The sequence below is a fragment of the Chrysochloris asiatica genome, unplaced genomic scaffold, assembly GCF_000296735.1.
Source record: "Chrysochloris asiatica unplaced genomic scaffold, ChrAsi1.0 scaffold00021, whole genome shotgun sequence".
NCBI lineage: Eukaryota > Metazoa > Chordata > Mammalia > Afrosoricida > Chrysochloridae > Chrysochloris > Chrysochloris asiatica.
The window spans coordinates 892,135-944,750 of NW_006408539.1; the positions used below are offsets into that span (position 1 = coordinate 892,135).

Consider the following 52,616-nt stretch of genomic DNA (forward strand, 5'->3'; position numbering starts at 1 on the left):
TAATTGAAAGGTGGGTAGTTCGAACTCACCAGATGCTCCATGAGAATAATGAGGCAATCTGCTTCTGTAAAGATTACTATCTTAGAAACCTTATGGGGCGATTCAACTCTGTCCTATCAGTTCCTTATAAGTCAGAATGGACTCAACAGCACTGAGAAACCCAATGCTTCCCAAACTGTGTTCCTGGAGAGTTTAGATGCTTCCTAACTTCTTTGTGGAGAGAGGGTTCTGAGGTCAATTTAGGAAAAGCTTAATACTCTGCCTCCTCTGGAAGAGTCACAACATGCTTCATTCATGTATTCATTCAACAAGTATTTAATGGACTCTTTCCATATGCCAAGCTTTACAGAAAATGAACTCCTCTCATAAGAAGGATACACATCATTAGCACTGGAAGGGTCTTCAGATGCTGGGCTACCAAAATGAATAACCACTGTCCTCTACTGTGGTAGCTCAAGACCTTGAAAAATTGACTGCAAGACAAACAGAATTTTCTGCTGCAATCTCCCAGCAGGGAATTTTCTCGACACAGGAAGCTCTCGGATCTCTTCATGGCTCTTTTAGTAAAGATGAAGCCGAACAGTTGATGGTATATATTGCTGTAAAGCTGTGATTAAAATTTCACATGTCCTTTGCAAGTTCTCACATGATATTATAACATGGAGACACATGAGGGCACTCTAACCAAGCAACGATACAACTGAAATGCTTTCATATTCTTCCCACTCAGTTGCTTAGTCTTATAAAGGAAACTGCCTTACCTTTCTCCTTTGGAGTAGCTGGTGGGTTTGAACCATTGACTTTGTAGTTAGCTGACCAACACTTAATTCACTGTGCCATAGCCTTGTTGTTGTATGCCATGGAGTCTGTTTTGACTTTGCAGTCCAGCGCGTTAACCCGCAGAATAGGGTTTGTGAGAGCAGCTGGTGGGTTTGAACTGCGTTTACCAATCCTACATTGCTACCACAGCTTTGCTGCTGCTGTGTGCTATCTAGTAGGTTAATCTTTTTGCAAGCAGAAAGCCTCATCTTTCTCCTGCAGAGAGGCTGGTGGATTTGAGCTGCTGATCACAGAATTAGCAGCCCAACATGTAACCTACTATGCAACCAGGCTATAGCCTTTGTTGCTGTTGTTAAGTGCTGTTGAGCTGGTTCTGACTCATAGTGACCCTGTATAGGGTTTCTAAGGAGTGGTTTGACTTGCCAACCCTGAGGTTAGCAGTCTAGTGCTTATCCTACAGCGCTACACCAGGACTCTGACCATAGCCTTGTTGTTAAGTGTTGTCGAGTCATTTCTGACTCATAGGGTTTCCGAGGAGCAACTGGTGAGTTTGAACTGCCGATCTTGGAGTTCAAACCGACCTTGTAGGGTGTCTCCCACAGTGTCATACCTGGACTTTTTAGCCTTGTTGCTGTTAAGTGCCGTTGGTTCAGTTCCAACTCACAGCAACCCTACTCTGTATAGGATTTCCAAGGAGCAGCTGGTGAGTTTGAACTGCTGACCTTGCAGTTCAAACTGACCTTGTGGTCCAGTGTATTATCCTGCAGCACCACACCAGAATTCCTCAGCATTCTACCAGGCCTGAGCCTTGTTATTGTTGTTAAATGCAATGGAGTCAGTTCTGACTCCTAGAGACTCAGTACAAGGTTTCCAAAGAGCGGCTGGTGAGTTTGAACCACCGACCTTGTGGTTCAAACTGGTCCTGCACGTATCCTGTAGAACCACGCCAGGACTTCCTTAGCAGTTTAAAAACTGGAAGTCGATATTGTTGAATCAGGATCTCCACTCCCAATACCCTCAATGAGGAGAGCCAGTTTTATAGGACTGGGTCAGAACCAACTCGACTGCACTTAACAACAATAATATAGCACCCCTGGAGTCCTGGTATGGGGCGATAGGATAAGCACTGAACTGCTAACAACAAGGCAGACAGTTCTGAGTCAGAACTGCAACACTAATAACAACACTATAGCTCCCCTAGGGGATCTCTCCTAGAACAATGGCTTCCAAGATGTTAACAGTCACACTTTCCAGGATTAGGGCTTTGAGCAGCTCAGGGCAGAGAAGGGAATTTGTGTTCACAGGTTACTCATTATCTAGAGCCACTGAACAGATGGAGAGAAAGTTAACAAAGGCTCATATCCAGAGATCGACTGGTCCAATCAAACCCAGAGGAGAGAGAACTGGTTGGAGGAAGGAAGCTTCAGTTTTTCCATCTTTAAAATGGAGCTGACTTGTTTATAGTTTACCAGAGGAGTGTGGCGCTGTCGGATCAGCTCTGGAAGGCAAGGTCGTTTGAACTGCAAGGTTGGAGATTCAAACTCAATAACTACTCCTCGGAAACCCTATACTGGGTGGCTATGAGTCGGAATCGACCGGGGAGAGGACAAACCAACACATCTGGAGACATTTACTATCTCTTTTATAAAGTTCATTAAGTTTTACACGCAGAAAAGAAAGCTCCCCAGCCTCCCGTTATAGCTCTAGGAGGAACAGAGTGCGCTTCGTTGTCAGCAGAAGTAACCAAAGTAACGAGAGGTCGGAACTGGCTCGCTCGGGACCGGTTTCTCCACACCGGTCTACGACGCTGGGGAGGGCAGGGCGCCGGGCGGCTCCCGCGCTTTCCTCCCCCGGCAGAGGCTGGCCCCGTTCCCCGCGCCCCTCCCGGCCCGCTGGGGTTAATAGAGGTTAAGGTTGCCGCCTGGCACCGCCAGCTCTGTCCCGCTGGAACGAGGTGTGAGTGACAGTGCGCAGCCGTGATCGGTTCTACTTCTTCCACCCCCACCCCACCTTCCGACCACCCCGACCGCCGCGGGACACCTGCCTAGGTTCAGCTAGCACCCCAGTGCTAGACTCCGCGCCAAGATCTCGATGCTAGCGGCTCTCAGCCCCTGGGGCCGACGGGCGGAGTCGCAGAGGGATCTAGGGGAGAAGCAGGGGCGCAGATCAGTAGGAGCAAAAAACCAAAACACACACACAAAAAAAGATGGAGAAAAGAGAGGAAGAAACTGGGGGATTCCACTCAACAGGTGTTGAGTAGTGGGCCAAGACGCCGCGCGGGCAACGCAATACAGACTCCAAGCTTGGCCGTAAGCTCCCTGTGAGGAGTGTCGCCTCGCATCCCTCTAGCCATCGGTCCCCACGGTAAGAGCGTGCGCTCCACGTGCCCAGCGCTTCAATGTAGTATCTCTGAATTTTCTTAATACCCCTAAGCGGAGGATCAATGATCACCCCGATATTGCCGACCAGTGGACGTCCGTGGAGAAGTTTAGTGGCGAGCCTGTAATATTTGCAACTAGTGAGGGGCGGTGCGGAGACCCAGAGCGGGGCTTTGGGCAACTCTGAAGCCCAGGCCATACCCCATGCGACTTCAGAGCCCTCTGGGTACTGTCGGAACACAGTCTACGCCTGGCTCCCCCCATCTGTTGCCGGCCTCGCAGGGTGGGAGGCGAGGGAGAAGAACCAAGAGGGTGACCAGGTGGTTCTCCGCCATCCGACTCTCGGTCCAAGGTGCAGGGGTCGCTTTGCATCTAGCAGAATTAGAAGTTGACCTTCTTTCTCCAGAGTCGCATACTCAACGGGGGCAGAGTTTGGGGGAGATGACCCCCTCGGGGCCGCCATGAGTGGAACGGTGTCTCTGGGGTCTCGGGGCTGCACTAGGAGGAAGCAGGTGGAGGGAGACTAGGCAGCCAGCGCAGGCGGCTGGGAAGGAAGCACGACTGAGCCAGCGGAGCTACCACGCGGTGGGTGTGCGGCGCTTTCATTCAAACTTTGGGGGAGGTTTCCGATAGCGTCAGCGAAGTGGTGTGACCAATCTGAATCCAGGGAATGGAATAAATTATGTAAATCACCATCTGGCGATGGGTCAGATGACTCGATCCTTTAAACACGACCTCTCTGAGAGCTGTGTGACAGTCTCAAGTTTGCGTCCTAACGCACAGGGTGCGGACAGACTAGGCTCAGGCCCCTCATACCACCACCCGCCCACGCCTTGGCTAAGCCAAGTTTTCCTGTTCCACTTTCTTCTTCCTTGCCGCCTTTCTCAACTGTCTAGCCCACCACCGTCTGTTGGAGAGAGGGCTGCCCACACTGGTGTTTCCAGTGTTGGAAACGTTTTTTTGGGTTTGGATTTTGGTTTGCAGTTTCAGGGGAGGGGGCGTGGCAGGGAAGGATGAGAAACCTGGTTCCCCTGCTCCGACTCTGCAGTGTTCTTTGTTGCATTGTCTCGGGAAGCCCCTCAGAGTTTGGTCCAGAGGGACGGCTGCAAGGTAACGTGCATTTGTCTTTATTTCCCCCTCACTTCTCTTCTATTTGCCGGGCTCTTTTCTCCAGTCCTTCCTCGTTTCTGAAAAAGGCTTCCTTTAATTTTTCCCATTGCCTTTTTCATTTTCTCCTCCGTTCCAGCTTTGAAGCCCACTAATTTCTTGGGCGCTTGTCATTAGGAAATCCCGTCTCGCGTCATCCAAGAGGCAACAGGCTGGCAGTGTGCGCGCGCTCCCGCTCTCCAGCCTCCTTCCCTTCTATTACCCAGTTTTCTTAATTGGTGCTGTCCAGAAGCTGAGGTGCCTGCCAGCGGCTCCTAAACCTTGTCTTTGTCTTTGAACCTGGAGATTTGAGAGGCAGGAAGGTTGGTGGGGAAAACTCCGCAGTCGGGCGCCCCTTCTTCATTTTCCGTGTCGGCTTTTTGAAAGTTAGTTTGCAGGCTAGTTGGCTCTGGTTCGACTGGTGCGTGCAGGAAAGCTCTGGTGGATTACTCGTGCAGAAAAATGTCTGGTCTTATTCCTCCAAGTTGCCAGCCTCCTTCTTCCTAACACTCGTGCCTTTCCTCCCTCTGGCTACCCTTCTTACTCTTCACCCTCTTCCTTTGAGTTTCTGGTTTTTCTTCATTCTGGGTTTTGTATGGCAGTCTCTGAATTCTCTGAAGAATTGGAAGAAGTGTATCCTGCAAGGAAATGTGTACAGATCGATCAGTTTGAGTACCAAATAATAGGGAGTTCCTACATTGTACCTAGTCACTTCATCTTCTATGCTTCTGTAGAGGTTGGACCAAATGATGTTGGTCTGTGTTAGTTTAAGTGTGTGAGTGAAGAGGGGAAGTTAATTTAAATGAATGGGAAAGTGTTGGTGTACTCAACATGTTCTCAACTCTAATACTAACTAGAAGGGTGATACACTTCTGTAACATGCCGAAGTTCCTTCCAACATCAGTGTTCTAGAGTCCTGAGTATTTGTGGGCCATTTTATTAATTTGAAATCATGTTTATCAGCATGCCTGCTAAGCGTGAGGCACCATTATAGGTGCTGGGGATTCAGAGAAAATAAACCCACAGATCCCTGCCCCCAAGAAAACAGACCATAAACTAATTAAAATATACAAAGAGTGCTCAGTGTTATGGAAGGAGCCTTGGTGGTTAACAGATGAATCTTGGCTTGAGGACTAACAAAAGGTTGATAGTTCAAGCCCACTCAATGGCTCCACAGAAGAGAAGACCTTTATGGCAATCTGTGCCCATAAATATGACAGCCTTGAAAACCCTCTGGAGAATTCTATGCTGTCAAATGAGGTTGCTATGAATTGCATTTGACTGGATGGCATGTAACAACAGTGTTAGAAGAGAAGTAAAGCAGAGGAAAAAGCTGAGTGAGATGGTACACTTTTAAAGCAGAGTGCTGGGATGGAATGTTGTTGTTGTTGTTGTGTGCCATGGAGTTGGTTCCAACTCATAGCAACCCTGTACAGGGTTTCCGAGGCTGTAAATCTTTACGGGAGCAGAAAGCCTCATCTTTCTCCTGTGGAACAGCTGGTAGTTTCGAAATGCTGACCTTGCAGTTTGCAGCCCAGTGCGTAACCACTATACTACCAGAGCTCCCTGCTGGGATGGAATAGGTGGTACAGTTTTAATTATCGCCATTAGGGAAGGCCTCACTGAGAAGTTGACCACAGAGTAAAGAATTGCAGGAGGGAAAAGTAAGCTATAAGGACATCTGGGTGAAGAGCAATCATAAGTCCTTGAGGCTAATGTGAGTCAAGTGGAAAGTAGTAGGAATGAAGCTAGAGAAAATTGTGGGGACAGAAGCAATTGTGAGTCTTCTATAGAGATAAGTGGGTTTATCCACCAATTTGTCTCAATAAGCCAATAGATTCGTTTTTTTTTCCATCTGGTCCTCCTGTGAATGGCTATCAGGTGGAAATTGAGAAGATGTTGAACTAGTTATGTTTATGATTCAAATTTCTCACATTTGGAGGCATTTATCCATTATTTCCATGATAGCCAACCTCAGGTCAGTCCATATGTATTTAGCTGAGTTTTCTGAAACGTTATCCAGGTACATCTGGTGCATTCTTCTCCTTTTCCCTCCTTCTCTTCACTACCCCACACACCAGCCATGATTCGTCTTCCTTTTGCTTCTTAATTCTGGCATAAGGTAAGTTCCTGGGATTTTTGCCTTCCTCGCCTCTCCTCATGCCCACTGGATAGTTTGGTACTTGAACTGCTTAGCCCGTTATCAAGTGATGGTTTCCGGAATGCCTGAAAGAGTGCTGGGTGGGGTCCGTTTATGACTCTTTCAGGTGGTATGCCGATGGCAGCATATACCGAATCCTGGAGGCCGCAGGGATGTGGGTGACATTTGCTGTACTTTGGAGCAGTGGAGCTGGAAAGGGCGGTTTTACTGCTTTTCTGTGGCTCTCCATAGCTTCAGTCATTCATTTAACAAACAAGATGAATGCCTGCACATGTCCAGTACTGGGAGAGACATAGAAACACATAAAGTCTTAGGAGTAAGGGCTGCAATCGCAATAAGAACATTAGGGGAAACTCAGTATATAATAGGTCTATATAGCTTCTTACCTCCAATTCCACAATCTCTGAAAATTGGAAAATGTGTTTGGTAACTTGTTTGGCAGAAAGACCTGGTCTTATCTGACTTGAACTCATTTGGCAGCAAAAAATTGACCTGAAAAAAAATTTGGCCTGAATGGACAAGAGGGATTCTTTTTGCCTTTGAATGTGGGTAGTCATATATGTCCCTGCAGAAATAGAGGTGTGTTTAATTCATGGGGAATGCCTCAGACCCCATTGGAGGTGTTATAAAATATGATATATTCACTGTAATGCCTTTCTGAAATCTGGAATTTTGGAACTTAACTCCACCCAAGCGTTTCAAGAAAAGAATGGAGGACCTGTCTTCTAAAAGCAGGAAACTAAGAGAAGGAAAGAGGGAAGAAAAGTAAAAGAACTATTTCTTGCAGATACACAAAAATTAATATGAGAGAGAAGCCTCTCGTATTAGTTATCTGAAGTGTAGATGGCATATCCCTTTGACTATATCCTCAGACTTCTGGGAGTGGAGGAAGGAACATGTCATCCTCATTCAGCAGTTGTGAAAAACTGAAACTCAGGAGCGTTAAGTAATTTACTGAAGCACTAGACTCCAGATCTGCTGCAAAAGCTCACCCACACTTTGTTCTTTCTCCCCAGATGAGCTCCACAATTCCAGGGATATACAGGCTGCTGCCAACCCCTCTGTGAAGTTTAACCTCCGAACCTCGAAGGACCCAGAGCATGAAGGATGCTACCTCTCCCTTGACCATGACCAGCCCTTAGAAGACTGTGGTTTCAATGTGACAGGCAAAACCTTTTTCATCATTCATGGATGGACGGTGAGACCCAGGGGAGGGCGCCCTGCAGTTTTACATGGGATTTGGTTTCCTTTGTTTTGCTCAATTAAAAAGGATACTGGTGCTTACAGTACCCCCCCCCCCTCTTCTTGTGGGCTGCTTGTATTTCAGACATCTGTGAAGGATGTAATAAGTAACACTGTGTTGAGGAGGCAGAGTGGGCTCCAGCAGGGTGGTATTTCATGCTGGCACTCAGCGGCTTTCAGAAAGTGGCACTCCTGAAGGCAGCAGCCTAGCTCCACCAGCTCTAATTACACTTAATTACGTTGGGCAACCTCTGCCTTGCGGGAGCCAGCCCTCTGTAAGAGTGGAGCTGAACTGGAGCTGCTTGCTGGGTTCAGAGACGTGATGACGAGCCAGCTGGCCTGGCTGGCTGACTGTGGTTGGCATGGTGCCCCTCCTGTGTGCATAGAGATGGCCTGGTTTAAAGGCATGAGACTATAATGTGCCCTTGCCGAGCAATTCACATTGAAAGACCCAAGACAAACTACAACAGAAAAAGGGCCTTAATGTTCAGCTTCCGAAGTTTTTGACCAAGGAGGGATTTATTCATTCATAGAATGATGGTCTTTAGGAAAATGGTACTATTAACTGAGCAGTTTTCTGTCTGCACTAATTGTGAGGGTACAGTCCTCCTCTTAATGATGAGAAATTTGTATCTGTTACATGATGCTGGGTCGTTTGGTCTGCCACCACCTGTTGGGGCTGTCCCTAGGGGAGGCAGCTCTTACCTGTAAATATGATGGAAGGGGAGATGATTTTCCAGCCATCCTCTTTTCGTGGCTTACAATTAGCATCATGCATTTGGATCTTTTTAAAGCCCCCTGTCAAAATGCAAATACAAACTGTCAACAATTTACAAATGAATTGCATTCCAGAAAAGTTCTTTTGTAATCTGTTTGGGACTTAACAGCAGTTTTCCATAGAAACAAGATTCTAAATGGTGTTTGGGTTCCCAGGCTAGACACAGAAAATCTATTTATCTCATAATGTACTTGTGGGTAAGTTTACAACTGGACTTGGGCACCATTTATGACTTGGTTTCTGTGGGAAAATGTGTTCCAAGTTCTAATTTGAGATTCCAGGGACAGATCTTCCCTACACTGGGGTCAAGAGGGATGACAGAGATGGGTTGTGGGAAGAGGTCATTTGTTAACTCTGCATTTGCCTAGGAGAAAGCATTTCCCTGCATCTCTAAGAAAGAAGCTAATTCTCCAGGGCAACCCACCCAATTGCCTTTGAATGATGGCCTAGGCCCCTTGCTTGGCTGTGACAGGGACTCAGACTAACTTCGGGCCAGTATCTCCACCCACACATTTGTATGGGCTCTTATCTCCTAGTGGCCCTATCAGACAGTAGTAGTCTCCAAGAGAACTGGAAAACAACTATGAATGTTTTGCTGAGAGAAAGTGGACTTGTAAAGTCCAGTAAAGTGTAAAGTGTAATGGAAGACAAGTACCCAGGTGGCAATTTGCCATTGGTTGGCTCTGCTCATGTGCAAATGTTTGGTCCCTGAGCAGCCAACGTAAAGATTCTGGAATCTGACTGACTTCCATATTCATCAGGATTTTTGAAATACATTAGGATTTCTGAAACCCAGCAGAAGAATCAATAAATGTTTTCCTCTTTTCTTTGCAGATGAGTGGCATGTTAGAAAATTGGCTGCACAAACTAGTATTAGCCCTTCAGACAAGAGAGAAAGACGCCAATGTGGTGGTGGTTGACTGGCTTCCCCTGGCTCACCAACTTTACACAGATGCAGTCAATAGCACCCAAGTGGTGGGCCGCCAAGTAGCCATGATGCTCAACTGGTTGCAGGTAACTTGACATGAAACAAGACCCATTGCCATCAAGCTGATTCCAACTCACAGCGACCCTATTTAGGATTTTCAAGACTACAAATCTTTATTGAAGTAGACAGTCTCATCTTTCTCCCTCAGAGCAGCTGGTGGGTTTGAACCACCGACCTTGGTTAGCTGACCAATATTTATCCCGTAGCATCACCAGGGCTTCCTAACTGGGAATAAAAGGGAGTCATTTTTCACAAGCAGAATCTCAAATCCAAACTTTCTTAAGAAATAATGGGCAGACTTTGCTACAGTGAGCTTCAGGAGTCTGATTAAAATCTTTGGGACTTCAAATTTAATCAAATGAAGTCTCACTTTAAGTATTTGAAAGCTGGGACTTTTAGAGAACCTTTCCATGATTGTGGTATCTCTGGATTGTTCCTGTTAATTTAGTTGCCGTAAGAAAATTTGCCTTATAGGTCATTATTTGTTGATTTTAGAAGCTGTTGTCCTTAAATTTTGGGGAATGGTCAATCTGAAATACCGACTAAAGTTTGCTCTTGCTTCTAAACAGTGGCTAGATATTAAACTGTTCTGAAAGGTGGTTAAAACAGATGCAACCTAATAGATCACTTCAAATATTAAGTGTGGTAAACAGACTTTGAGGTCTTAAATTGACTTTTTATAGGTTAATGATTTACCTGAGATCAGTGGAGTTACCTGGGGTCAGGGACACATTAGCAAAGTAACCCCACCCCCTGGGCAGTTCCAACCTGACCTTCCTTTTATCCATCGAATTTGATGGATTGAATTCTGGCTACATTCTGGTCAGGATTCTTGATCAATTCCTCTCAAGTCTTATTCTGAAGTTGTTTTGTAGATCTTGGTCCCTGAGGCATGAGGTCAAAGCCTCCTTGCTTTACTTACTCTCCACCAGCTAAGTGCCATGTCAGGGCATGTTACTTCCACTGTGGGGTCCCAGATGGGTGTTGTGGTGGGGAGACTGGCAGTATCTGGGACTGGGTGGAGGGTAGAAGGGAGCTTACTGCTGTAGGCTGTGGTTGGCATTTCAGTCTTCAATGAGTCTAGTGATATCTACATAAATTCATCCTTCCCTGACTTAGATGCAGCAAGAAGGAATAGAACACTTTCAGGGGAGGGTCAGGTATGCAATTGTTGGCATTTGAAGTGCCACTAAGTCCTTTTGACTTTCCTTTCTCGGGTGGTCACCCATTGTCAGCAATGCCCCTGGCAAGTCTGTGTGCCCACATTCCTGTGAATGTTTCTTCCTCATGATGAATAGTTCAGCTGTGGTCACTCTGTGGGTCCACCACTGTATCCTTGACCGAATAGACTTTTGTGACTTTCTGCAGGGGTACGATGACTTTTCTCTCGGGAATGTTCACTTGATTGGCTACAGCCTCGGAGCCCATGTTGCCGGATATGCTGGCAACTTCGTGAAAGGAACAGTGGGCAGAATCACGGGTAAGTTCTGCTTCCTCCATTCACCCCTGGTGGTCCCTGAGCTCCCTCAAGTTCTCCAACAACCTACCTGGTTTTTCTGCACCAGAGCAGGCCCAACTGAGGTAGCATGAGTGAGTCATAGAATGTCAGCTTTAGAAGAAACCTGTGAAAACACCTAATCCGGATCCTCTCAAATGTTCTCTTTAGTCACAAAACCTTTCTTACCAATTGGAACTTGTGATCAAATATATGAAGGGGTATTCTGGTTGAATCTGGTTTTTGGAGGGTGGTATTAGCTTTGCTGGAGTCTTGGGTGGAGTAAATAGCTAATTCACTTGACTACTAACCAAAAGGTTAGAAGTTTGAGTCCACTTAGCGGTGCCTTGACATAAAGACCCATCAGTTGACTTCCAAAAAGTCAGTCGTTGAAAACCCTACTCTGACGCACATGTGGTCACCAGGAGCCCGAGTCCACTCACCAGCAACTGGTTTTGCTTTCTGGTGAGCTGGGCCATTTGGACCTTCCCCTCCCCTGGGGCTGTTCCCAGAACACCAGTGAACATACTTTGAAAGTCACCAATATAGTCTAACACCCTCATTTTACAGGTGAGGAATTTGTGATACAGCAAATAACTAACAGCCAAAGAGAGGGTGGAAACTTGACCTCCAGGCTTCTGGGAAGTCTCTTCAAGTCTCAGCTCATAATGCTGCAAGGCCTCATGGAAAAAGAATGAGTGGCGGATTCTCGTTGTGGATTCTGCCTCTGATTTCTGTTTTAGCCATTAACCTCCTTTTCCTGACATTTAGGTGGGATATTATTTAATGTTGATAGTTACCTGTTTAGAATGGGTGGTTAAACTTTATCCTAAGAGGTCTATTTGATACCAGTATCTATGTGGCCAGTAAAAAACTCAAGTTTTCTAAAATAAAAGACGTATGGCTGTTGAGTCCATCCTGACTCATAGTAATGCTCTAGGGTCGAGTAGAACTGCGCCAAGGTGATTTGGTGGCTGTAAATATGCACACAAGTCAAACTGCCACATCTTTCTCCTGCAGAGCAGCTGGTGGGTTCGAACCTCTGATCTTGTGGTTAGCAGTTGAGCGCTTAACCACTTGGCCACTAGAGACTCCCTCACGAACCTTTGTTGTTGTTATTAAGTGCCGTGGAGTCGGTTCCGACCCACAGCGACCCTGAACAGGGTTTCCGAGGCTATAGATCTTTACGGGAGCAGAAAGCCTCTTTCTCCCATGGAGTAGCTGATAGTTTCGAACTGCTGACCTTGCGGTTGGCAGCCTGATTTGTACCCACTACGCTAAGCATGAACCTTTAGTGAGCTTTTAATGTAAGAGTTTGGATTAAATAATTTAATGGCTGTGTAAAGTTCAGTTTTCCATTTTTGTTGTTGTGTCCTGTTGAGCAACCCTGCAAAGGGTTTCCAAGAGTGGCTGGTTGGTTTGAACTCTGACCTTGCTGTTACCAGTCCAGTGCTTTTGGGCCTCCTCAGATACGCACACAGCTTCCTCTGGGTTCAAATAAATGGTGACTTTGTTGCCCTGAACTTTTATACCCTATTCAGTATTCTTTTAGTTCTGTTTTCCCCCAGCTTCCCTTTTGCCTCCAAAATGCTAAGGACACATTCCTACTCGGTCACCTAGAAGGAATCATTGGATCCATTTCTTTTCCCGAAGTGTCTTCACTTTAAAACAGGATTCTGGTGGAAGTGAATTCATAGCTGAAGCATGATAGAGTAAAGGTGGAATTTCAGGTTCTGGGAATCAGCTGGTGGGGTAGATTTTTTAAAAAAACAGTTTGTGAGGTTTCACTGTTGTTACTTGCTCTTGACTCTGTTCTGACTCATGGTGACCCATGTGGTCACTGTCGAGCTGGGATCCATAGGGATTTCAAGGTTGTGACCTTTTTGAAGCAGATCTCAAGGCACCTGTTTGTAGGTTCCAACTGCCTCCTTTTTGGCTAACAGTTAAGCACCTAACCAGGACTTGGTACTCCTGAAATTGTTGTACATGGACTTAGACTAACTCACGTGTGTGCTAACAAGCACACACACACACACACACACACACACACACACACACACACACACACATTTCTTTAGATTCAATGATAGGATTCAATCTAGCCTGAGAGTTTTATTTTTGCTTACCAAGGTCGAGCGTGGGACCTGAACTGACTTCAAAGTGAGCAATGATTGTGTGACCACTCATGACTGCCCACTAGCTCATTCTGATGCAAAGCAGTTCACTGGGGGTTTAATTGTCTGAGCACCTCTGCCTATCCCTCACAATGAGTAGCCGGAGGTTCCAGAGCTGGACCAACTGCAGTGCACACTAGGTCTCCACCAGTGACAAGGACACACAGCAGGCCCTCCATCCTCCACACTCCCTTCTGCCTGAATCAGAAGTGAGGTGAGGCTAGAGAGCAACTCTCCAGGGGTTTCCTCCCTCCTGCCTGCCTGGGTGGCAGCTGCTTTCTCTCCAGGGCTGGCAGGGAGCTGAGTAGCATGCTAATTAGTGCCCCAAGTTGTCTGTGGAGACTGGGGCTGCCTGTCCCGAGCCAAGCACAGTTCCTTTTCTTTTCCCGTCAGCTTTTCTGTTTGTTGCAGGGCCTGGAGTGAGCCCCATAGAAAGGTATGGGCTCTGTCTGGTTGCCAGGCAGCACCTTAGTAGGTATTTGGCTCACCTGACACATGCTGTTGTGTACTTCCGATGGGAGAGGTTTCTGCATCCTCCTCTCACAGCTGGCTGACTTCCCACGTAGGTCCAGTTAGTGGTGGACTGTGAGAAATGTTGTGATACTGACAAATGCTCAAGTAACCCCATTTGTACTTGTTTTAGAAAGAGTGACGTTTTCTTTATTCGATTTTGCAAAATTGGGAGCCCAACCCAGTAGACACAGGTGTACTCGTGGCATGGCCAGCCCACCAAGAGTTTTATTCCCTGCCTCGAAAAAGCCCCTCCTTCAGTTCCCCTTTTACTAGGTACTATGGAGTCCTGGTGTGGCGCTGTGGGTTAATGCGCCAGACTGCAAAGCCATTTGGACTGCAAAGTCAGCAGTTCAAGCTCACTAGCTGCTCCTTGGAAACCCTATACAGGGTTACTATGGCTCGGAACTGATTCGATGGCACTTCACAACAACAACATGGAGTTTTACAATCTACCCCAAATGCCCCATTTTCCCTCCCTGCAGAGTTCCAGAATCTAGCCTGAAAGGCGGCCATGGTCTTAGGCCATGGTCTTAATGACAGTATTCTTATTTAAAGTTCCTAGTCCTAGAATAAATTTTCCCCCTCTCCCAATTCATCCTGCAAAGACCCCCAACGAGACGGAACTGGCAGCATCGATGTACTCAAGCATGGCAACAGTAGTGAGGTTGGCCCAGGATCGGGCAGTGTTTCGTTCTGCTGTGCTATGAGTTGGTACTGACTCGATGGCACCTAACAACAACAACAACAACAACAACATATATCCCTGGATGTGAATCAACAACCTATGTCTGGTCTATCAGTCTCCTGGGCCCTTTATTCCTGAAGATGGACCATCTTGAGAATTTCTTACAAATCCTCCTCTTTTCTCTTTATGTATTGGTCTCATTTCCATGAATTTTTCTTAAATCCTCATAAAGTGTATAATTTTTGGATGTCCCTAAGAGGAGAGCTAACTATGCCTGATATGATATTACTAAAACATGTACAACCAAAACATACTGGCCCATTTTCCTTTTGTATTTCACGAATGAACAAAGCAGAAGTATTTGACGCACACATAAATGTCCAAAAGTCCGTCTCCAGCCCATAGGCACACAGCTTCATTTAGTTCACGGACCTAGAGTCCATAGCTGCTCTGTCTTTCCATGTCACCACCTCTGCCACCATCTCTGCTGTGGCTGCTTCTTCAGGCAAGGATCCCAAGCTCCATTCGTGGTCTTCCTTCTTGTTGGTCCTGGGATGGTCTGTTCCTGAAATACAAGATAACTACTCCCTTCTTTTAGCTACATATCTTCTACAATGACAGTTCTGACAATCAATTGATACTATTAACAATTACAATTGAAATAATAAAGACTTATCAGCATCATTCTGTACCCCCTTTTCACCAGACTCTTCTGGAAAAGCGGACAACTAGTCAGTGGGGGTTTTCCCTTGATCCCTCTTTCTAAAACCAAACACCTCCATGAAAATCTGTCAAGTCAGCCACTTCATGCCTTTATAGCAGTGTTGTTGTTGTTAAGTACTGTTGAGTTGATTATGACCCATAGCGACCCTGTATAGGGTTTCCGAGGAGCAGCTGGTGAGCTTGAACCTCCAACCTTGCAGTTCAAATGGCTTTGTAGTCTGGCACATTAACCCACAGCACCAAGCCAGGACTCCTTTATAGCAATTGTTGTTGTTGCTGTTATGTGCCATGGAGTAGGTCACTCATAGTGACCCTGTATAGGGTTTCCAAGGCTATAAATCTTTACGGGAGCAGAAAGCCTCATCTTTCTCCTATGGAACATCTGGTAGTTTCGAACTGCTGACGCTGAGGTTGGCAGCCTGATTCATAAACACTACGCTACCAGAGCTCCTTTTTATAGCAATGTTGTTGTTGTTAAGTGCTGTCAAGTTGGTTCTGACCCATAGCGACCCTGTCTGTTGTTGTTAAGTACCGTGGAGTCGGTTCCGACTCATAGTGACCCTGCACAGAGTTTCCGAGGCTGTAAATCTTTACAGGAGCAGAATGCCTCATCTTTCTCCCGTGGAACCGCTGGTAGTTTCGAACTGCTGACCTTGCGGTTGGCAGCCCACTCGTAACCACTACGCTACCAGAACTCCTTAGCGACCCTGTATAGCAATGCCTAAATTGCCTATCCCTACCAACCCAGGAGTCCTGGTGTGGTGCTGTGGATTAATGTGCCACACTGCAAAGCCATTTGAACTACAAGGATCGGTGGCTCAAGCTCACCAGCTATTCCTTGGAAACCCTATACAGGGTCGCTATGGGTCAGAACTGACTCGACCGCACTTAACAACAACAACAACCAACCCAGTACACTGAGAAGACATCCATGTTCTTTGATCTAAAGAAACTTCCATTCTGATTGGAATTTTGAGAAACTGCTTCCATAAGCAAAAGTCCAGTTCATTAAATTGTAGCAACTGACACTTGCTCAGAGTATCAAACATCTTTATATTCATCAGATTAGGTTGTAGTCAGCTCAACAACCCTAGCTATCCAAGCTAGGTCAAATGAGTACCAGCTGCAAGTTTGGGAATTCACACACACCTCCCTGCACTAGCCCTCCCTTTTATTTCATCTCAAGGTCAATGGGTTCCAATAGAACATCCAGTCCTAGGTGATCTCTGATGGGCCAACTTTCCTTTCCTTGAGGCCCTAGAAACTCAAAATGCCAAATTGTCTGGCTTTTTTTTCTCTGCTTTCTGTCAATCACAAATCTCCTGATCTTTCAACAGCTCTGGGTTTCTGGGTTGGTGTGCTTGTCCTTTCAAATGCAAATGTATCAACTCCGGAAGTTCTAGGTGGAACTCAGTATGCTATCTTAAAGGTCTACAAAGGCTTAAGTCGAGAAGCTTTTTTTTTTTTAGACAATTTTAAACTCCCCTTTTAGCAAATCCATATTAGCTTCCAAACCCACCTCATCTGGCAGCGGTATGGCAAGGCAGCCTCTCTTTTCAGGGTCACTTTGAGAGGCTCCCTGGGTGAGGGATGTGCTTCCTACTGGTAACGACTTTCCCTTGGGGAGAGTCCCTCTTCACCAGTCCCTTTACTTGAGTATAGAGAGTCCACCCTTTCTCCACGGTCCGGATGGCCATCTCAATGGTCAACCACACCTGGTAAGGGCCCTACCAGTTCAGCTGGAGGCTGTCCTCTTTCTAGGTCTTGATCAGCACCAAGTCTCCTGGTTGGAAGTGATGAATGGTGAATTGGAGGGGAAGGGTTTGGGACAAGAGTCCTATTAACCTGAGGGTTAGCAATGCAGGAAAGGCCAGTACATAGTTTCTCAGGAATTGATTGCTAGTTTCCATGGGGGGGAAGGGGGGTTTTAGTTCTATGATCCTTCCCAGGTGGGGAAGTCTATTGACGTAGCATGGCATGGTGGCTCTTTAGCAGTGAATGCCATTGACCCATCTGCTTCAGAAATTCTGAGAGGATTAGCATGAAGATATTCAGGGATAGCATATTCTCACAACAGTATTTACTACACTCTGTCTGTTTCCATAAACTAAAAGAAACATTACTGGCTCTGTCATCTTGATGCATGAATACAGTACTTCACTTAAAAGCTTCTCAAACAGGAATGTCAATTAAACATACTTTAACATTATAACCTTGTCAAATGAACTGAAACTGTCAGTACTCATGGCTAAGCCACAATATCCTTTTCCTCCTCTTCATAAGACAAAAGGCATATATACAGGTGGCCCAAATTTTAATTTAAAAAAATGTTTTCAATTCAGAAAGAGTATTAGTACATCAAATATCTTTTAAAACAGTATTATGTTCTCAGAAGATCTGAAACAATGCAAATAAAAAGAATAAAACACACACAAATAAAGTCTTGAGCAATGTACAGTTTTAAAAATTACTATCACACCAGCCAAACAAATCCTTAACCACCTTTTAAATGGATTAATTTATACTATTTTGCTGCAGAAAGAATATCAAAGATCAGTGTCCAACTCAAATTTAAGTTTCACCTTGAATGTGCAAACTCAGAATTTTGCATTGTAAGCTCTAATAGTCTATGTCTACATTTATGTTAAGAATTATATTTGAAAACTACCATATGGGAAAAAAAAAATCACTAGGCCCTTTACTGACTGCTGGTCCCCTCCACCTCTTCTATGGCGATAGGGTATTGTCTTCTAGGGACCACCTCTCCTGGGTTTTTTTTTTTTTTAGTTCAATTTTTCCACCTCTTTCCTAGTTGCCTTTTTTTAAAAAACAAAAACAAAAACAAACCATACCTGCAGGTCAATGTTTCCTTCCTCCTTTTCAGTCAGAAGTCTCATATTTACCTTTATCCAACCCTCCTCCTCTCTGATCCTAATCCCAATCTTATAATTAGAGTTTTATTCCCCTGTCTCAAAAAAGCCCCTACTCCAGTTCCTCTTTTACTGTGTACTATGGAGTTTCACAATCTACCCCAATGTTCCCTTTTCCCTCCCCCCAGAGTTCCACAGTCTAGCCTGCATGGTGCCCATGGTCATATTAATGACTTTATTCTTAATTAAAGTTCCTAGAACAGATTTCTTTCTTCCTTTCCCTGCAATTCATCCTGTTTACATTTCCCTGGGTGTTAATCAACATCGTATGTCTGGTCTATCAGTCTACTGGGCCCTTTATTCCTGAAAATGGACCATCTTGAGAATGTCTCATAGGACCAGAAGGTGCAGCTTGTGGGGGAATCCTGAAGTCAGTGAGACTGCTGGGTAGAGGGTGGCTGGGGAAACTCCAATCTTGCTTGTACTTAAGGGCTGTGGACTGGGGCTTGCTAGAGTTTTCCTTTCCGTAATTTACCCTTTAGGTTTCTGTGCTAGGGAGAGGCCTTTCTCTTTCCTTTCTTCTTCTTTTTATTGTGAATTTTGTGAGGATTCATAGGACAGATCAGTTTTCCATTCAACAAATCATACACACTTTGTATCATCTCATTGAGTGCGACCGCAGCAATGAAACATCACTGATCCCGCTTCATCCCTGTGTTTCCTGTTTCCATCCCTCTTTCTTTCTAACCCATCTAAACCTTGTCCTTGGGTAGATGCTACCCTTTTAATTTGAAATGGCTGATGATTCTAACGTGTACACATCTCCCTAGAGTTATACTGTTCCCCTTACAGACCTGTCCATTTGGCTGAAAATTGAGCCATAGGGGTGAGTTCAGTTCCAGACCTGAAGGGTGACCAAGGGCCATAGTCTCAGGATTCCACCTGTCTTTATCTGACCAGTAAGCCTGGTTTACTTTATGACTCTCAGTTTTGTCGAGGTCATACATTTCTAATTGAACCAGTGTCTGGTGAGTTATACATAAGCAAATTCAGTTGTTCATTCAGCAACTATGAATTGTGTCCATTTTGTGCAGGCAGGCTTCGGGCTAGGTGCTACCCAATATGTGACAGGTACTGTAGCATAGTGGTTACGTATCGGACTGTGAACCTCAAGGTCAGCAGTTCGAAACTGCTAGCTGTTCTGTGGGAGAAAGATGAGGCTTTCTGCTCCCGTAAAGATTTACAGCTTCAGAAACCCTATACAGGGTCGCATTGAGTCAGAACCAATTCCACGACACATAACCAACACCACCACCACTTGATACTACTATATGTCTAATAGCAACCCTGTAAAAGGTGTCTTTGGGGCCTCATTCTATAGATGAGAAAACCAGGATTCATCAAATAAGTAATGGTCTCCAAGTCTTTGCACCCTCTAAATAGCTTAGATTCGAACCAAGGCTTCCAGGTTCAAGAGCCACAGATCTAACCTTGCCGCCTGTCATCTGTATGTGGACGTATACAGGTAGCTGTTGGAATTCAGTAAGCTCTGGCTTGCCTGCCCAGAAGGCACAGCCTGAGAGGTTATTTCTGAATGTGTGTGTGAATGTGTGGTTGTGCACATGGGGTATGTGTGTGCATTCATGTTCCATCTGCAGGACACCCTTGGAAGGAGTCTATGATGGAATGAGAGGGGGAGGTGGCTCTCTAGTGTTCCTCTTTTTTAGAGGGAGTAAGTGTTTTTTTAGAGCCCTGGTGGTTCAGTGGTTAAGCACTTGAGTGCTTAAGGTCAGCAGTTCAAACACACCAGCTACTCTGCAGGCAATTTGCTTCCTCAATGATTAAAAAAAACCCTGAAAACTTAAAATTCATAGCAACCCTATAGGACACAGTAGAACTTCCTCCGAGGGTTCCCGAGGCTGTAATTGTTAAGGAAGCAGACTGCCACAGCTTTCTCCCAGAGGGGTTGATCTGCACCACCAACCTTCTGGTTACTACTGAGCACTTTATCCACCACACCACCACGGGTCCTTCCATAAAGATTGTAATTACTTGCCTTAGAGTTAATTCCAACTCATAGCGTGTCCCTGTATAGAGTTTTCTAGGAGTGGTTGGTGGGTTTGAACCTCCAGCCTTTCGGTTGAAAACAGCCTTGAAGTCAGGCATTTATCCTACAGCATCACAACCTTGGAAACCCTATGGGGCAGTTCTACTCTCTTCTATAGGGCCACGTTAAATCGGAATTGACACAATGGCAGATAACAACACTCGTTTTCTCTCCTAAATGGACTGGGTAACTTCTTCTCAGTCTGTGGGCTGTGTGTGTCAGGGGCAGTCAGACCAGAGCAGGCTGGGCCCGAGCTGCCTGCATTCCTCCATTGCAGCTTGGTTTCCATGGCACTGACCGTCTGGTAAGGACCTTTGTTCACACCAAATGGAGAGCCCCTCACTTGTGTTGGTTTCAAAACAGAATATTCACTCTTTTCTCTCTCTCTCTCTCTTTTTTCCTTCCAGGGGACATATGTGAGATAGGGAGAGGTCACTTGCATCAGTACTGTGGTCCTTCCAGCCTTCAAAATGCATTGTCAAGGGCTAGTGTGGGAAGATACTCCTTTTTTTTTTATCATCTTCCTATGGGGCTACACTAAGCGTGGACCCCCTGGATTCCCTCTGCACCTTGGTCAGACACACATTTATCAAAGTTTGTTTTGAAAACTCTTCAGTGTTTCAGTCTCCACCAGCTCTCATGAATAATGTGTCTGACAAGTTTCACTGCTCACGGTAGATCGAAGCTTGGCCTTTGTTTATTCACAAGCCTCACAGTGTGCTCCCTGATTCTGATGACCTGGGGTCTGTTTCCCATCTCTTCCTTTCAGGAGGCAATTCTTGATCATATTCTCTTCTCTCCTTTGTGTTTCCAGACCAAGGTTTCTCAACCTGCATTCTTGGGACAGTGTGGGCATGGTACGGTTTTGATGTGGGAGCTGTCTTGTAGATTATATGATGTTTAGCCTCTACCCCTTAGATCCCAGCAGCTTCTCCCAGTTGTGACACCAGACATTGCTATAGATCCCCTTGGTGGTGGTGGTGGTGGTAGTGGTATGGCAAAATCACTCCCCGTTGAGAACCACTCTTCTAGACTGAGCAGATGCCCCTCAATGCACATCTTTTCTTAGCTTTCTCCAGGTCTTATTTCTGTGTCTGCAGGGCAAAGAGGCTTCCAGGCTGGGATGAAGCCAGTTCCTATAATTAGCTGGGCTTTGTCATAGTAACTAATATTGATTATGACAGCACTTAATCTCTGAATATTTCACATGAGCTGTGTGAATTAGGGCATTCAGCTTTGATTTTATAGATGATAATGAAGCATAGAGAAACTTTTCAAAATTGGATCCACAGACCACTTATTTTTGTATCACTGGGGAGCAGGGCAGATTTCTGGCTTGTACACCAGACCTACCAGCCAGAATCTTCAGAGGGTCAGGGACTTGGCAATCTACATTTTATGCTTTGCAAGTTCTTTTTTGAATGTTATTATTTGTTGCCACCAAGTTGGTTCCAACTCATAGCAAGCGACCCTATCGAAACACTGCCTGGTCCTGCCACATCCTCACAATGGCTACATGTGAGCTCAGTGTTGCTGCCACTGTGTCAATCCACCTCACTGAGAGTCTTCCACTTTTTCATTGACCCTCCACTTTACCAAGCTTGACGTCCTTCAACAGGGACTGGTCCTTCCTGGTAAAACATGCCCAAAGTCTGTGAGGTGAAGTCTGTCATCCGTACTTCTAAGGAGCAATCCAGCTGTACTTCTTCCAAACAGATTCATTCATTCTTCTGGCGGTCCATGGTATATTCAATATTCTTCATCAACACCATCATTCAAAGGCATCAATTCTTCTCTGATCTTTTTTACTCATTGAATAATTTTACATATATGTGATTACAAAATTTAAAGATGGTGAGATGTCTGTTACTGTTGCTGCTACCTGATGCAGTTCCCCTTCCCCCACTCCCTGCACCCCATATACATGCAGGTATGTATCTTTCTGTAGTTATCTATGGGACCCTGAGCTTTGAGCACACTTTCCAGTGATACTTACCTAGTGAGACCCAGTGCTCTACATCATGATGCTTGACTGACTTGGTATGGGAATTTTGAGGGCAGAAAGGTTTTCTCACTGTGGCTGCCAAAACAGGCATTCTGGAGGTTTGGTGTGTTTGGTGTAAGTCTCTCTCTTGTCAGTTTATCCCTGCACCTGAGTCATAATCAAAGGAAGGGGAAACAAGTTCAAATACAAATAGCTCAGTTTGGGAGACAGAACTTGCTCTCCAGAAGGAACCTCTCCTGTTCTAACCTCTGAGCTTCGAGTCAGTGGGAATTTCATGGGAGGCTTACTCAATCAGCTGAGGTGTCAGGACATGTGAGAGCTTTGGAACGGAGTGTCAGTTTCTTGGAACCAGACAGCAGACCTCTCACGTCTTGATTCTTGGGGCTGGGCTCATAGGCTGTCTTCATTATGCATGTTCTGACTAAACTGTAACTAAGGCCCTGTTGGTTTGGTGTGCCTGATGTGGCTGGTCTTCATTCTCTTTCTGCAGGTTTGGATCCTGCTGGGCCCATGTTTGAAGGGGTGGACATCCACAAGAGGCTCTCCCCTGATGATGCAGACTTTGTGGATGTCCTGCATACCTACACACGATCCTTTGGCTTGAGCATCGGGATTCAGATGCCCATAGGCCATATTGATATCTACCCCAACGGGGGTGACTTCCAGCCAGGCTGTGGACTCAACGACGTCTTGGGGTCAATTGCATATGGAAGTAAGTTCCTTCTTTTCTGCTTCATGTGGAAGCATCTCTTCAATCAGCCAGAGCGCTTAGTGTCCCCAGTACCATTCGTGTCACAACTTATTACTACTCCCTCTTCCCCCCAATGCAACAAGGAACCCTGGTAGGGTAATGGGTGATGAGTTGGACAGCTAACTGCAAGGTCCACATTTTGAATCCACCAGGTGCTCTATGGGAGAAAGATGAAGTTTTCTGCTCCCATAAAGGTTTACAGCCTCAGAAACTCTGTACGGCGTTGCTGTGAGTTGGAACTGACACGATGGCACACAGCAGCAAGCCCCACCCAATTATCTTCAAATGTTGTGTTTGACGTTTCCCATCATCCTATGAGCCTATGAATCGCTACCCTGCAGTTTTTGCTATGCTGTAATTCCATAGTTGTTATTTATTGTTGGGTTTTTTTTTATGACAAAAGGAATGCATATTTTTGGAAACAATCAAGCAATATCAAATTGCATAAAACAAAAAGTCACCCCCCCAATTCACCCTAATTTTCACTCCTTAAAGGTAGTTAGTATGAATAATTTTGGATGTATCCTTCTAGCCTTTTTTCCTTTGCAATTTTATGTATATGTGTGTGGGTATAGTGATCTCTTCCAAAAATGGGATCTTAACCACAATGCCCTACAAATTTCTTTTTCAGTCGTAATAGGTTATGGACATTCTCACAAACCAGGACATTTGAGATTGGCTTACTCTATGGAGTCCTGGTGTGGCACTGTGGGCTAATGCGTCAGACTGCAAAGCCATTTGAACTGGAACATCAGTGGTTCAAGCTTACTAGCTGTTCCTTGGAAACCCTATACAGGGTCGCTATGGGTTAGAACTGACTCGACGGCACTTAACAACAGCAACAACCCTTTATAAAGCTGCATAATAGTCCATAACATGGATACACTATAATTCAGTGTTTGACTAGTATTTTAAAAAAACAAAACTAACATGTTTTCTCCATTCAGTTCCAATTTATATTCTAAGTGCTTGAGCAGACTTGATATGAACTGAATCTGCTGCTGAAACTGATGTGTAGCTCCGTGTGACCAGTCCTTTTTGGGGTCTTCCATATTCTCATGGTCTTGGATTCGGCAGCATTTTCTAGTTGTCTCTTCACCCTGATGCTCTGCCCTTTGGATGACCCACTCTGTCCCTCTCTTGATAAGGATTGTATGGAATTATGGTATTTCTAGAGGCTGGTGGTGTCAGTGAAGAAGGGATAGAATTCACTTTGTCAAATTTTTCTTAAAGTCTAAATGATTATCCTTAGTTTCTGGTTATAAGAAACAATGATGTAGCGGGAAAAAAACAAAAAACCCCAGCTGTATTGCCATCATATCCATTCTGACTCATAACGAATGGCCCCCTAGGGTTTCCCATGCCATCATCCATGGCACTGAACAACAATAACAGTCTTTACAGAAGCAGACTTCCACATCTGTTTCTCATGGAAATTTTACCGATGTTTCAAATTGCCAGCCTTTTGATTAGCAGCCTAGTGCTTTAACCAGGGGCCAGAAAATCCAAATTATACTCCTAACTATATGACCCTGAGCAAATCAATTCACCTCTATGGCCCTTTGGGTTTTAATTAATAATTGAAGGGCTTGGACTCAAATGGGGTTAGCAAACATATCCTTAAAGAGTCAGATAGTATTTTAGGTTTCGCAGGACATACTGTCTATTTCAACTATCCCACTGTACTACAATAGCATGAAAGCAGCAATAAACAATCCATAAACAAATGAGCATGACTATGTTCCAATAAAACTTTATTCACAAAGACAAGTGGCTTAGCCTGCAGGCTGTAGTTTGCTACTCTATACTAGGTTGTTGTTGTTAAGTGCCGTGGAGTCGGTTCCAACTCAAAGTGACCCTATACAGGGTTTCCGAGACTGTAAATCTTTACGGGAGCAAAACACCTCATCTTTCTCCTGCGGAACTGCTAGTAGTTTCAAACTGGTGACCCTGAGGTTCGCAGCCCGATTTCCAAGGCTGTAAATCTTGATGGGAGTAGAAAGCCTCATCTTTCTCCCACGAAGCGGCTGGTAGTTATGAACAGCTGACCTTAAGGTTCGCAGCCTGATTCATAACCACTATACTACCAGAGCTCCTTCTATACTAGGTAGAGTTAGGCATTTGATCTATTTCTACTGTTTTGTGACTACACAATGCTTATCAGGACTTAGTGAATTAGGACTCCTTCCACATACCTGCATCACCCAATCTAGTACTTACTAAGCACGCTCTTTGTGTGTGTTAGTGCCATTTTGCTATCTAGAAAGAAAGCAGGTCAGTGTGGGGGATGATCTTTCCTTTACCTAAGAGCCTAGAACAGCACTGGGCACGCGTTAGGAATTACACACGTAAGAATACTAATAGAATACTAACAGCAGCAAAGCAAATAGCTCTTGTTGTCATTGTTTAGGGGCACTGAGTTTCTGCTAAGGGTGGAGGTAGCATTTGGAAAAGGATAGCAGTGCTGGCTGCACAGCATGAGGGACATAGTCAAAGCCATTGAATTGCCCATGTAAAAATTGTGGAATTGGCAAATGTTTGGTTACATTTCTTTTTACCACAATACTAAAAAAAGAGACAACCATTAAAGATTTTGTAGCTTACTCTCCATTTATTAAGGATCTCTGATAGTGCAGTGGTTCCGAGTCGGGCTGCTAATCTCAAGGTCAGCAGTTAAAAACTACCAGCAGTTCTGTGGGCAAAAGATGAGGCTTTCTGCTCCTGTAAAGATCTATGCAGGAGCAGAAACCCTATGCAGGATCACGATGAGTCGGAACTGACTCCATGGCACATAACCACCACCACCACCATCCATTTATTACAAAACCACTGAGGATAATAAGTCAAAATGAATATACGTGAAAAGAAAACAAGCTCTCACGGAGCAAGCGTACGGTGCTGACAGACAGACTCAGTGGTCACATGAGCTCAGGCACTCACCCTTTATGTCCCCTCACCCCACAGCCATCACGGAAGTGGTGAAATGTGAACACGAGCGTGCTGTGCACCTGTTTGTTGACTCCTTGGTGAATCAGGACAAGCCAAGCTTCGCCTTCCAGTGCACCGACTCCAACCGGTTCAAAAAGGGCATCTGTCTCAGCTGCCGGAAGAACCGCTGTAACAGCATCGGCTACAATGCCAAGAAAATGAGGAACAAGAGGAACAGTAAAATGTACCTGAAAACCAGGGCGGGCATGCCATTCAGAGGTAAACTTCAGTCCCTGAAGTGCTCTTGAGGAAGGGCTTTAATCTTAGTCCTCCTTAGCATCATGATGAAAGACCTCTGGTGGTGCAGTCAGTAAACACTTGACTGCAAACTGAAAGGTTTCATGTCCACTAGCTCCACAGGAAAAAGATGGGACAGTCGGCTTCCATAAAGATTACGGCTTTGGAAATCCTATGGAACAGTTCTGTCCTATAGGGGTCAGTATGAATAGGATTTGCCTTGATGGCAGCCGGTAGCGGGTAATGCTATATCGCAGAAAAAGGTGCAACCCAGCCCAGGGGAGTGGCCCAGCATGGCGACTGCCCATTCAAATCCCTGCAAATCTGACTGCGTTGTGCACATGCTGGGAAACTCAATGGTTCAAAATGAGGTGGGGATACCTTTTGTGCTATGATCCATGACCACACATCTTATATTTCTATCTTGTGTTTAACTCTCCAAAGCAGTTTCATATTTGCATTTTCGTTTGATCGGCACAACAAATTTGAGACAGAGAGAACAGGGGATCAAAATTATACCTTACATTTTAGTAATGTTCAAGAACTGTATAGTTTTGCGCGCATTGTTTTATATATGAGGAAGTTGCAGCTCATAGCGGTTAATACCATGGACCTTAATCTAAGGTCATGCAGGTAGAAAATGGCCATGTCCAAATTCCCCAATAGTCCCCTGACTCCCAAATTCAGAACTCCTCCTGGTATACTGCAGTGAGGTCTTGTGCCATTGGACAGAAAGGGTCCCGAGAGAAGATTCCAGTCCCCACATCTTCAGTGTGTTGATGACAAGCATACCCTACTCACGTCTTTGCTCTGCTTTCCCCTCAGTCTACCATTATCAGATGAAAGTCCACATCTTCAGTTACAAGAACGCGGGAGAAATCGAACCCACCTTTTACATCACCCTGTATGGCACCAATGCGGATTCCCAGACTCTGCCTTTGGAAATGTGAGTCACGGTTTCCTTCCTGGGTGTCAGAAATGAGAGAGAGTGAACGAGCTTCAAGCAAATGCAGGGGAGTGTGATCTGGGCTCCTAGGGAGGAACTGGGTGGGTCGAGTGGCCTCTCCTGGCTCTGTTCTCTCCCAGAGCCTGACTCAGATTGTTTCTGGCAGGGAGGCTCCCTTGATGACTCAGCCGCATGACAAGCCGCTGGGATCAGTTGTGCAGAAACTGCTGCTTTGGGAGATTTGGAGCCTCATAAGCATCTTCCTTGGACCTTTCCTAAATGATCTGGCAGTGGGTGGGGTCCGAAGTAATCTGCATATTTGTTGAGCACCTGCAAGCAGGATGCCAAGTAAAGTTGGGATTGTGAGGAAATGCCTGCTAAGTACCTGCTTGTAGGACTCTGGACACATTCACAAATGGGGTAAGGCAGACCACACTAAATGCCAAGTGAGAAGCACAGCCGTGAAGGGCTAGTTCAGAGGGTAACAGATCCCTATTGGCTGAGAGGAACACTTGTCTAGTAGGATGTGATTTCTGTGTGGGCTCTCATTTCTGCTCTGGTGGTCCTGCCTGTCCAGACAGTAGTGTGAGTGTGAACTGCATCCATATGACTGGTTGGGATCAGGAGTCCAGTGCTTATGGGCAGTTATATCTCTGACAGTGTGTCACACACATGAGCTTCTGCTCTGGTCCTGCTGGTGGGACTTGGAGGGTCCAGGTCAGGGAGGGAACTCATGACTTTTTCTCCAAGGGATCACCCCATGTGGTGCAGCAGTTTTAGGGTTCAGGAGGATGAGATGGGCTTTTCTCTCACCTTGTAGAGTGGAGAAGATTGGCCTAAATGCCACCAACACATTCCTGGTATACACTGAGGAGGACTTGGGTGACCTCTTGAAGATCAAACTCACCTGGGAGGGGACATCTCAGTCCTGGTACAACCTGTGGAAGGAGCTTCGAAGCTACCTGTCTCAACCTGGAAACCCTTCTCGGGAGCTGAATATCAGACGCATCCGGGTCAAGTCTGGGGAAACCCAGCGGAAGTAAGTACCTTGTGAACTTTCTCCTATTTCGTGTGAAGAGAGAGCAGCAGGTGGGGGTCACTGCTAGGTCCTTCCTTCTAAACATTCACGAGCATTCAAGCCAACCTTGAACACTGGGACAAGGTCGCTGATCACGGACCCTCTGCAGAGAGGAACGGGTGAACCCAAACCTTTGTTGAGTAGATTCCAACTTATCGCAACTCTATAGGATACAGTAGAACTGCCCCATAGACTTTCCAAGGCTGTAAATCTTTAAGGATACAGACTGCCACATCTTTCATCCACAGAGAGACTGGTTGGTTTGAACTGCCAACCTTTTTGTTCGTAGCTGCATGCATGACCATTGTGCCACCAGGGCTCCTGAGAGGTGGGTAAGGGGGCTGCCATCCAGTCCCTGTTTGCTGAACTTGGAGGAAGGTAGTCTTTTCCTGGACAGGATTGTTTAGGAAGGCCAGCTTGTCCTGCTCACCATGGGGCATTGCAATCAGTAAGCTTTGTTTGTCCAGAGCAAGCTGAAGTCTCATCCAGGGAGTGCCCAGCTTGCCCTGGGTGGCAGAGGTCTGTGGGAGAATGCATTTTCTCCAAAGATGTTATTATATCCTTCAGGGGCTTTGAGGCAAGGACAAGGGGTGGGGGCCCTAAATTTAAGTCACAGAAACTTCTCTGTCCCATGCCAGCTGGCAGACCCAGACCTTCATATAGCAGTCCTCCGCCAGGCCGGGGCTCTGACAGCTGCTTCCTCAGTAGGAACCAGGGAAGCTGGGAGACCTTTGCCAGGAGAGGAGGCCTTCATCTGCCGAGCGTTGTGGCAGGTCTGGTAGAGGTCACTGCCAGCCCTGGGAAGTGGGTGCGGAGCAGTCCTAACCTCTTTGTATCTGGTCTGGCCCTTTCTTCCTGTATCTTGTACACATCCATCATCTCTGACAAGCCGGGCAGCACGGGGAAGCTTAAGTCCCTTGTGCAGTGATTCGTCTAGAACCCTGTGTGTCAGATTTTGGGGGTGGGGAAGGGGGAGGAGCTGCTAGTCCCAAGCCTCTGGTCTAGAGAATTGTGTAACTTTTTACTTCTCTTGATAAGTACAACCTGTGCCTAGGGGTGTGATATCAGAAAGATTATTCTTTTTAGAAAATATTCCAAGTATAATAAATACCCATTAAACCATTGGACTACTAATCTTAAGGTCAGCAGTTCAAACCCACCAGCTGGTCTTCAAAAACCTTTTACAGGTCGCTATGAATTGGAACTGACTCAAAGGCACGTAACAACAAACCATCACGGGGAATTACCAAATGTAAACACTTTTCCTTATTGGTTTTGTTTATTTTTCCTTACTGATTGTTGTTGTTAAGTGCTGTTGTATTTCGTTAGCAGTCCAGTGCCAATCCTACAGTGCCACACCAGGACTCCTACGTATATCCTACTGTTAGGTGCTGTTACGTTGGTTCTGACTCGTAGTGACCCCGTATAGGGTTTCTGAGGAGCAGCTGGTAGGTTTAAACCATTTACTTGTGGTTAGCAGTCCAGTGTTTATCCTAGCTTTAGATAAGAGCCTTTAAAAAGTAAAACTTCACAGATCTAGTTAAAGGCTCTTTGTGACCTACCTTATTCTATTCCTCACCCTCTAACAAACAACCAGATGTAACTCATCTTCCGATGGTAGTGTGTTTCCTTCCTATAAATTTTGAAACCTTTACTACTTCTGTTTGAGGAGTCCCTGGGTGGCATAGTTAAGCGCTCAACTACTAGACAAAAGGTGGTGGTTCAAACTCACTTGGAGGTGCCTCGGAAGACAGGTGTGACAATTCGCTTTTCCCAAAGGTCACAGTTTGAAAACCCTATGGAGCAGTTCTACTCTGCACACAAGCCAGAATCGCCTCGATAACGAATAAATAACCAGCACAACTTCTGCGGGTATCCATAAATGATGCATTAGATTGTTTTGGATGCTCCTGAACTTGAGACAAAAGGACATATCATTTTATAAGTTGCTTGGTTTCATTCAACATTGTTTTTCCAATACAGCTTGTCCAATACATACAGGTCTAGTGTATTCACAGTTAACTTTTATATGTAAAATCTTCACTGTATGAGGAAACTACGGTTTAATCTTTCTCCTGCTGAATATTTAAGCTGTTTCCGCTGTTTTGTAGCTACAAATAGTGCTGAGATGAACCTTCTTGTACGTTTTCCTTGTGTATGTGTGTGAGGGCGTCTTTGGGGTATACATACCAAAAAGTGGAAATACTGGTGTTACTGCAATGGTTAAGTAGTCACATATTTGCTGGTCAAGCTAATCAGGCTACTGAGGTGTGGGGCAGCCCAGCTGGGCTTGGCCTAATGTTATGTTTGAAATGGTTTTAGACCCTTGATGATTTCCAGTGATCTTGGTTGTCACCTGGGAACCCTTTGATTTTGACTCGCAGCTGAGCTCCAGTTAGTCTTATCAAGGGGTATTTATGGAGCTCCATATTTCACCCAGCGTAGTGGTTACAAATCGGGCTGAGAACCGCAAGGTCAGCAGTTCAAAACTACCAGTTGTTCCACAGGAGAAAGGTGAGGCTTTCTGCTCCCGTAAAGATTTACAGCCTTGGAAACCCTGTACAGGGTCACAATGAGTCAGAAGCGACTCCACGGTACTTAACAACAACAACAACAACAACATATTTCACCAGCCGCTCCTTGGAAACCCTGTATGGGGTCGCTATGAGCGAAACAGACTTCATGGCATTTAACAACAACAACATATTATAGGTAGGAGTTTCTGGGTGGTACAAAGGGTTAAAACACTTGGCTGCTAACCAAGAGGTTGGAGGTTTGAGTCCATCCAGAAGTGACTTGAAAGAAAAACCTGGTGAGCTACTTCTGAAAGTACCCACTCAGACACACATGGGGCCACCATGAGTTAGGAGTGACAACTGGTTTCACAGTCTAGGTACCTGCGTTCCTGCATTTGGACAGTTTATGTTCTTACAAAAGTTAACCATAAATGTAGAAATCAATTATCAATATTTAAAAATAAAACAAAACATCATTAACTCCATGCCACAAGAAGTAATGATAATAACAAAAGCTACATTAATATAAAGATATGCTTTTTTGCTAAATTGAGGGGTTGAGGAAAGGTTGGCTCATGAGGCTTCAGGGAGGCTCAGACATTTAAAGGCAGAGGGGATGGACACAGAGGAGAAGGTGGAAGAGGTGTGCTTAAAGGCTGCATAAGGTTGAACTGTGGGAGTCTTTGAAGCAAGACACTTGAGTCTTTGTAGGAGTGATGTCTCCATCTACCCATCCACCCACCCACCTATCCAGCCAGCCAGCCAGCAAGTCACCCACCCACCCATCCATCTATCCACCCACCCATCCATCCATCCATCCATCCACCCAGCCAGAAAGCCACCCATCCACCCATCCATCCATCCATCTACTCACCATCCATTCATCCACCCACCATCCATCCATCCATCTACCCATTCATTCATCCATCCACCCACCCACCATCCATCCATCCATCCATCCACCCACTCACCATCCATCCATTCACCCACCATCCATCCATCCATCCATCCATCTATCCATCCACCTCGACTGCAGAAAGCACTGCCTAGCTGACGCACAGCCGGCTACATCAGTGTTTTTTCCCCCGTCTAGATTGACTTTTTGTGCAGAAGATTCTGAGAACACCAGCATATCTCCTGGCCAGGAGTTATGGTTTCACAAGTGTCGTGATGGCTGGAGGATGAAGAACGAAACCAGGTAACTGGGTATTCCCTTTCCATCCACTCTGCACACAGTGGCTGACCATATAACTTATGCTGGACACAACTTGGGCACTAGGGTTATGGCAGTGGATAAAGCAAAACTTTTTTCCTTCTGGAGTGGACCTTCTACTGGAGGGAGACAGACAAATAAGTGAAATATATAGAATGCTGATGGCGTTACTGTTCCCGCGACTTTGTTCCACCTCATCTTGTCACTTCAAAAGGAGGCCTTTCCAGTAACCCAGTCTTCATGGTTGATGTCCATGTCCTGACTCAGTTGAAGCCAGTGGGAAGGTTCCTAAGTTCCTGGTTCCTGGCCACTATGTTGGGGTGGGGTGGGAGGAAAAGGAGATGCACACGTACTTCCTTTCTTTAGGGACTCAGGTTGGTGTGAGTGGGTATAAGTGAGTCTGATTCTCCCCCTTTTGAGAAGCTTGAAAACTCACGTACTGAGTCAGACAAATGGGTAGTCTTGCTTCAATATCCGTTGCCTCATGCTGGAATACCATTATTCCAGAATCAAGGCAAGCCAGTTCCATGGTGAGAGGCAATGGATTCATCAAAAAGGGGAGCCTGTCTCATGTCTTCTGAACCTAAACACAGTTACCCCATCTACCCTGGCCCTAACCAGGTACTAGATAGTAACACCTCAGCCATATACTGAGCATTTGGTGGGTGCCCACCCTGTGCTCACTGCCTGACATACTTTATCTCACTTAATTTTTTCTTCAAGCCCAGGAGCAGGTGTTGTTATCCCAGCGTACAGATGAAGAAACTGAGGCTTGGAGAGAGGGGTCACCCAGTTAGTTAGTGGTAGCAGATGAAGAGCTGAAGCTTGCCCTCTTTCTGAGCATGGACGTTTCCCTTGCTCCTGATAAATCACAACACCCCAGCCTGAGTACCAATTATCATGCAGCTGTGCCTGGACTGGGGTCCCCTGTGATTAAATGTCTGCCAACCTTGGGGCCCAGCTGAGCCTCAGCTGGTCTGTCTCCAGTTTAGGAACATCAGTTCTAGCACAAGTACAGTAATCACAGGACTTGTGAGCTTCTGAAAGCTGCCCGTCTCATTAAGTAACTCAGGCTAGCCTAGGCTCCTAAGATTTTCTGCTATAATAATAATTTTTAATTCTTTATGTTTGTATTTAAATTTATACTTTTAAAGTGCTTCTGGAGCCCTGGTGGCACAGTGGCTAAGTGTTATGCTGCTAACCAAAAAGTCAGTTCGGTGGTTCAAACCTACCAGCCACTCTGTGTGAGAAAGATGTCTGCTCACACAAAGATTTACAACTGTGGAAATGCTATGGGGTAACCCTACTCTGTCCTTTAGGATTGCTATCAGTCAGTGGATTTGGTTTTGGGTTTTAAAGTGCTTCCATTTGTCTTATTATCACTGATCCTCAGAGCAGCTGTTTAAATTGGACTTAACCAGGAAAGGTTGTTATGATAAGACAATAAGATATTTTATTCTTTTTTACTGATCTAGAACTTCATAATACTTGAGAAATATATGATTCACCTCATACTATTTTGAAAAAAAAAAAAATCCCTTCTTAAAAGAAAACAATAGGAGTCTAGGTAATAAGTTAACACTAGGAAGTTGTAGGGGGAGCGTGGTGGCTCTGTATTATAAACACTGAACTGCGAACCACAAGGTCTGTAGTTCGAGCCTGCCAGCTACTCCATGGGAGAAAGATGAGGCTTTCTGCTCCCTTGAAGATTGAAAGCCTCAGAAACCCTACACAGGGTGGCTGTGAGTTGGAACCAACTCCACGGCACTTAACAACAGGAAGTTGTAGCATCCCTTGGCATCTGCAACACCTTTGGTATTCTCTCTCCTGGCATGGGTGCTGTCCATTTGTCTTCTGAGAATGAGATTGAGGATCAGAAAGCTCAGTGGCACATTAATGTAGCTGAGACTAGTGGCCAGATTTTTTGACTCAGTCTTGCCTGCTTCCTGCCATACTATGATCTCTTTTGTATTTCTGTATCAAAGTTAAGAGGACACTTGGGTGGCTCTCTCCACATGTATGTGTGTGTGTGTTGGTTGGGGTGGGTATTGTGTGGAACACGTAGTGTACAGACCATGGTGAATGGAAGTAGGAAACCCAGGAAAGCGCCCCAGTGCGTGGTGCTCACAGTGAGTATGTGGCTCCCTGGGCGAGGGATTTAGAAAGAAGTACTCAGGAGCTTTTCTATTTGTTCTAAAACAGGAAGTAAAGTAATCTGACTGGTGTGGAAGGAAAGCTTGGTCTTTCCATTTTGAGCCTGCCCACTGTCAATGTTTGTGGTGTGAACGAACTGATGAATATCACTTTCTCAAATGCTTCCTTTCAGTCCAACTGTGGAACATCTCTGAGGTTGCCACCAAGGACACACCACCTTCTACACGCATGGAAAAAGTTACTGTTGAGGACCTGCCCGATGGAACGACTTCTCTCAGCCTTGACCCAGAGCCCTGGGAAGGACTTGTTCTCTGGGCCTGGGCCTTTGCCTCCTGTGACAGCTGGGACTTACTGGCTAGAGGGAACCATGCCTGCTGTAGCTCCTGTTGCTGCCCTGACTCTAAGCCCTCGATGACACTTGGAGTACCAAGTCCTGCTTGTGTCCTCTGTGTATATGGCCCGCTTCTTGGGGCCTTTGAGCACAAGGGCCTGGTTTCTAGATGAGCCAGTGCTTTGCCCAACAAGGAATGCTGGTTCTAAAGTGGCTCTGTGCGCAACGCTATCAACTGTTTGACCTGACTTGAACCTTCATAAAAGGTCTTTCCTCTGAGAGCTGACTCACGTCCAGATGGCCAACTAGTTGCCTTGTTCACCCAGATAGGAGAGAGTGGCTTTAGGGAATGTGGAGGCCCTGGCTGTTTCAGTTCTGATGGCTGTACTGGTCAATATTGGTTGCATTTTAGACATTCTGTTCTGCTCCCCAACTCACCCTCCAAAGCATCTTAATTGTTCATTTAAAATTTTGATTGAACAAATGTTTATCCCGCATGCAAAATTAAATAAGATGTTGCAGTAGACCCATTTCTAAACCTCACTAGACTTTGTCTTCTCACCACACTTTGTCAACTTTGGAGCCTAGTTGGAGTTGGTAATTGTAGAAACTCTTCCAGCTTAGGTGACCCATGAGTCTGGGAAGGAAGGCATAAAGGGCATTGGGAGAGGGTTACAGGATATGAAAGTCAGTGACCCTGAGGTGTTAAGTTATTTCCAGCAATTTCTTCAGAATTGACATGCTGCCATCTTTTCTGCAAGTTACATGCTTGATCACAGAGTAACCAACAGAGTGGCATACAGACATGGTGGCCAATTGCTGGAGTGAAATCTCTTCTGTTTAGGGAGATTGAAGATATTACATATGTTTTGATAGTACATTGTAATATCAAATGTAAAGATATTACATTGAAGATATTACATATCTGTTTATAAAGAAACCAGTACTGCCAAACAGAGCTGGGTTGAAGACTTAAAACAGAGCTTTTTGTTTTTGAAATATCATCCTTTAACACCAATGCCTCATCTGTTGAATTTCTTGGGAAAGTCTCAAATTTAGATTTTGATTTGAATTAATATATGTAGTATCAGAGGAATTCTTTTATATTCTTCTATGATTTACATGTGCCTCACCTAATTAGAGTTTCACAACAGGAGGTGAGCATGGCAGCTATTATTTTTCCTGTTTCACAAAACTAAGACTTAGTGAATTTTAAACCCATGCCTGGAGTGGTACACCAAGCTGGTGACAGAACCAGGATGAGGACCAAGTGTGCTCAACTCTGAAACTTCATAAAGACTTTTATAACCAGTTTCTACCAATAAGCTTGTGATGGTTAAGGTTGTGTGTCAACTTGACTGAGCCATGATTCTCGGTGGTTTGGCAGTTATGTAATGATGTAATCATCTTCCATGAGGAGATCTGATGTGACCAGTCATTTCATTGTAAGGGGAGTTTCCTTGGGGTGTGACCTGTATCCAATACATATATGTGTGTATACATATATGTTAAGTGTTCTCAAGTCAGTTCCAACTCATAGTGACCCTGTATAGGGTTTCCAAGGAGTGGCTGGTGAGTTTGAACCACCGACCTCATGGTCCAGTACTTTTTCCTACAGTGCCACACCAGGACTATATATACAGCTAAGCTCGCTTGCTCACTTGCTCTGAATCCTGCATCCAACTAGTCATCCTCTGACCTCCTTGGTTTTCATCACCTCTACAGCCTGTGAGCTAGCAGCCTGCCGTCTGACCTGCTGATCTTGGATTCATCAGCCCCTGTAGCTAAGTGAGTCAGGAGAAGCCTCCAGCTTGAGACAGACTTGAGACTTACCAGCCTCTTCAACTGCATGAGCCATTTCCTTGAGCTAAATCTATATATGAAGGACCTCAAAAGGTTTGTGGAAAAATTCCATTATCTTTCAATTTTATTTTTCCACAAACCGAAAGCCCCTAGTATATGCTTTAAGGAACTCTGCTAGCCTAGTGATTACAAGTCAGGCTGCTAACATCAAAGTCATAAGTTTGAAACTACCAGCTATTTCACAGGAGTAAGAGATGGCTTTCTGCTCCCATGAAGATTTATAGCCTCAGAAATCCTACGCAGGGTCGTTATTCGTTATGAGACAGACCGACTCCATGGCACATAACCAGTATATGCTTTACTGCTTTTGCTTCTCTAGAGAACTCAGCCTAAGACCCAGATATGACAAACAGGGAATTTTTTTCAGAGTCACCCATAAAATTCTAAGCCCTTTTATTTATATATAACCACGAACAAACATGTACTAAGAAGAACGACATTTTATAGGTGAGATTTGTTTAGGAGGAGGTGAGATGTCAGGTGTGGGGGAAGAGTGATTTTCTTTGTACTTGGGTTTTTAATCATTGCTTTAATCTGTATCATGCCAAAGTTGTATCATTAATGCCAAACTTCTGAAGACACAACCAGCCAAATCTTAGCTCAAGAAACGGTCTCAATCTAATTGTGTTCTTCTGTGATTGCTTTATGGCCAAAACAAAGCTTGTCATTAACAATACATCCTGGTTACTTCTGACTAATGTTTCTAGTATTGGGAGCCTTGTGAACTGAATCCTTAGTGACTGTATATGTATGCATTTGGGGGGAAGCCTTATTTGTATATAATGATGCTTTTTTAAAAAGAAAAATGCTACTTAGAATACTATTTATTTTTCAAATGTATATAATGTATAAAATATGTGGTTAGTATTTAACCAATTTTGAGATGAAAAGTTTAATAGTTAAATAATAAAAAATATCAAGTTCTTAACGGTGTGGCAACTCAGTTCTTAAAATTGAAAAAGATAATGTCTGTCCAAGCCAAGGGTTTGATGAAAAGTTACTTTGACATAGATGTAGTCACTTTTTGATACTCGTTGTTGGCAGGGAGTGAACAATAACCCCTTTCACTAGGGAACAGGAGGAAAATGATTTGAATTGTAGCAGGAAGACCTAAAGGTGGATGTTAGGAAGAATAGGGAGGGTGGCTGGACACTGGGAAACATGAATGAGGATTTAGGTTTGATTGTATGAGACTTAGCATAATAGTGACTGATGCCAGATAGAAGGTGATTTCTGTTTTACTTTGAAGGCTATTGGTATTGAGGCTCTGTTCCACAAAGCTAAGAAAAGTCCAGGCTCATATTTTTGATCTGCCATCCATAGAATATCTCCTTTATTCCCTCAGTCTAACTTCTTTATTACAACCCTACCCTCTGCCCTCCCAATCAAGTCCCTTTCTCCAGTCACTGGAAAGTGAAAGACAAGGATGTTGTTATGTGTCGTAGAGTCAGTTTTGACTCATAGCAACCCTGTACAGGGTTTCCGAGGCTGTAAATCTTTATGGGAGCAGAAAGCCTCATCTTTCTCCTGCGGAACAGCTGGTAGTTTCGAACAGCTGACCCTGAGGTTAGCAGCCTGATTCGTAACCACTACGCTACCAGGGATATGCCCCTTTTAAGGACATAGCCAAAAAGTTGGAAATCACTCATATGGTCATATGAAAGGCTGGAAACATTGTCTTTATTCAGAGTGCCATGTCCCAGCTGATAATCTAATTACTATTTATAAAATGGGAAATGGGATATTGCCATCTGTTTATCAGGAATATATTTTTACCTAAAAATTGATGGTTGAATAAAAATAGTTTGATGAATTACATAAATTTGAGTTTATTTCTAATCTTAAATTAGAAGAAAGCTTTCTGAAAGGGGCCTTCCTTGAGGATGGAAAGTGGCTGGTCCCCTTTTTCACTAAGGGCACTCTGAAATAGCAGGCTTAGAATTGGCATTTGGGGAGGGTCTTGGGTAAGGAATGGATGGTTAGAGAGATAATGCTGTTCAGAAAACAAGGTGGTGGTGGTTGTGTGCAATTGAGTCAGTTCCGACTCACAGTGGCCCTGTATAGGGTTCCCAAGGCTATAAATCTTTATGTAAGCAGAAAGTTACATCTTTCTCCCGTGGAGCAGCTGGTCGATTTGAACTGCTGATCTTTTGGTTAGCAGCCCAGCTCAAAGTTCACTACACTACCAGGGCACCTTATTAAATAAGTAGAGACATAAAATTGTTGCTGGTAAGTGCCATAGAGTTGGTTCTGACTCATAGTAACACTGTACAGGGTTTCTGAGGAAAGGCTAGTGAATTTGAACTGCCGACCTTGCAGTTCAAACCAACGTTGCAGCCCCATGCATTAACCTGCAGCTCCACACCAGGACTCAAAATTAGATCCTTATTTAGCACTGTATATAAAGATGAATTTCATTTGAATGAACGATGCAACCATGAAGGAAAGCATTAGCAAATAGATAATATAAAGTATGAATTTGAAACCTGGATAAAACCTGAAAAAAATTTAAAATGTCATCATTGGGACAATAAGAAAAAATTTGCATAGCTCAACAAAGATTAAAGAAGTTGAGATGTTAGTAACAGATTACTCTGTATTCCACCCATTAAAAAATAACGCCCTGGCCACAGCAATTTTACTGAAAAGTATTTCAAGAAGCATATAATCCCTAATTTACACAAGTAGTTACAGATAGTAGAACAAAACATTTATGAAAACAATTACAGGTCAAATTTACTTGTGAACATAGATGAGAAATTCAAAATATTAGCTACTGAATCAATAGGCCCTGAAAAGTAGTGATTCAGGATCTTGGTTCATCCCAGAAATACAAGAGTAGTTCTCTAGCAAAATGTACCAATGTAATTCATCCAATTAATTTACTAAAAGAAGAAAATCACATAATTATTTCAATGATGCAGAAAAATATTTCATTAATTTTTTAAAAAGAATTTTCGTAACTTGACAAACGCTCTTTACCAAAACTTAGTAAGAAATATACTTATTGAAGAAATTTTGGACACATTTTCTTCAGATTGATGAGAAGACAAAGATCCCTTATTATCATCCGTACCATTTAATGTAATGTCCCGACCAGTCCAATAAGAAGATTAAAAAATAGGTGTGGCGCTATGGGTTAATGCGCCAGACCGCAAAGCCATTTGAACTGCCAGGTCGGCAGTTCAAGCTCACCAGTTGGTTCTCATAAACCCTATACAGAGTCGCTATGGGTCGGAACTGACTTGACGGCACTTAATAACAACAACAACAAACAATGGCAGGTTGAACTTGATTAACGGAAATGGAAAAACCAGAGAGAAATTATGAGGATGTTCATGTATTGTGAAGAATGTAATCAATGTCACTGAATAATTTGTATAGAAATTGTTGAATGGGACCTAAACTATTGTGTACATAGTCACTGAAAACTCAATAAAGTATTATTTTAAAAATAAATACATGGTATATGATTGAAAGGAAAAAAGAAAACTTTTCTTATTTGCAAAGCCTATAATCATCTAAAGGTGCTCTGGTAGCATAGTGGCTACGAATCGGGCTGCGAACCTCAAGGTCAGCAGTTCGAAACTACCAGCTGCTCCGCGGGAGAAAGATGAGGCTTTCTGCTCCCATAAAGATTAACAGCCTTGGAAACCCTGTGCAGGGTCTCTATGAGTCGGAACTGACTCCACGGCACATAACAACAACAACAACATAATCATCTAAGGGAACCCTGGTAGCGTAATGAGTTACGAGTTGGGCTGCTAATTGCAAGGTCAGCAGTTTGAATCTACCTGCTGCTCTGAGGGAGAAAGATAAGGCATTCTGCTCCTGCAAAGCTTTGCAGCCTTGGAAGCTAGCCAGCGTTGCTATGAGTTGGAACCAACTTGAAGGCACACAACCACCACCACTATAATCATCTATCTAGAAAATCTAATAAATTAATGGACTAATAATTAGAAATAATGAGAGAGTTTGGCAAGGTTGTTAGACACAATACCAGACAATAAAAATCAGTAGAGATGAAGGGAAATGCGGATGGCTCTCTTGTGTTATAATTGTTATCAGGACTGATTGTGAGGGTTGGAAATGTAAAGGTAGATGTTTTGTAGCAAGGAGTGGAGCGATTAACTTTGCAGTCTAGGAGTGGAAGGCCCTGGGACCATCAAGGGAGAAGAGTGGAGAGCGGGACCCTACCCAGAGAAGCAATTACGCCAGAGATGGAGGCAGAGACAATGACGTGGAGAGATGGAGTGGCTGGAGACTCTAGACCCAGAGAGGGAGAGGGGCTGTGTGCTGACAACCAGGGGTTGATGATGCATGGAGGGGATTGTAACCATGGCAATGAAACGATATATGATAGGATGAATGTAAAGCTTATGTTCTCCCATGTAAACTATCACATATTTCACAATAAAACATTAAAAAAAAAAAAGATAATGGAAACTTTTTGAAGCCCACTCAGATATATTCTGGATATTAAACTCTTATCAGAGTCCTGGTGTGGCTCTGTAAGAAAGCCACTGGACTGCTAACCAAAAGGTTGGTCTTCAAATCCACCAGGCACTCCTCGGAAACCCTATACAGGTTTGCTATGAGTTGCAACCCACTCTATGACACTTAACAACAGCAACCACAAATTCCTATCATACACATGGTTGCAAAATGTGTTTCCCATTCTGTAAGTTGTCTCTTCAATGTCTTGATAAAGTCCATCAATGCAAAAAAGTTTTTAATTATAACTACAATTTACCAACTTTGTCTTTTGTTGCTCATGTTTTTACTGTCGTATGTAAGAACTCATTATCAAAAAACAAACAAACAAAAAATAAAAAATAAAAATAAAAATCAGTAGAAGGTGTAATCTCTGACTTATATATGGGTTTCTTTTCTTTTTTAAAAATACCCTTTTATTGTGAATTGAGTGAAGGTTTACAGAGCAGATCATCAGTTTTACATTCAACAAACCCTACACTTTGCTTCACTACATGATTGTGATCCCCTCTGTGTATCAACAGTTCACAGCATTTGCCTCTATTCACTTTAACTATTCCAATATTCCCTCTTTCCTCTGATAACCTCCCTCTTGTTGTGTACAGCCTGACCTGTCACCCATGTTAGTATGTGTCTACCCTCTAACCCATGAATAATTTTCCCTCCTCCCTCTCCCTGTAACCATCAGAGATGATTTCTTTTATCAAGAAAACCCTTTCTTTTAATTTTATTTGTATGTATTTTTCTTTGATGCATGATTGGTTACAAGGCCTCTGCCACACTACAAAAACATTTGTGTGCTGTTTTAAAAAATTGTGTGTCTATTCACTTATTTTCTCTAAAATGATCTCATTGCCTGGCAATCAGTCTTCTTGTATACTTGCCCTAGCACACTGTGTACATAGAAATGTAAACAGATGTGAAGGAGGACCAGAACAATTAGTTAATATTAAGGGGAAAAAAATGTATTGTACATTTTGGCTTCACATCTTTAACTTTTTTTAAGAAAAAATGTTGCATGAAAGGAAAAAAAAATCTGTATACAGTATCTGTAAAACTGTCTTACTTGTTTCAATTTCTTGCTCAGACCCCATACATACTAGAATTAAATCAGTACTCCTGGTGCATGGCCATATCCAAACACTTAAGTCAAGCAGTTCACATTTTGATTTGAAGCATCTCACCTTTCTTTCAAAGAGAACACTATCATATTACATCCTTACTAAAGCTTTTGTCTAGCCATATGTTGCCATGACTTAACTCTACCGCCTTTCTTCTCAAGGATCAAAACCCGTTTAGTTTGGGAATCTTTCCCTTTCCAAATGAAACAAAGATGCAGTACTTTCCTTGGTGTTTGTAAATATTGCCTTGTGTATTCCATTTAAAATCGTCATCTAGTTTGTAAAAGAGATGGTGTCGTATGTAAATAAAGCATTAATGACACTCAGAGGAAAAAAAAGCAAACTCTTTCTTAACTGTTTACCACACTGGTTTCATACAACACTCACCCTTTTGTGATTGACTAATTCCACTCAGCATAATGTCCTCCAGATTCACCCATGTTGTGAGGGGTTTTGCAGATTCATCGTTATACTTCAGTGTTGCATAACATTCTACCTTTTATTATCAGTATCTTTATCTAATCGTCATTTGTCTTTAGGTGCTGGAAACATTACATACAAATTTACAGACATGTTTTAATACATTCACACAAAAAATATACAAATCACAAAATTTCACTCCAGTGAAATGAAGAGGAGTTGGCACTTTGTCAGTTGTGATAATAGTGCTACTGACTTGTGGAAGGTTCTGTATCATCTGGATTACCCCTAGGACTGAGGATGGTGTTTCCAATCAGAAGATCGGTGAGACTTGTCTGCACGGTCTTTTCCTTTATGCATTTTGCTGCCACATCTCACTGTTTTCCAAGGTGCTTATTAACTTTAACAGAGTGATCAGTGTGGGTCCATAGTTTCAAGAAATTGAAGCTCCTGATAAGAGTAGAGAAAAACTTAAATTAATCCTTTCACTGTAAAAATTTTTGACAACTTCTCGCCTTCATTAAGTTTCAACATTTCTTTCCTCTTCAAAATCCATTGAGTCTTGGTCTGCCAACCCCTTCTTCATGATCTATGAGCTGTTCCACACATGGTCATAGTGCTGTTCATTGTAATTCAAATGCATTGTTAACTTGGGGATTACCTGTAAGCTTCTTTACTGTATGTTGTTGTTGTTGTTAAGTGCTGTGGAGTCGATTCCGACTCATAGCGACCTTGTACAGTGTTTCTGAGGCTGTAAATCTTTACGGGAACAGAAAGCCTCATCTTTCTCCTGTGGAACAGCTGGTAGTTTCAAACAGCTGACCTTAAGGTTTGCAGCCCGATTCATAACCACTACGCTACCAGAACTACCTAGAAAACTTATAAGAAAGTAAATTAGCTTTTACAACAACAACCTAAACTCTAAGGAAGTCGAGATTTAGTCGAACATACTTCACAATATTTTTATTGAGAAATTTAAGGCTGGTAGTATAGTGTTTACAAGTTGGGCTGAGAACCTCAAGGTCAGCAGTTCGAAACTACCAGTGGTTCTGCAGGAGAAAGATTAGGCTTTCTGCTCCGGTACAGATTTATAGCCTCGGAAACCCTATAAGTGAGTTGGAACCGAGTCCATGACACATTACCACCAACACCATCATTTATGAAAGCAGACTTGAATACATGAACCTTTGATGGCTGAGATAGCATAACACTGTAATGATATCACTACTCTGAGATTATTGTATAAACTCAATGTAATCTCAGGAAAAATGTCTGCAACATTTTCTGAGAAACTAAAAAGAAAATTATTCTAAAGTATCTATGAAAGAATAAAGCTCCACAAACATATAATTCAACTTGGAAATAGGAAAATGAAATGGAAACATTTTTCCAAACACTATTAAGACATACTACAGAGTCATAGTAGTAAAACTAGACTGGTATTGGCACAGAATCAAATAGGTCAATGAAATGTAATAGATGTCTGGGTGGAGCAAATTGTCTAGAGCTTGGTTGCTAGCCCAAATGTTGGAGGTTTGAGTCCATCCATTGGTTCCTCAGAAGAAAGGTGTGGTGGCAGCTGAGTTTCCTTCCAGGAATTGCCCTCAACTAAAGATAGCCACCTCTCAAGGTCACTTCTCCTTCTCAGGAACAGTCCACATCCAGTGTCTAGTCAATGAGACCTGATCCCCTCACTTCAAGACAGAACAACTCTGAGGCACCAGACTAGCTCTAGAGCTCCTGGTGTGATCACTGAGACCTTTCTGTCATCAAATTTTAACCCTTTCCTCTGCCCAATCCTGCATTCTTTATGCCCTCCACCCCACTCCTGGTACTGATCCTGAGCGCACCCCTCAGTAAACTTCCTCCATGCACATCTCCACCTCAGATTGAGTCTGCTTGCCAGGGAATCCAACCTAAGACAGATGATTCTGTCCTAATCAGGTTGCAGATAACACCAGGTCTTAAAGAAATGTAGGCAGAGAATTGAAGGTCTGCCCTGCAGGCTCTGGAATGAGAGGTGGGACAAACAGGAATTCGGTTTCTCAGTGACTTTCTATGATGTTTACTCTTGAGCAAAGCAAGTCTTCCTTTACTCAGAGGTACTTTCCCTTTCATGTGTCATCGTTTTCAACCACCCTGACACTGGGGGAGGAGAAAACACCTGGCAGGTTTCTACCTCTTCAATGTGGCTGAGACTTAGAGGGGGACAGGAGAGGAAAAGAGGGGAGATTTTTCATTCAGGGCTTGCCTCTGGAGAAAAGTCACTTTACAATGTGTCTCAACTGGGGTAGAGGGTAGCATGGGCAGGTCTGTAAGATGGGAAGAATGGTACTAATCAAGAGGGAAGTAATCTTCATAGCGAGGATCATTCCCATCCCCTCTGCACACAGGGCAGACAGGGACAGGCAACTTAGACTTTGGCTACCTAAAATGGGGGGACTAGATAGGCACGAAGTGACTGGCTTACAAGTTTTCAAGAGGGAGTTTAGTTTCAGAGGGTGCTGAGAGAGGTAGAATCTCCACTGAATGGTTTTCAACCTGTCTAGATGGGGCTGGTGAAAGGAGATGGGGATAAGACACTTGTGGTTCAATAGTGAGTAATTGTTATCATGACTGACTGATTGTTGCAACCGTAAAGGCAGAGGTTTTGTAGCAAAAAGAGGTGAATGGTTGAACTTGCAGTCCAGCAGCAAAGGACTCTGGGACCATCAAGGGAGAAGAGCGCAATATGGGACCCTATCCAGAGAAGCAGTGACACCAGAGATGGAGACAGAGATGATGCCGTGGAGAGATGGAGCGGCTGGGGACTGTAGGCTCATGGAGGGAGAAGGGCTGTGTGCTGGTGGCCGGGGGGCAGGCTTTCAGGGTATGCCCTTTGGGTGTTTGAATGATTGTAAATTCCTGAGTGTTTTGGTGTCCATCCAAAAACAAACAAACAAAAACCCAGAGGGAATAGAAGCAAATACTGTTGAATGTAATCATTGCAATGTAATGAAATATGATAGAATGAGTGTAAAGCTGATGTTCTCCCATGTAAACTATCACTCAGTTCACAATAAAAATTGAAAGAAAAAAAATACCAATAACCACAAGATTTTAAATTGTGAACTTAAAATGTGTTTCTCTTCATCTGTTGATGCTGAAGCCACAGTGATCAGAGCTGAAAAGTGGGCTAGCAGGATCCTACTGAATGGAATTCCTAATTGCTCCCCTTTTCTTTGGACATTAACCAATCTAACCCTTGACATAAATTCTGCCTACTGGTGTGGTGCTGTAGGATAAGCACTGGACCGCAAGGTCGGCAGTTCAAACTCACCAACCGTTCCTCAGAAATCCTATACAGGGTTGCTATGAGTCAGAATCGACTCGATGGCACTTAACAACAACATTGTCCCAATAAGATTTGGTTCACTGAATCTCCCCACATCCTTTTTTAAAAGTGGGACTGTTGCTGTTGTTGTGTGCTGTTGAGTTGATTAGGATTCTTAATAACCCTGTAGGACTGAGTGGATCTGCTCCATAAGGTTTCCTAGACTGAAACCCTGACAGGAACAGATTGCCAGGTCTGGCTCCTGATGGAGTGGCTGGTGGATTTGAACTGCTGACCTTTTAGTTAGCAGTGTAATGTTTAACCATTGTGCTACCAGGGTTCCTTAAAGTCAGAGTACCAAAAACAAACCAAATTCACTGGCACTGATCCTGTTCTGACTCAAAGTGCCCCTATATACTAGAGAAGAGCTAACTGCTCCATAGGGTTCCCTAGACTGTACATTTATGTGGGAGCAGCCAGCCTGTCTTTCCTGAGCAGCTGGTCCGCTTGACACCTACACTGAAGTCATTACTCTCCAGGGCTCCTTAAAGTCAGACGAGAGCCTTTATGAACACCCTTGGGCTACTTCATGTAAATTATTTAAATAGTTAAACAAAATATTTAAATACTCATCATTTAAAGTTATTGTATTATAATGACAGGATTGTGGTGGTTGTGTGCTGAAGAGTCATTTCAGACTCCTAAAGACCTGTATAAAGGAGTTCAGGTAGCGTAGTGTTTACAAATCGGGCTGCTAACCTCAAGGTCAGCGATTTGAAACTGCTAGTTGTTCTATGGGGAAAAGATGAGGCTTTCTGCTCCCGTAGTAAAGTTTTACAGCCTCGGAAACCCCGTACAGGGTCACTATGAGTCGGAACTGACTCCATGGCACATAACGACAACAACAACAACAATGCCCTGTATAGGCTTCCAGCCTGTAATCTTTAAGGGAGAGAAAAGCCTCCTCTTCTCCTGAGGAGCAACTGATAGATTCGAGCTACCGACTTGTGGTTAGCAGCCCAGTTTGTCATCTACTGTGCTACCATTCAGGGCTCCTTAATTATAGAATTTTGTTGTTGTTAAGTGCCATCAAGTCATATCCGACTCACAGGGACCCTATATAGGGGTTCCAGGGAGTGGCTAGTGAGTTTGAACCACTGACCTTGTGGTTCAAACTGACACTGAGGTTCAACGCTTATCCTACAGTGTCACACCAGGACTCCAGTTGTAGAATGTTGTTGTTGTTAAGTGCTGTTGAGTCGGTTCCAACTCTTAGCAACTCTGTATAGGTTTCTGAGGAGCAACTGGTGAGTTTGAATCTCCAACCTTGCGGGCTAGCTCATTATCCTGAAGCATCACACCACGACTCCAATTATAGAATTGTTGTAGTAAAGTGCCCTTGAGTTGGTTCCAACTCATCTAGGGTTTTCAAGAGCAGCTGGTGGGTTTGAACTGCCGACCTTGTGATTCACCGTTCAGTGCTGATCCACAGTGCCACACCACTGACTAGTAATTGTATTGCCAAGTCCTTTCATCTAGGTTTCCCATTTAGCCTTTCCAACAATCTGCCGTAGAGACTGTTGTACTCACTAGGAAGCAGAGGGAAGGACAATTTGAATTTAATCTGATCCTCAGACTCTAAAGTTTGTGTGATTTCCTTCCCTTAAAAGCATTAGAAGAATTTACCCTTCAGAAGGCTCCTATAGTAAGCTTGTTTGCCCTTTGTGTAACTCTGGATGCTCACAGATTGCTAGGCAGGGTTCAGCTGCATTCTTTAGGAGAACATGATCTTCCAGAGTTTCTCCTAAGAAAATGGACACTGAGGAAATAATCTTTCTAGTGCTTCAAGTAAGTGGGAGATTAGCAGTCACCGAACTTTCCAAACTTGCCCAATTGGCTCGCTGTGGGGCACTGGAATTACATACATTGCTCAAGAGCGACCTAGAGGAGATTACCAGTACCTCTTGTGGGAGATGGTACCCGAGTAGAGGCAAGGCTTTTGGAACAGGAGCTGATGTGGAGGAGGGATCTGTGAGGTAAAGCCTGGACTCACTCCAGCTTCCACTTGGTGTGACAGGCCCAGAGGGTTCTGGAAGTAACAGAGGGCCCAGCATGGAACCATGCCGATCTTGTCTGTCCTCACTACATTCACATGAAATGACTTTCCCTTCCTTTATTTCAAATGTGGAAACTGAAGCTTGGGGACGCTGACCTGCCAAAGGTCCAGCCAGAGCGGTCAGTGGTGATTGGGATTTGAGCCCAGGTTTCTTTGAGTCTGTCTGTTGTTTTAAACCACTGTGTTCTATAGGATGCAGAGCTAGGCTGGGTAATGAATTGCACATTTTCAGATCCATATTTTAAATATTTCTTCACCATTTACTTTAGTGGAGAGATTGAGAAAGAGAGGGAAATGTTGAGGGCAGTATCCCACCAGGGATACTTCACACAGCAGAGCAAGCCCCTGGTTACCATCGCCTTCCTTATAAAGCAGCATAGGCTCACTCTGTCTTTACCTGGGCTTAGTATTGTTATTAGGTGGTTCTGTAGGATAAGCATTGGACTGCAAGTCACAAGGTCAGCAGTTTAAGCCCACCAGCTGCTCCCCGGGAGAAAGATAAGGTTTTCTGCTCCCACAAAGATTTACAGCCTCAGAAACACTGTCCAGGGTGTCTTAGCAATACCAACATAATTAGGAGAGACCTCCTGCCCTATGGAGCTCTGGTGGTGCAGTGGCTAAGCATTCAACTGCTAACTAAAAGGTCAATGGTTTGAACCTACCCGCTGCTCTGCAGGAGAAAGATGTAGCAGTCTGCTTCTGTGGAGATTTCCAGCCTTGGAAACCCATGGGGGGAATTCTACTCTGTTTATAGGGTTACTCTGATTTGAAATTAATTAGAAATCAACAAAAAGTCCAGTTCATCAAATTGTAGCAACTTACACTTGCTCACAGTAGATCAAGCATGTTTATCTTCATCTAGTTGAGTTCTGGTCAGCTAGCTATCCAAGCTAGGTCAAATGGGTACTAGTTGAAAGTTTGGGAGTTCACACATGCCTCCCTGAACTTCAGACCAGCAGGTGACATCACTCTCAACCCTAGCCCCCAGGGATTGGGTCAGGGCCCATGGGCTCAGGAGTTCACACATTTCCATAAATTTCACACCAGCTAGCCCTTTCTCTTCTCTCTCTCATCTCAAGTCTAGTGGATGTCAATGGAACCTGGCCAAACTCAGCCCATGTCTCCATTTCATCCACTTCGACTCACAAGTAGACCCAGGTGGTCACCATTGAGCATACTAGGTTGTTTATGGGTTCCCTTTGACTCTAAGTCCTAGAAGGGGGCTTTCCCTGATGGGCTGACATTTCTTTGATGATGCTTCTAAAGCTAACAGCTTGCTTGCTATTCAATCAACTAGACAGTCCGTTTTTTTTCCTGCAGGTTGTTCTTTCAATAAGAATCTTCTGTTCTCCCAGCAGTTCTGGGTTGGTCTGCAGGTCTTTTAAAGTGGGAATGTCCAAACTCAGAAGGTTTTGGGTGGGGCTCAGGATTCCACTTAGGGTCCCATACTCTACAAAGGCTTAACAAGGAACTTATTTCCCTGGGCAAATTCTAATTTCTGTTTCAACAAATCCAATCAGTTATACGCTGAAGACGGACTTACAAGATTTCTGTAATCATAATTCCCAATATTCATGTTTATCACACATAAATGTCTGTTTTAGTAGGCATGGGAAACCAATATCCACAAGACAGTCAAGTTTAGGATGCTACATAAACATTTCCCCCCCTCCTTTACACATTTAGCCTATGTCTTGATCCATCTATCTATCAAACATTGTTGTTTCAAGGCTGTGTATAAATCACTATTGACCTCTATCCCATTTAGCCCATACAAACCTCCATTGTTTATCTGCTATCTTCCCTCTTCTTATATATTGGCCTCCCTATGCCTCCAAGCTAACATGTGCCTACCCTCTAGCCAGTGAATTACTTTCCCCTCCCTCCCACACCTTGCTTTCTTCATGTATGTTGCTCTTGATGTGAGTCCGCAACTCCTCTGGTCTTTCACCATTAATGTTCCATGGATCAAATATATTCTTGAGATAGTCTCTAAATTCATATGAGATATATTCAAGGTCGTATTTTGGGTCTCATGGACTAATTTTGATTTTCTTCCTTTCAACCTGAACTTGCATATAAGCTTTTTTTTTTTTTTTTAAATCTGATGATATTGAGTTTCTCCACCCTATCTTTTCACAGATGTACTTGCTCAGAGCCCTGCATATTCCTGGCAAGGTCCATGTGTAGAGTTTCTGTTTGTGTTTTTGAAAAAGGTATTTGCAATGAGTAAGTCACTGGTCTTACAAGATATTATCATGTGATCTCCACTGTCATTTCTGTCACCAAGGCCACATTGTCCAACTACCAATTCTTCCTCTTTGATACTAACTTTTACATTCCAATCCCTAGGAATTATCAATGCCCCACAAGTAAGCAGAAAAAGAAGAATAGAATTTGTCTTATATTTTAGGATTTGGAGCTGGAAAGGATTTTTAGTGGTGACTCAAAGTGATTTGGAATTAAGGCTTCAACAGAACCAATAATATTGTATATGTGTGCAGCTCTTCACATCTCAGGAAGAACCACAGCTAGAGTCTTATTTGGAGGTCTGAGTGCTGTTAAGACTGAGATTGCTGAGAATGGGAGAATCTCATTTGCTCCTCTACATGGAAACCTGACACAAGAAAACCAGTTGTCCCTAAAAGTGTTATGGTTGAAAGTCCTGCTGTCAATGAAGATTGTAATTTCTTCTGATGAAGAATCAAGTTGAAAGTGGAGCCTAGTAGGTTAAGGATAGTTAAATGTATTATTTCACCCAAGTTTAAACCAGCTACCCCTATACTTATATATTGTGTGATGTCGAGGAAGCCACTCAACTCTGCAAATCTCCCATAAAACTGAGTCAACAGGACTGGGTTTGAAAGTCATTTTGAAGCCATATTCTGTGTTCTCTGTCCTGTCCTATACTTCAGGTCCAACCATGCTTGTGCTCCAAACACCAGTGTTACCCCAATCTGGTCCCAACTTCTTGATTTTTCAAAAGTTGGTTGGAAGCCAGTGACCTGAGAGAAAGCTTCAGGAAGAGACTGGCTTATGCTGAAACATTCTGATAGACAAATTCATGATAATATATGCGTGACTAAGAGTAATTTAATGTGCTGCATTTTAAAAGAGAGAAGCCGTTAACCCAAGAAATAATTTAATGAACCCATACCTCATTGCAATAAAACTTTTTGTTTTATTTTGTCTGAGGTAAGCGTAACTTATGGATGCTTCTTAACTGACATCACCTAAATCATCACATCTCAAACTTTAATATACCAGGGGCTTCAAAAAGTTTGTGGACAATTCCATTACCCTTTAATTCAATTTTTACATCAACTATTTGAAGCTTCCTTGTACATAGTGAGTCACCTATGTACACATATTTTGTTAAACTTGATTCTGTTTCAGCAGGTTTGGGGTGGGTGCCTGAGAGTCTGCATTTCTAACCATCTTCAAAGATGTGTTAACTCTCTTAGTTGTGGACCACTCTTTGAGTAGGGTGGTCTGGATGACCACTGACTTCGCATTCAGCAGTCTTAATACACCCAAGGAAGGATGAATTGAATCTTCTTTCTAGAAGTCTCCTTGACATTCTGTACAGACTTCCATTAGCCTCCCTACTACCCAGTTGATTCTGTCTCATAGTGGTCCGAGATAAGATAAAATAGATCTGCTCCCGATGGTTTCTAAGACTGTACATCTTTATGGGAGCAGACAACCTCAGTTTGTTCTTAAGGAGTTGCTGGTGGGTTTGAACTGTCAATGCTTATCCCACAGTGTCACCAGGGCTCCTTAGTTGTTCCTTGATGTCTGTTGAAGGATGGGTTCCAGGACTCATGAGAATAAAAATATCCACGGATGCCAAGTCCGTGGTATTGCATTTTCATAGAACCTACGCAAATCCTCCCACATATTTTAAATCATCTCTAGATTATTATAATACCTAATACACTGCAAATGCTATGTAAATAGCACTTACACTGCCTCTTAGCCTTTGAGGGATCACTTTGGCCAATTTTTTTTCTAAATATTTTTTATTGCAGTTGGTTGAATCCGTGGATGTAGAGCCCTTGGATATGGTGGGTGGGGAAGGGGGCGACTGTACTGTAATTCTGTGTTCAGGGCCAGTTTCCCTCTTAGACTGAGAGCTCTATCACAGCATCTACATCTGATCCACTTTGATTTTCATCTCTATTTCCACCTCTCCTTCGTTTACCACTGTGCTTGGCACAAGCACTCAGTGTTTGATGATGAACAATCAAGCCTAAAGGGGATCATAAACTCCATGAGGTCTTACATAGCATCTTGTGTCTTGTGGACTGCATCATATAAACCAGTGATTCACAATTCTGACTGTAGAGGAGAGGAGCTGGAAGATATTGAGACCCAGGATTGCTCCAGTGTTTTGATTACTTGAACTGGGTAAAGATCAGAAGATGGGTAAAAATTTTAAAGCTTCCTAGTCTCTTACAATTCAACAATAAGAAGACAAAAAACCTTAATGAAAAGTAGAGAAAAATTTGAGCAGACAATTCTTCAACAAAGATTGATAAATGACTGATAAGCCTATGAAAGGATGTTCAACTCCATTGTTGTTGTTGTTAGGTGCCATCAAGTCTATACCAACTCATAGCGACCTTATGCACAACAGAACAAAACACTGCCCAGTCCTGGGCCAACCTCACAATTGTTGCCATGCTTGAGCCCATTAATGCTGCCACTTGGCCAATACATCTCATTGGGGGTCTTCCTCTTCTTCTCTGACCCTCCACCTTACCAAACATGATATCCTTCTCCAGCAACTGGTCCCTCCTGACAATATGTCCCAAGTATGAGAGACGAAGTTTGGCTATCCTGGCCTCCAAGGAACTCTGGTTGTACTTCTTCCAACACAGATCTGTTAGTTCTTTTGGCAGCCCATGGCACTTTCAATATTCTCCTCCAATACCATAACTCAAAAGCATCAATTCTTCTATGGTCTTCCTTATTCACTGTCCAGCTTTTGCATGCATATGAGGTTACTGAAAATGGCTTGGGTCAGG

General features: G+C 43.8%; 1 protein-coding gene across 1 annotated transcript; it reads left to right on the forward strand.

Annotated features, from left to right (window-relative positions):
* Positions 1-4,171: 4,171 nt before the first annotated feature.
* LIPG (lipase, endothelial) lies at positions 4,172-34,122 on the forward strand. Its single transcript, XM_006837486.1, has 10 exons — positions 4,172-4,268; positions 7,482-7,663; positions 9,320-9,499; positions 10,842-10,953; positions 22,536-22,757; positions 25,761-26,003; positions 26,847-26,967; positions 27,788-28,006; positions 31,655-31,759; positions 34,101-34,122. The coding sequence occupies exons 1-10, from the start codon at positions 4,172-4,174 to the stop codon at positions 34,120-34,122; spliced, it is 1,503 nt and encodes a 500-aa protein (XP_006837549.1).
* The last annotated feature ends 18,494 nt before the right edge of the window (positions 34,123-52,616 follow it).

Coding starts and splice junctions, on each gene's coding strand:
- LIPG (XM_006837486.1), top strand. CDS start 4,172: ATGAGAAACCTGGTTCCCCTGCTCCGACTCTGCAGTGTTCTTTGTTGC. Junction 4,269..7,481: donor TCCAGAGGGACGGCTGCAAG/GTAACGTGCATT, acceptor CTTTCTCCCCAG/ATGAGCTCCACAATTCCAGG. Junction 28,007..31,654: donor TCTGGGGAAACCCAGCGGAA/GTAAGTACCTTG, acceptor TCCCCCGTCTAG/ATTGACTTTTTGTGCAGAAG.